Source organism: Colias eurytheme, chromosome 29, assembly GCF_061535395.1.
Source record: "Colias eurytheme isolate Ceu_HAF_F1 chromosome 29, ilColEury1 Martin Lab GWU primary, whole genome shotgun sequence".
Taxonomy (NCBI): domain Eukaryota; kingdom Metazoa; phylum Arthropoda; class Insecta; order Lepidoptera; family Pieridae; genus Colias; species Colias eurytheme.
Window position 1 is genome coordinate 4,464,734 of NC_143008.1, and position 60,948 is coordinate 4,525,681.

General features: G+C 34.8%; 1 protein-coding gene and 2 long non-coding RNA genes across 3 annotated transcripts; 1 reads left to right on the forward strand and 2 right to left on the reverse strand.

The window, feature by feature from the left end:
• Positions 1–20,396: 20,396 nt before the first annotated feature.
• LOC149896209 (uncharacterized) lies at positions 20,397–20,953 on the reverse strand. The gene is made up of 2 exons (XR_016458386.1): positions 20,906–20,953; positions 20,397–20,759 (listed from the first exon to the last, which is right to left on the reverse strand). It is a non-coding gene; the product is annotated as an uncharacterized LOC149896209 (long non-coding RNA).
• Positions 20,954–33,688: 12,735 nt separating this feature from the next.
• On the forward strand, positions 33,689–35,780 carry LOC149896210 (uncharacterized). The gene is made up of 3 exons (XM_090118279.1): positions 33,689–33,703; positions 34,977–35,234; positions 35,328–35,780. Exons 1-3 carry the CDS (start codon positions 33,689–33,691, stop codon positions 35,778–35,780), a joined length of 726 nt encoding a protein of 241 aa, XP_089974405.1.
• Positions 35,781–54,856: 19,076 nt separating this feature from the next.
• LOC149896211 (uncharacterized) lies at positions 54,857–56,216 on the reverse strand. Its single transcript, XR_016458359.1, has 3 exons — positions 56,080–56,216; positions 55,653–55,787; positions 54,857–55,364 (listed from the first exon to the last, which is right to left on the reverse strand). It is a non-coding gene; the product is annotated as an uncharacterized LOC149896211 (long non-coding RNA).
• Between the last annotated feature and the right edge of the window lie 4,732 nt (positions 56,217–60,948).

Here is a 60,948-nt window from a genome sequence, read left to right on the forward strand (position 1 = left end):
GCTGTCTGCGCGATACATCTAACTCGTCCCTCCTAGCCTCTGCAATTATCATCATTGCATCTACCAGCTTCTGCTCCGCGTCGATCCGTCTATTTTCCATATCAACGATCCAAGACGGGTCAACTCTTTGACGAGTCCTGAGATCAGATATATTTCGGCTCCTAACAGAGCTCCTGGGTAGTCGCCGTGACACTGGACTAATAGTAATACATGTTCCACTGTACCTCTTAGATCCACATTATTGATGTACTTCTCTAAAATTGATGATATCTCATTGGCACCCCTGTTCCCATTATTTTCTGACCATGTGTAACCCGTTTCTAGTACCTGATTCATAGAATGTTAAATTATAGACAGCCACTTTGTGCGAATAATACAGCATCATGTTTTCACCGTGGGGCGTGTTCAACACGTTTTGAAGGTCAAATGATGCGCATAAAACACTGTTGTCTTTATTATAAATACTTTGATGTGCTTTAAACCTTTTAGCAGATTCTTCTTTGTCAAGTTTTTTTTAATAATTTAAATAGCCTATTTATATGAAGTGCTACTTATTAGAATGGGATAAATATTAACTTTCCAAAAGGTTTCCACATTCTGCAACAAGTCATTAATATATTCATCATCATAATAATTTATTAGAACTAATTCTACTTTTTTTGATTGTCCAAAATCAGGATGAGCTACACAAAAGTAATCTTTCTTCTTATTTGTCACATACATTTGTATCTGTACTTGAACAAAATACTTTTACATCACTTGTCCTTCTTAGAGGTAGTTAAGTTTTGTTTCCTCACTAGTTGGACATTTTACTTCAACAACTGCATCTTTACTTATTCCATCTGGAGTAGCTGCAACCATAAGGTATTTTGTAGACAGAAACAAACCAGAGGGCTTGAATTTCTTCTTCAGTTTGTTTTGCACAATTTTTAAACGAATTTTTTAACGACGAATTGGGTATTTGAATAAAAAAAAAATTATTGATTTGAAAAATTAAATACAAATAGTTTTGTTATAAAACTAATATATTATTTCCATTTCATTATTATATTCTTGTAGCAATTCTTTGAAAATTTGCAAATTTTCGTTTAAGTGTCAATCGTTACCCCCATGGCTTCTTAGCAAGGTAAGTGAATCTTTTTTTAGCGGCAGTTAACTTATTCGAAGGATGTATTTTCTCTGTATTTATCATAGCACGTTTTTTTCCTGGTTTACAAACATTTTTGCTAACTCCATCATCGGATTTATATTGTAAATGCCCTTGAATCAAAATATTTCCAGGTCTCTTCGAACGTTTTAAAGCGAAACATTTACACTGTTTAAAATCCAATGTCGGAAAATGGCGTCTTTTTTTTTGCGGGCGGCCATCGACCAAACCTTGTTTTTTTAATACAAAAAAGTATAATAAACTAAACTTGCAATGGGGTGAATATTTAAGAGGACTAAATTAATGTCTTTCGATATTATTAAAAAACGCCTTCATAAATTTTATGTATAAATACAGTTTTTACTGTCTTATAAAATAACGAAAATGTCCCACAAAAATTTTTTAAAGAGTTAATATATAAAAAGTTATCATAGAAAAAGTATGAAAATTGTGATATTTTTGCGTGTCCTTTCACTACTGTCGCTTACAATTCTTTATCTAAAATATTTAAATTTGCTCGAAAGGATAAAAATTTAATGTTAATAAAAAGATAAATAACTAATTAACAATTCCTAACCAAAAAATAACCCATCAATTTATATTAAGTAACTACAAACTCTGTTTTTAAAATGTCCATAAAATTCGCGTCAATTTGTTGACGTAAGAAAATGAGTCTGAAAGCTTGTTAATCATATCTGATAGGTTACTACAAAAAAAGAATCATAACTGATTTCAAGTACAAAATATTTTTAGGTATGTTTAATATTTTAGAAAAATCTTGTTTGTGGAAGATAAACATAAATCATATTATGTTGTTATTATAATCTAATAAAAACGACCTACTTTAATAAAAAAAGTACTGGAAATAGTTCAAATTAAAAGCAAATCAAATTAAATATGTACATTTATTTGACAATGAACAGCAAAATGACGGTAGAAATAAATGGGCAGAGGTTCCGCGATAATGTGCGCGCGAGTAGCAGACGAAATGGACGACTCCGCCGCTCGTTCGTTGTTATAAAGGCGCGCCGCACCGCGGTGAGGAAGGCGCGGGGGGTGGCCTTCCGGATTTTACTCCAACAATAACTAATCAATATTTTTTATCTTATGTTCAGGTGGAATAAGAGAGACTGAAGGGGGAAAAGCCAAGAGAGAAAAAAGACCATAACAACAAAACCCAAATTATGGCTTACGTGGGTAAAATCTATTAAGTACAATCGACTCGTAAACCATAATTTGATGAACACATTAGTTTTGTAATTATTGTCCTTCGTCTCTCCTCCCCAACGTTAAGTCTTATCTTATCTGACAATATATTTTTAACTTTAATTTTAAGGGGGCGCATAAAGCAAAATAACCAATCTTCTATTAGATGATACGTGTAATATGCAAGACCAAATCTAAAAAATAAAATATATATCAAACTAGATGATATGTTCAACGATTCTGTTTAATCAAAAACATAAAATATTAAAATTTACCCGATAAAAAAAAATCACCAAGCTCTAATTTTCACACTTTTACGTTTTCTACTTGACATGGTAATACTTATTATGATTTTTTTTTCATAAACAATTATATTAAAACATTTGCAAGATATTTGTCAGAGCATTTTGTGTAATTACTTTTAGTTTTGGTTTTATCTGCGATAAACCACTTTTATCGTGACAAAATCAAACGTTTATCTCGAGAAAAAAAGAGCGCCAAAAGTGGTTTATCGCAGATAAAACCAAAACTAAAAGTAATTACACAAAATGCTCTGACAAATATCTTGCAAATGTTTTAATATAATTGTTTATGAAAAAAAAATCATAATAAGTATAACCATGTCAAGTAGAAAATGTAAAAGTGTGAAAATTAGAGCTAACTTGGTGATTTTTATTATCGAGTAAATTTTAATATTTTATGTTTTTGATTAAACAGAATCGTTGAACATATCATCTAGTTTGATATATATTTTATTTTTTAGATTTGGTCTTGCATATTACACGTATCATCTAATAGAAGATTGGTTATTTTGCTTTATGCGCCCCCTTAAAAGAAAATAATGATTGTTTTTGATTAAAAAAGCATATTTTGTTTTGAGAAGAAAATTTATTTTTGTTAAATAAATAGGTACAGTTGAATCATGTTGTTCCTATAATAAATCAATATTTTTACCATCAAAATTACGAGTTTTATTGCAAATTTTATTTTTTAACTTATATAAAATGAACGAAACCATTAAACATCATTATTCTAAACAAATTATCATTATACAAAGTGAATACGTCATTTTTCTCAAATTTCGTCATTGTCATGAACAACTGTTTTTACATATTGTTAAATATCTCCTTAACTACTGAGTTTTTTTCAGTAACTCTTACTGAAAAGGACTTACATTTCGGCTCCTTTTTACACTAGAAAACAATCTGTGAAATATTTAAAGGTTTTTAAAAAAACATAATTTTTAGCTTAAAATAACATATTGAGTAGATTCACCCAATGGCAGGTATACCTCTAAACTCAGTCAGGATCGAGTTAAAGGAGTTTGAAGTTAGCTGGTATTTATTAGCTTTATAAGTAGCCCATTTATGTTTTATGAACACAAGCTAAGTGAGAAGTTGCAAAAAATAATAGTTTCTTTGTAATTGTATTTTTAATCTATTATTATTAACTATTATTAACCTATTAGGCCTCGGTCTCGAAGTCGGCAGGCGACAGTGGCGGCTTAAGGGCGTCCCCGCAAACTTTACAATAATTGTATGATCTCTCACAAACAATAATGGTGATTCTTTGTTTATTTTGTACATCCTCAAATTTTTTAGCTGTACAGCTGGTTTTGGGGATTTTAGGAAATATGGCTCTGTTGCTTTTTTGATGTCAAATAACATGCTTTGATCTACCTTAATTATATTGAATGGACTTGTGAGACTTGTCTACATCCACTCATGATGGAATCCCAATCACTTGGTGTTTCAGCCTGTTCTTTTCTCTTCCTCTTTTCTATAATAGCAAAGTCTTTGTCATTTGGCAAAAAAGAATGTCCTCTGATAGGAAAGATGTAGGTAATGCTGTCAAATATATGAAGGCAGTGAACTAACATATATAGAAAGTGAACCATTACATAATTTTTATTTTGTCCAGAGCATCCATCTGAAATGAGCACTAATTTTTGTTTTACATCTTTGTGTGTTAAATATTGAAACAAAAACGAAGTTACATCATTTTGTCCTTTTTTCCCAACACCTTCATGATAACAATACAAAGAAGCATCATCATTGCTGAGGTCATGCAAACCAAACACATAATACCAGAGCTGTCTGCAGTAAAATACAGTATTAGTGGGAATATGTGGTAATGGTAAATTCTGCATAAAATCAAATGATATCACTGTGACTTGACCTTCTCGTGCCCTTTGTTTCCATAATCGTTTAAGTTCATAAAACTTTTCAGCTTTTAGAAGATGAAGATTCTTCTCTGTGATAATTTTATTTTTCTCAGATTCATCAAGTCTACTCTCGAGTTTAATACGAAATTGATCACAAGCACTTTAGCCAAATTCCTCGACACTCTATAGCGTGCTCTAAAATCTGTTTCCTCCGGGGATATTGCCGCGCTTCGCCATTATAATACATGTAGCTTCTAAAGTACTGCGATGACCACTCTAGAACTTTGCATGAAGTTTAAACATAATATAAGCCATTTATTTAATGATCTTAAAAAAATTTAAAAATACGCAGTTTGTAAAAAATGACAAAGAAAAATATTTTTTTTATTTTTCTAAGGAATTTAAATATAAATTCGAAATTCGAAATATGAGGATAAAAAGTTTATTTAATGGGGTATATTATTCAGTCATCAATTTATTTAAAAATAACTTTTCTTTAACTGATAATTACATTCAAAGTCCCCCATACCTCGCGCATACTGACATCTTCAAAGACCTGTATTTTGAAAACTAAGCTTTTAAATGCAAAAATTTTTCGTATACATACCGACGATATATACAGTTGTAACATATTAAAATATAACCGAAATCTGAAACCTGACCCTGAAATCTGTGTCCGCTTCGCGTGAAATGCCCCATACGTGTAATATACTCGCGACTGTCTGTGTCGAGACTGTATGCGGCCTCTCAACAACCATGGATTAGTGGCTGTTACCGTCTAAGGTCTTGTAGGGCTACATCTCTACAGACCTATATTCTATATGCACCATCTTCTTTTATGTGTTCTCCGTAGTAGCTGCGGGCCTGTACCTGATAAGTCCCAAGAGCGTAAATGATTAAATCGTCTATACTCAGCCGGGGAAAAAAAATCATTAACTTCTAGATCGTTTGCTGTGATTGTTTAAAAATTGCTCTTCTCGCGTTAATCCTCCTCTATTTCTCTAAGGATACCTGTGATTAATCTGTGATCAGTGAGAGGACGTCCAAAAGCATTCAGTAACGCTCCTGCTATTTTTAAATTGATTTTTCAGGCGGCCATTGATTGTTTCAACTACCCAACGACACATTGTTACATTTCTCGATTCATTAGCCTCTTCAGTACTCAGCTGAGTTGCTCTTCTGGTACTTGTTATAGGCACTTTTGCTGAATAACCAGCCAAATCAAGCTCATCCAAAGCATCTCTGATTCGTATTTTCGTTCGTTTGCGTTTTGTTCCTTCGCGGGAGCAGGTGATAACAAATGTATACATCCCGTGCTACAAGAGGAAAAGAGATGGGTGAAACATTCTATAGCACTGTCCTTGTTTTTATTGCACTGATCTCCTTCCACACAGTTGGCGGGAGCTCGTAAGTTGTATAAAGGGTTGTACTGTTTGTTCGCACATACATTAACACTATTTGTTGCAATTTCTCACATACCTTACGCTTTAAAGACAAAATATCCTATAAATCTAATAAATAAGATCAGTCAACTCCTAGCTCTCGTAACTCAGTTTGGACTAGGGTTGCCAACATTTCATCATCAAAATATAGTATTTTCCAAAATAAGGTGTAAAAATATAGTACATTAAAAAAAAATATAGTATTTTATGGGAAAAACAAAAAAAATAGGCAAATATATGTATATTTGTTAATTATTTAATTTTATAAAAACTATATTTTTTGCACTTCTTGCACTGTGTAACAGCTTTTTGTTTAAAATAAAAGTGTCATATGCTTTGTCACATTCAATTTTTAGATTAATAAAAATCAAAAGCTCATTTTTTATCAATGATACTGAATGATACACTACTTCTGATTCTTTCTTCTCGCCACTGGTATATATGCGCAATAGGTTATATGACATAGCCATCTTAACAATTAAAAGGCGCGTTCTTATTTTTTTTTAATGAAGGATTTGTTTGTTACATTTGTCGGTGTTGAAAATATAGTATTTTTGCGTACTATATAATATTTTTTCAACAGTATACAGGGTGTCCCACTATTGGTATACTAAGCGCGACGAGACTTGTAGTTTAGCATATACTGATCACGTAAAAAATACTTAAACAACAAAATTACGTCAAAAATTTTTTGCTAAATTTTTCCTGAAAATCCATGTTTTCTTCTCTAGCTTCGCGCAGCCGGCATATACCGCTTCGCTTATGTGAGTATTTTGTCTATGAAAACATAATCTTAAACGATAGCTCACGTGCTGGTGGTAAAGTTGGGCGGGTTGCTTGTTATGGGTGTACAAATAGAGTTTTAAGAATTCATCTATTTGAAAAAAAAATGCGTCTGGAATTTTATAAGTATTTTTTACGAACTCAGCGTATGCAAAACTATAACCTCCTTTGAGCTTAGTATACCAACAACGGGACACCCTGTATAGTACGCAGACCCGAAACATAGTACAATACTATATATTATAGTACGGTTGGCAACCCTAGTTTGGACTGAGTGTAGAAGTATATACGCCATAGTAAGTTTGGTTTATTACATTATTCTGTAATTAAAAAACAAGGTTTAATCGATGGCCGCGCGAAAAAAAAGACGCCAGTTCCCATACTAAATCCGACATTGTCACATTGTCCTTTAAAATGCCAGTTGCTTACGGGTTTAAAAACTTCCTGTGAAGCTGTTTTCCAGCCAAGGACGACGCTACTGTCACTTACTAAATCCCTCCGCTGGGCCCGCAAATATGCCTGCCTCGTAACACTCACCTGTGTTGAGGTGCCTGGGCGCCCTTTACCCCTTTTAGCGCGGTGCGCTCTACATACTCCTTCCTCGTCAGTGGAAAAGGCCGAGCAGCTTGCGTCAGGAGACCGTCTTCGCTTCGCCCAAAGTCGGTCTTCCTCATACGAAACAGAGCGCAGCGTGGCCACGCTATTCGTTGAGCCTGCGCTTGCCATCCCACGGTCCGAAATGGTCGAGCCGTTCAGGCTTCAGCCCAGCTCCACCGAGGGCACCTCTGTTAGGAGGAGGATCCCCCTCTGACCGGCACCCTGCTGCCTCTTCTATTGTTCGTTTTACCGCGCGCCCTAGCAGCACGCGTCTTAACCTCTTGGTTCATTTCCATCATTATAAATAAAATCATTGTCCGTTATAGCGCCAAGGTCGTCGGAATCAGTCACGCCTGTACCGTTTGAGGGGTGGATCGGTCCAGTAGCTTTTGGCACTGAGGAGGCCTGGGAACCCATCTTCTGTGTGGTATCTCTGCGCAAGTTTTTGCCCCCCCCCCCCCCCCGAATACGTGGGGCAGCCTGAGTTGGACTCAGGGAGCCTCCCAAAAGTGGAGAATACCTCCCTGAGGAATTCAGACGACATATCCATCAACTTGTTTTTTATTATGTCAGCACTAACCTCACAACCGGAATGTTCGATCGCCATTATCATAGGCGCATACTGTTCGGGCAATAACATTAATGCACCAACCCACTCATCGGTTATTTTAAATCCTGTTTCTTGCAATCGCTGGCTAGTTTCTATGATCTGCGTCACATACTGCGTCATTGACATGTAGATGGTCTAGATTAGTGGCAAAAGGTTTCTCTCAAAAGGCTGGAGTGGACTATCATGAAACTTTTTCCCCTGTGCTGAGATATTCCACACTAATATTACTGTTTGCATTAGCAGCTAAATTAATTCAATCGGTTAAAGCGCAAAAAATCTTCTGTTGTGACACTACACGGATGGAATTTGTTGTGCGTGGTGACAGTAGACATTGGACTCCATATAGATACTAGAGAAACGGCACGCACATATCCGTAGTAGCGAATAATTTGTAAAATGTTTTAGCATCAATGGGCGTTGTGTCATATTGTAAGTTCATAAAATCACGAAAATGGCCGTTCTGTCCCTGAAAGTGTTTTTTTTTTATTAGATATCAATGGTTTAGGTTTTCTATTGGTTTACAGATATTCTAATTAAGCGTTGTCAATGTTATAAGTATTGCCCAATTCTTCGGCATATTCTGGAAGCTTTTTTAAAACCTCGCGTGGATTATAAGGGTATATCCCAGTGGTTCTAAAGCCACTCTTTATGTTTTTCGATTCGTTTAAGTGGCTGGGTAAGATATGTGGAATTAGAAGGGATAAACACAAATGGAATGTTGTGATCCTGTCATAGCTTAATAACGCCTAAACTTAAGTGACTGAGTCCCCGTCAAGGGGGGACGCCCTTGTGCATGTCGCTACCAGGGTGAACCTTCAGTTCACCCCCGCGTCCGCGTTAAAATGTAGAAGCCCTTCTGGCTAACATTGAGAGACACCACACAAAAAAAAAAAAAAAAAAATTAAGTGACTGGACAAGTTTGTGGGGTGCGTGTAGATAAATATGAATGTACAGTATCTTTTATGCACGAAATAAACACACACTCACAATTTGTTTATCGTTTATTAACTCCACATAGAAGGAGAAAGTATTAATTATGTATGTAGTAATTAATCGACACAAAAATCACTTTGAATATAAAAATATGAGAACAAATTAAAATACTGACAATAGGCGTATTCGGTTACTAAGATCGAACTAAATTTGATTTAAATTGTAAAGAAACTTGACGTCAAGTATTACGATCTACCCGCTGGTGTGGTGATAATTTTGTCGCGGCACGCATACTACGCAAATACCGCGACTATGCTATAGAATAATATATATTATAATTATTTTGTATGAGTGTAATGCATGTCTGTATTTTTTGTGTTTTTATGTGATGAATGTTTAGTGTTATAATTAAATACGAATATAAATATGAAATATAATATTTAAATACTTGTTGTGTGTAATATATACGTATGTTAAAATACATACACTAAAATATCGTGTGTTAGCCACAAGTTGTCACATATGACCATGAACGTAAGAACTTTTCTTCCAGTCAAACCCTCCGCCCATGTCAATGCAACCGCTTTAAAATAATCTTCAAATATGGTCGAGTCAAACCAACCGGATTATGTTCGGTTGTATTTCGCACCCCAGTTAAATATTTGCTCTCGAATTCTTCACGTTCATCGTCTGAAGAATCACATATTTGTTCTTTATTAGTTTGGATATTATCAAATACGGTATAAAGTTCTTCGAATCTTGACAAACGAACACTAAGTTCACTTGTGTAGTCTAATTAATGATTTACACTCATCGAGAGGATCTAAAAACGTTTTAAATTTTGTTAATTTCTGTTTACATGTAACACGTTGTTTCTTTAAAACTGAAATATCCATTTCATATTTAATTGTAATTAACCTACTTACGATAGAAATATTAATTTACCTCAAGTATTAATTTAGCTAAAGCGCACAACTCTGATACTATAATAGGTATCGACAGTGACATAATTTTTCGAAGCGAAGCGTCATTTGCCGATATGGATTTCGAAGAGACAGTCGTTCTCTGTGAACTCATGAGACTCAGGAGAAAAAGGAAGCGCAGAGAATACTGGATACTCCCCCTTTGGAATGACAGGCTACTACGTGGAAAGTTCTATACTATGTATTATAAACTTCGAGAACATCCAAATAAATTTTTTAGCTATTTTCGAATGAGTGTTGGAAGCTTTGATGAATTACTTCGCACTTTAGGAACTGCATTAATATATGTAAATACGAACTTGAGATTGTCTGTGCCAGCTGAAGAAAGAATCGCTGTAACTTTGAGGTACGTAAACAAAATAAGTAATTTCAAAGAATGTTTATTTTAATCAAAATAAAATGTTATTTTAATTTTAAATGTAAGGATTAATTAATAATTTTCCGTGGTAATATTGTTCTCCTGGCAAATATCATAAACTTCGTTATCATCATTAGAAACAGGTGTAAACTGTGAATTATATGATTGAACACTACTCGGGGCTGAGTCTTCATAATGTACCGGTTCTGATTAGGAGGAGATGAATTCGACTGTGTGTATCAAGTGAAGGTAATTTTGAGGACTCTGCCGTGGCAGTGGTAAAGAGTCAGAATATTTGGGTTTGATTTGTAAATTTGAAATAGATACAAAGAAGGGGATGAATTCGGCTGAGTGTTTGTAGCTGTGTAAAGTTGGTTTTGGGACTCGACTGAGGTAGAGACACGGAATACGTGGGTTTGATTCGGTAATTTCGAGGACTTTCTATGTAACTTGTGATTATAATTTCAGGCTTACCAGTTATTGGGTTGATGACACCGTCTTCATCGCACGATGATAGCAAATAAACCATCTAAGAGGGCCGAGTATTTTTCAGTTGATTGAAGTACCAACGTATCTTAAAGAAGAGATTTCGCGAGCGGAACCGAAGTGAACCAATTGTCACAAGTTATATTTCCAGCCATGCATGACTGCCTCAGGTGTGCGTTCAGAAATGTTTGGGTGTCATTGAAGAAATAATGTATACCACTTTTCACCGTTCTTAAAACTGCTCGGCTTCTTACTATTTTTGGAAAAGGTCGATACACTCCTGATCACATCATCTTTGCGTTTTGGAAAACCTTTTCTACAACTAAGTAAAATCCAATTTTCGAGATCTTGTTCTTCCTTTTCCGTCAGAATTGTTGAAGAGCCTGGACGTAACTGATGCTCAGGGTTCTTAATCCTATATTGCAGAGTAGCCTGCAATACTTGATAAGTCTTTGCTGCCAATTTCTTATTCATTCCTTCTTTATAATTGGGTCACCCAATATCTAGAAGTCGGTGTAATAAATGGATAATTTTCATATTTGCCTATACCTGCATCAAAAATAATATTACTAATTAAATGTTCGACGACACACTTTGTACGCGAACTGTATGATCTATGTTTGTTAGCAACATGCTCTCTAAATGTAGTACTTTGGTCCCTCTCACGTCGTCTTTTAGGCTGGTTGCAGAGCTAGACCGACCATCAGTGCGTACGTCAGTCGCGCTTGTCATATGTATGTAAATTCATAAAACCGTTCATAGCTAGACCGACCATACGCACGCGTATTGTCATGCGCATTAGTGTCATAGTCATACAATTGTTGATGCGTATCGTCAGGACCGACGGTACGCACTGACGGTCGGTCAAGCTCTGCAACCAGCCTAAAGGGCCTCCTACATATTATTATAAACTTCTTCTGCTCGTTGATCACAGGTATTACTTTTCCGTCGTTGTAATTTATTTGGTGATTTAAATATTTTATTTGTACTAAGTGCAGAATGATCAATCACGGCTCATAATATTTTCCTGGGTTTCATTGGAACCATTCAGAAAAAAAAAAGAAACATAATCTATTAACAACATTTTCATTAAAACGAATAAAATACATATGTGAGCTTAAATTAATATTTTTTGTTGCAGATGCCTTCGAACATTGAAGATTTTCCGTCGTTCCGTTTTTAGTGAAATCGGTTCAGTAGTTAAAATGTGATGGAGTAACACAACGTCAAAGTAAAATCACTATCATCGATCATAGCCCTAAAATAAAAATAAAAAAATTATACATATTACAAATTATCCAGGCGTTCACAAGAGAAGTACCAAATAAAAATTCTGCCATAACTTTTCGATACCATTTTAGTAATCCCCGTTTTAAAGTCGTGTAATAAGATGACATTTGGTCACTGTAGTCAATACCTTTCTTGTTTTCATTATACAAAAGGACGCAGGCTTTTTAATGTCTTCGTTAGTGGCTCTTGTTTTCTGAATCTGTGTATGGCAACACACTTGCCTCCTGTTGCATAGGTATTTGAAACAAATCAGTCAAAATGTGAGTGTGTACTACCTCTGCCTGCCCCTTATGGAATACAAGCGTGATTATATTATGTTGTTTATGGAAATAAGAAAACAATTTTTTTGAAGAAATTTTTGTTTATTTAGTCAGACGCCGATTCTTCTGAGTCTGTAGAGTCAGAATCAGAGTCTGTAACACTTGTTATAAATTTATCCGTCACGTCATCTACAATAAAATCAAGTTTAAAAAACTTCTCTTCTTTTCGAACGTGCTCCACACATTTCTTCCACCGATCAGACGTGACTTTCGCTATACCCTCACCTAAGAGTGCCTTAACTTTTTCAAATTGAAACGTAGCATTGTTTCTAGCTATGTGTCCTTTTACATCAGCCCAAATCAATTCAATGGGGTTTAATTCACAGTGATAAGGGGGAAGTCTTAGTACCTCGATCCCATATTTTTTTGCTAATAATTCGTCTACGACGTATAACTAGTATTGGTTCTTCACCATCTTTACTTTATTTTATAATTGTATTTTTATTTCCTTTTCATTGAAACTAATTTTTTTGTCACGAAGCCACTGCTGAATGTAAGCCTTCAACCATGTTGAGCTGGCTATTTTTTCCTGTCGCCTTGAGTGGTAAGGTGCGTTATCCATGACGACAACTGCATTTTCACCTAATTTGGGAAATATCTTCTCAAACCCGCTTTCTAAATGTGCAGCATCTATTGATACGTGATAGTCACCAGTGCTTTTAGATTAGAACACCCAGCTACCGTCTTCCACAAAACCATCCTCGTTACCAATGTGGACTACGATTAGTCGCCGGCCCTTTGAAGTGGGATTCTTCGCACCTTCTAAAAACGCTGGCCGGTTTGATTTTATTTCGGTGTCTATCCAAGTTTTTATATTATAGTGTGACCTGAAAACAGTGTTGCCACATGCCAAATCAATAATTCTGGATATAGTAGTCTAAAAATCTGTATAAAATATGTATGAAATCAAACCGTAAGCTGTTTTAAATCTGAATGTATGTTTGTTAAAGAAAACCTTGGATTGTACTTAAAACTTTATTTATTACTTTTTATACATACTTTTATTCATTTTATTAATTAATTTCTTGTGAAAATTGAGCTTAAAACATGGCTCGTTATTCAATAATTGTTTTGTCAAAATTAGCCCCTCCATCGTTTCGGTGCCTAAATGGTGCCTGGTTTTTGTTTGTTCTTAGGAAGTCCTCTACGGTTGGATCGGAGGGTACCGCAATAAAAAGTTTTCTTTGTTAAAAGTTCTTCGGCCAACCCAACAGAGGAGTAGAAATTGTCAGCATCAACACTCCGACCCTCACTTTCAAGCCCTCTAATTAGTCTGAAAACTGTCTTTTTACCGTGGTCTTTTTTTTTTTTTTTTTTCTTACTTTTTTTAAAAGGGGTTTTGTCAACAGTTGACAATGTCACCCCCGTAAAAGCAAATAACACGATATTAGCATACATAAAAAAAATTAACTACTACCACCTAAATATAGTTTTATCAGCATCTTTGCTTCTCGAGAAAGAGGAAAAGCCAAGATGCTGTTACACCATCCCAGATTTAAATCACTATCTATATTAATATTGTACATTAATTGAGATCGTAAGGCCTCATTCCGAACACATTCCGTCAAAATATGTGTAACATCATCAATGACATCACATTCTTGGCAATTAGGAGATGTACTTAGCTTTAACAGAAATTTAAACTTATTTGACGGGATGTGCCCCGAACGAAGTCTCATCAAAATAACAGAATTTTTCCTATTACATTTATCAGAATCGAACCAGTTACCGTGGTCTTGTTCTCGGTTATTTCCTTCTTTACCTGTATACATAAGTATACGTGTATCCCTCTGGAGTACACAATTTATATAATTTGCGTCAGATTTATGTGACTTGTTTTTTATATATTGACGGAATTTAAGTCTACCGCGCCAAGGTATCATCGATTCATCAATGACTATACTTTCTCCAGGATGAATCACTTGTTGAAATCGAGAACTCAACATGTCGTGTATTTGGCGAATTTTGTATAATTTATCTCCAGTATTATCAATAGATTCGTCGCAAAAATGCCAAAATTTTAATAGTATTAAAATCTCTGGATATTGTGGAGCAAATGTACTCGTTTCTATATACGTATATAGTCCTTTTTGACCAATAGTCGTTAATATGCGGTGTTTAGGCCCATAAGTAGTATGACTCCAAAAAATCTTTTCATCTCACCTTCATCTGTGGGTTTCCATGCTTTAAGACGAGATTTTGCCTTTATGTAATCTTGGTTGTATGTAATCTTCGAAATACTTTTCTGCATATTTGTTCGTGTCTCTTACATTTATATTTATTGTTTCAGCTGTTAAGAACAAATTATATATTTGCATAGGTGACTTTTGTAAAAAAGGTATAATAAATAGCATTATTGAGGTTATTTTCGTCAAAATTAATTTTTCATCTGCGATCACATATCCATGATATGTATTTTCTGTCGGCATCTTCTCCACTTCATCCTTCAGGGTTTTTGTTTTTAAAGGTGAGAGTCGATGAGGTGGAACTGAAATCGGTTTTTGGTCTCCGGTCTCAATTGTGTGTTCGAAATCTTTTTGACTGGCCTACACTTAGGCGTAAATATGTCAAGATTTTTGTCAAGGGACATTTTGATATCTCTGACATCGATCCCTGTCCCTTCCTGTGATGGGTCTTCAAGGAAATGACATGTACAAGTTCGGCAAGTTCATCACAATGTGAGCATCTTGTATAAAACCAATTCCAAGTAGAGTTTTGTTCCTACGCGACTAAGGATGACAGGGTTGTGAGGTAGTGCGATCATTAATTTTTATTGGAACCTGTGTTACTAAAACGTTTTGCCTTTTATAAATAGCCAACGTTATTCCAACTCCTAACTCCTTGAACACATATCCTTTCCTCCTGAGCTCTCAATACAACGAGTAGGATGCTATGCTGGATTTGGCACAACTATCAAGAAAGACAGCGCCGGTGATGCCGTCAATATCGAAATATACTACTGGCCAATCCCTGGTATCAGCGGAGGTAGTTATGGCGCAGAAACCAACATTCTGGTCGGGGCGTTGAGTTTTACTGGCGTGGCACGTCAGACAGTTGCTTGGCACTACTCCAGGAGCACCACAACCGTAGCATTTGAATTTGGGTGTCGATGGTGAAGGAAACTGGGTAACTGCTTCTATAGTTTCAGTTTTGCATTTGAATTTGGGTGTCGATGGCGAAGGCAACTGGGTAACTGCTTCTATAGTTACAGTTTTTGCACCTCTTTGCGGTACGTTATCCCTGTCCCTTCGGGCACTCAACTTCTTACAGTTCTCTGTAGTATGGCCAAAATTTTTGCAGAACCTGCATTTTGTTTTACGCATGGGGACTAGTCGGTCATCTAGCTGTGTTCAGAAGGTTTAATTTCATTTGAACGAGAAGCACCGACTTTCTCCTCAAGAACATGTTCAACCGCTTGAGCCGCCTTTAAAAGTTGATTGAAGTTTTTGACGTCAGGTCGAGGAATCTTTCTGCTGTTGTTCTAGTACGTGGTTTTCCTACAGCGCTAACAACTTTTGTTTTAGTGGGATCCAAAGACACGGATGTTTCGTCCAAATTCCAAATCTTATTTTGATCACTAAGATTTAACTCTCTGAGAACATTTTCGATGCATAGGCATAGGCATAAGGAGTATGATTATAATTTTTCCGTATGTACCATTTTTTTCTTCCATTTGTGAAGAGGTGGCACGATTAGCTCCACTTTGAGCGATAATAATATTTTCCTCCTTACTCTGTGTTTTTCCCATGTTTTCCCAGAAAATACAAATTTTGAAAGCGAATAATACAATATAGAGTTAATGTATCTGATGCATCAGTCATTAAAGCTAAATTCGAATCTACTCGTGGATGAGCCAATGTAGCGGCCTGTTCAAGACCTGTCTTACATTGTTCAAATGCTTCGATTGCTTCCTGTGACCAATCAATTTTGCTTTGGTCGTTCTTTTTAGTACTACCTAAATATCTATTAAAAATTGCCTGATATGACGCGGCGTACGGTAAATGAGCACGATAAAAATTAACTATACCGGTAAAACGACGTAATCCTGATACACTTTCAGGTCTAGGATAATCTGTCGCGGAAGAATTCTAACGTGTCTAAAATACCCGCGGCCCCATCATTAAAGCGGCTCGACGGAACACAGTGGGGTTTTAGTCGGTAAGAATCCGACATAACCCACGGCTCCTTCCCCGGGGGCCGTGGGTATCTTTGGAAGATTTCCCCACTATAAAAAAAAAAAAAGGTCTAGGATAATCTATTATTGCTTTAACTTTATCTTCAGTAGGTCGAATTCCATCCTTTGAAACGTAAAAACCTAAATATTCAAGCTGAGACTGTCCGAAAGAACATTTATTTAAATTAATTGTAATACTATTTTGCGATAAACGTTGAAAAACAATACGCAAGTGCTCAAGGTGTTGGGTTTCATTTTCGCTAGCGATCAAGGCGCCATCAATATAATTAAAAACTAGGAAACGAGTTCTCATTTTTTAAAGTAGATATTGTTAGAAATTATTAATGTATCAGTCCAAAATGAACCGCACGGATAATTAATCTTTTAAAAAATTGCGATAATTTCTTTATCAATAATTGCTCGGCGGTAACATGTTTGTTGCTTTATAATTAACATATAATTGCACTAAATTTATAATTCATAATTGTGATCTTATGTTTAGATAGCTTGAGCATTCAAGAGCTATTTAAAATAAGTCTTGCACCTGGCTACATAAAGTAGAGATATGAGAGTGCCTAACAGGGTATAATGAAAGTACATACAATACCAATACAATTATTTATTAACTTATTATGACAAAATATAATATAAATTGATTAAACTTGTATGGAGACGTGTTAAGACACGCAAAATAATAGTTTTACTTTTTTCGTGATATATTTTCATCATCTTTGTACTTGCGCTTGCCGCTGCACGTCGTTGTTGACGAAACAAATGCAGAGTTGTTATTGTTGTTGTTATACCCTGACGCCGATGGTACCAAACCTCGACGTATATTCTCGTATTCACTTGGTTTTGCCTGCAGAAAAGTTCGTAGCATCGGAAAACGCTCACTCATTGACGTAGAATCCTATAACAAAACATTGATGAGTATCTTCGTTTAAACTATTATCGTTCGGCTGAGCCACTACACTGATAGAAGCTATTAGTTCTATTTAATAAGATTTTGTAATTGTACGAGCAAGCACGTACAAAGTGCAATAAGGCGCTTTGCTTGCATGATGATAATAATATTTTCCTCCTTACTCTGTGTTTTTCCCATGTTTTCCCAGAAAATACAAATTTTGAAAGCGAATAATACAATATAGAGTTAATGTATCTGATGCATCAGTCATTACTCATTAGGGCTAAATTCGAATCTACTCGTGGATGAGCCAATGTAGCGGTCTGTTTAAGACCTGTCTTACATTGTTCAAATGCTTCGATTGCTTCCTGTGACCAATCAATTTTGCTTTGGTCGTTCTTTTTAGTGCTACCTAAATACCTATTAAAAATTGCCTGATATGACGCGGCGTGCGGTAACGGCCGCTTTCTATATTGAATCTCAATCCCTAATTTGCTGGTCGAGATTGATATTTCAATCCATTTTCTACTTTTAGTATTTCAATAACCGATCGATGGATCGCTAACTCGATCTTTTTTTTCAATCCATCTTTGGGAGGGCCGATCGGGTTTTTAGATTGGTATTTGTATGAAAGTGAGAGTATGGTGTTTTCTTTAACCGATCTCTGATTTTGACTAATCGATTTTTGAACGTTATAGATCTTTATTTGTGATCCTCCAATTTTGACCGATTGTATTGATAAAAGGCGTGAAAATGGAAATATTTTCAAGTGATAGTGATCTTGAATTATTAGCTCAGCTGTCGGATTGGGATAGTAGCGACAGCGAACAAGAGAGAGCTGTGTCCTCAAAAACTTTTCGACGAATAAACTTCATGGCAAGTTTAACTGACGCAGAGTTTACATTCAGATTCAGAATCAAAAGCCTCAGTAGAATCTGTCTTTAATGAAATAATGCCCTATATCAAAGTGAAATCAAGACGGTAAGAAATTTATTTGTTTGCTCAAATTGCTTCAAAATGTATATAAACATAACCTAAAAATTGGATACATAACTAAAGTACCTATCATTTTCAGGAATAATGGTATACCACCATTGCATCAACTTTTATTGGCACTTCGATTTTATGCATTGGGTACAATGCTTAATTCAGTGGCCGACTTTGCTGGAGTATCCTTATCATCAGCTTGTAGAATAGTGGCAGATATATCTGCTGCTATCGCTAGATTGTATAACAAATATATTTTTCTGCATTCTAGAACTACAGATAAATTTTATAACATAGCTCAATTTCCTAGAGTATGTGGTGCTATTGACTGTACACATGTACACATTCAGTCTCCATGTAGGTATACAAGTACTGATTTGTTATCAATAAAAAATTTGCAATTTACTTAATTACTATTTGTTTAGAAAGTTGCCATACATTTGCTACAACAAATAAAATAAAATATTATGTATTTCAGGTTCAACAATAGGAGAGGAATATAGAAATAGGAAAGGATACTTTTCAATCAATGTCCAAGCCGTTTGTGATGCAGACCTTAAATTAATGAATGTTGTTGCTCGGTGGCCTGGTTCTGCTCATGATGCTACAATTTTTAATCAGTCAGTATTAAAAGGTAAGTAATATTGGGTTTATTGCCCTTTTAAATGTTATTAACATTTAAAATAATATGAATTTCTAATGTATCTAACTCTTATTACAGCCCAGTGTGAAGATGGTATTCTAGGAAATCGCTGGTTGCTCGGGGACAGTGCCTATCCAAACCGGCCTTACTTGCTCACACCTTTGTTAAACCCAGCAACTGCCCAGGAAATAAACTACAATGAGGCCCAGATAAAAACTAGAAACACAATTGAAAGGTAAAATCACCATTTTATAAAGCTTTCACTATACTAGAGATTATAAAAATTAAGTACCTACCTATTCATTTACTTTTTATTAACCAAGTTTATAAAAAAATGTATTTGTTTGTTTAGGACATTTGGAGTCTGGAAACGTCGCTTCCCAGTAATATCCTTGACCATGCGGTTGTCATTATATAACATACAAACAGTTATAATTGCTACAGCTGTTCTTCACAATATCTGCAGAAATTATAACATTGAAGAAGTACCCCCTGAAGTAGAGATGCCAGACGATAATGAAACTACTGTGATATCAGAGAATTCGGACAGTATTGAAAATGATATCAGAAATAGACAAGGACTGATTTCTAATTATTTTTAAAACTTATTACCTACCTATTTATTTTACAAAAATATGAATAGTCTGTCTTGAGATAATTTGTAAATTCCTTTGATTAGATTTTTATCATTAACATTTTGTCTTTATTATCATACCTTTTATTAGCTTCAAATTATTAAACAATGATAATTTCAATAAAACATTAATTTTTCAAAATAGTTTATTTAGTTACATACCTACATAAAATATATTTACACGAAATTATATAATTTTAAAAATCCTCACCCTTCAGCTTCCTTATTTCTAATTTTAATTTTTCATTTTCTAACTCTAATTTTTCATTTACTAGCGTTAAGTTTTTATTCTGTAATAATAAAGTTTCATTCTTCTCTCTCATTTTAGTTTCTAACATTTGTTTTTTAATGTTATAATACTCTGCCAATGCCTTGTTTCGAGCTTGACACCCGTTGTCTGGCTTCAGTAGCTTCCGCTTAACACCACCTGTAAAACAAAAATGCATTAAATATAGGAAAACATAATGTTTATCAACATGTTCTGGACTACCATTTACAGTACCTACTTAACTATAAGTAAAATATAACATAACATCATGCCCTGTATTCCCCAACAGGTTGAGCAGCGGTAGCACACCCTGGCACACCCACATTTTGCCAGTTATGTTTTAAGGCAAGCCTATTGCCATCTACCGGGCACATATCCAGACTCCGGGCAGCTACTGAGAAATTCCTAATGTTAAAACTTAAAAACACTGCCCAACCTGAAAATACTGACTAATAGGTACCTCATGCTCAGCAGTCGCTTACAACCACTAGTCTAGTTATTAGACTAACAAGCAGGCAAGGCTAGTCCAAGTTTTGTATTTTTAGGGTTTATCTATTTTAAACTTAATTTACCTTTATCCGTTCCATCCGCATGAGACCAATGCGCTTTCGCGAATTCTTTTTCAAGTTTTCCCACTTAAGACGCAGTTGTTGTGGTGTACGGCGACAGGTGCCTATATTTGCATTGAAGACCCCTGCAATCCGTGTCCATTCTTCTATCTTCATTTTATTACTGGTGGCATTGGTCTTCTTGTTATACAATATCTTGCTCCCCTCAATTAAGGAGAGCAGCCCTTTCGTCTCTTCCTTCGAAAGAGGTTTAGTTTTACTCTACAAACAAATAAAATAAAACTTAGTAAGTTTTGTACGAAATGGCGCGAAATACCGCGCCACGCGTTTATCTTTTACATAGAAAATTATACATTTGTGGACGTGAATGTTTATTGCACGTATATTTAGTATAATTATTTACTTACAGTTTCTGCCTCTGACTCCATTTTTTATTTAACTTTCTTCTTTCCAAGGAACAAACGAACTTGAGACTATAATAATATAATTTAAGTTAATTTTGCCAATGTCAAACTGACTGACTGACGTTCCGTTCCTCTTCAACAAAACGTATGTTACTAATCTAACGTTAACGTTATAGTACTTTACCGCTGCAACTTTGCAATCAATTATTATTATTACTGTGTATGCAATTTCTTGTGATTATACATAAAATAGATTAGCTATAAGAAAGCAAACACCATTTTACTCATTAACAATTGCTGATGTTCTTTTACTGCAAATGCGTAAAACAAAACGTTAAGGAGGGCGCAAATTTATGACCAATCCCTTTTTTCTAATGGATTTGGAGACGAGATCGGCTTATTGAAATGCAGATTCAACATCAATCGACGGATCGGATAAAATCTGGATCAATAGAAATCTAAGATTCACGATCGAATATTGAAAGCGGCCGTAAATGAGCACGATAAAAATTAACCATACCGGTAAAACGACGTAATCCTGATACAGTTTCAGGTCTAGGATAATCTATTATTGCTTTAACTTTATCTTCAGTGGGTCGAATTCCATCCTTTGAAACGTAAAAACCTAAATATTCAAGCTGAGATTGTCCGAAAGAACATTTATTTAAATTAATTGTAATACTATTTTGCGATAAACGTTGAAAAACAATACGCAAGTGCTCAAGGTGTTGGGTTTCATTTTCGCTAGCGATCAAGGCGCCATCAATATAATTAAAAACTAGGTAACGAGTTCTCATTTTTTAAAGTAGAAATTCTTAGAAAGCATTAATTTATCAGTCCAAAATGAACGGATAATTAATCTATTAAAAAATTGCGATAATTTCTTTATCAATAATTGCTCGGCGGTAACATGTTTGTTGCTTTATCATTAACATATAATTGCACTAAATTTATAATTCATAATTGTGATCTTATGTTTAGATAGCTTGAGCATTCAAGAGCTATTTAAAATAAGTCTTGCACCTGGCTACATAAAGTAGATATTAGAGTGCCTAACAGGGTATAATGAAAGTACATACAATACCAATACAATTATTTATTAACTTATTATGACAAAATATAATATAAATTGATTAAACTTGTATGGAGACGTGTTAAGACACGCAAAATAATAGTTTTACTTTTTTCGTGATATATTTTCATCATCTTTGTACTTGCGCTTGCCGCTGCACGTCGTTGTTGACGAAACAAATGCAGAGTTGTTATTATTGTTGTTATACCCTGACGCCGATGGTACCAAACCTCGACGTATATTCTCGTATTCACTTGGTTTTGCCTGCAGAAAAGTTCGTAGCATCGGAAAACGCTCACTCATTGACGTAGAATCCTATAACAAAACATTGATGAGTATCTTCGTTTAAACTATTATCGTTCGGCTGAGCCACTACACTGATAGAAGCTATTAGTTCTATTTAATAAGATTTTGTAATTGTACGAGCAAGCACGTACAAAGTGCAATAAGGCGCTTTGCTTGCATGATGATAATAATATTTTCCTCCTTACTCTGTGTTTTTCCCATGTTTTCCCAGAAAATACAAATTTTGAAAGCGAATAATACAATATAGAGTTAATGTATCTGATGCATCAGTCATTACTCATTAGGGCTAAATTCGAATCTACTCGTGGATGAGCCAATGTAGCGGCCTGTTCAAGACCTGTCTTACATTGTTCAAATGCTTCGATTGCTTCCTGTGACCAATCAATTTTGCTTTGGTCGTTCTTTTTAGTACTACCTAAATATCTATTAAAAATTGCCTGATATGACGCGGCGTACGGTAAATGAGCACGATAAAAATTAACCATACCGGTAAAACGACGTAATCCTGATACAGTTTCAGGTCTAAATTTTTAGCAGAGTAGTAAATAAAACAATTAAAGTCAAAATAATGAATATTTATTGTTTAAAATAATTTCCACTGAACAATCAGCGCTGGTTTATAATAGCTGGCTTATGGCTAGCAGAATAGTAGATAAAACACTTAATTTAAGTTAAAATAATCAATATTTATTCTTAAAAATAATAACCACTCAATAATCAGCTTGTCGCACCAATTGGTCTCCGCCCCTTTGATCATTTTTTCATTAAAATTATAAATTGATTTATTAAATTGGTAACGAATACTATTAATTTATTATCTGAACGAAATAGAATGTTACTACTGTATTGGTGACAAAATATCATATAAAAAGGAGTCGCAGTCAGGGATCGATAATCGATTTATTTTATTTATTTATTTATTTTTTATTTATTTGTTTATTTCAGGCAACAAATGTAGTTACAGTTAAAGGTCTTAATATAACTTTAAAACTACGGCCCATATGAACTTAAAACTACTTAAATACTAAATTAATACACGCTATGTCTTCGGCGTGTGACGCGATTCCGGGGGGCCGGGTATCCGTCCGCGGAAGCGGCGAAACACAACTTCCTGCTGCCAAAACCCTTCGTCCATGTAGACGCTCAGCTTGGCGGTCGGCACTCTCACCACGAAGGAGTTGAAGCTCACTTTATGGCGAGACTCCAGCCGTTCCACTCGCAGACTCAAACCTGTCTTCGCATGCAAGTACTCGACAACATCTTCAGTCTTGGTACAGTAGTGCACACGAGACACGTAGAGCGGCGTCGTCGGCACCTCTGCGCGCATCCGCAAGTTTGGATCTTTCGTTGCGGTGCCACACTTGTTCTGACGAGTCAGCTTCCTTTTCTTCTGTACTTTTGTGAAGCCATCCTCGTCGACGCCCTTCGTTTTTGAAGGTAAACTTTTCCGCACGGGTGCGTTTACTCCTTTTGATTGTTTTGGGGTCGAAGTCATTTTTGCGGCTGCGGCGGCGTAGTCACGTTGAGGAGCAGCTGGCAACGTGACATGCGATGTCTTCTCCGGGGGAGAGGTAACGGGAGCGGGGCGCGGGGCATCACTCGGGTCATCGGCGGTCGGCGACACGTCAACATCAGCGGTTAAAATGCCGACGTATGCATTTTGCGCTCCGCGTCGTGCATTCACATATGACGGCACGGGTGACCTACATATTGCATACGCATCGCGATATGTCGCTCACTCGACTCGTAAATCGGAGATGGTCTTCTCTGAAGCCTTCAACTTGGTGTGTACCTCGGCCAGACTCGCCTTAAGGAGCCTCGTAACATCGACGTGATCGAATCCCACCGGTGGAAGTTTATGCAACTCCTTTGCGACGAAATCGGGCACGTCATCGGGATCAGTCACCTTCAATAGGCTGATGATGTCCTGTATACATTTTTCACCCCCGTTCCTGCGGCGGGACGGCATCGTGGCAATCTTGTTAAATTATTTGGAGACAGATCTACCATTCTGAGCACAGAGCTATTATTTAAGTAACAAAACTGTTATAATAAGAACAAAGTTTATATTCATATAATGCAATATAATATTATTGGTTATCGATCTCTTATTTTACACATATATTAACATTAATTTGATAATTCATATCTGTGAACAAAATATTTCATGGTCTATTTATTAGGTGATACAACTTAATGACAAATATAAATTTTGGTGATAGAAAATATAGTTCCCTTATATAATTAAATGTATTTGTTATATTTAACCAAGCTGCTTCCTTGAGCTGGTTATTGCTCGCATTGGTGGCTTTACTCAGAATCACAGGGTTGGCTTCTACCAAATCTATCAATTGCTTCACTTCTTCTCTCGTTAGAGAAACGCTTTTTTGCTGAAAAGTACAACAAACTGTTAGTAAGTGAACAGTTTCTATGAAATATAAGTAGGTACCTATTTTTTTACAACAACAGCTTACAGTTTACAATCAATTTTGTTTTACAATAAACCACGAACGTGAAAGTACAGCTTGGTTTGGCGAAAGATTAATTATTACAATTTATAAAATGACAAATTATATTCAAATAATCGGTATTTGAATATAATTTGTCATAATTATGGTAGAATATAACTGAGATGCTTACTGTAGACATTTTCGTATAGATATCCCAAAAAAGCAAGGCTTTAAACATAAAACAAACTAAATACAATACAACACACCACACACACCAAAATAACCTCAAATCAATCAAATCTCCTTGGTCAGTATAGAACGTTCCATTTCATGATTGCCCTATTTATAAATTTAACGTTTTTAAGTATTAATTTCAACATTAAAATTAATTTAAAAAAGTAAATAATCTTAATAAATGTTATTTAACATTTATTTAATATACTTTAATTAATTCAGAAGAAAATTTACATTTTGACTTCACTAGAACTGCTTGTGATATGGCACACACACGCAAGTTTATCATCTCCAACTAAACTATCGGGTGTTGCACCTATAAATGGATAACAATCATCAATGAAAAGTCCACAGGGTTCAATGTTGATGGATTCTTGCAGTTGCATTTGTTGCAAGGCTTGTTTTTCGTGCACAACACCGTGAGACGAACGACAAGCTAAGACATGAGCTAAGTTTTTTTATAGAGTATATTTTTCACCAATGGCGCAGTCATAGAAATCTAAATAACAAGACACATAGAAGTGCTGTAATGTCATAATTCGTATGAAAACCGCTGTCGCCAAAATCAACACATTCAAACCGAAAGCTAAACAGTACACACAAGTAAACTATGCCTTTTATTGGACAGCTTGATTTTAGTGAAAACTAACTTATCTATTAAATTAAGCTTTTGAATATGTATCCTAACGCACGAATTTACGGTTTATTTTAGAATAACATCCCTAAGTATATGAGACTTTTTGCTCCAATACGAACAAACGTGATAATAAGAATGGTCGACTGTGTCATTCATTGTTATTTCGATTACTATGGTGACACTCGTAATACTTGTAAATATTCTATAATTTTAAGGAAAAACGGCATTATTTCTAAAAAAAATATTTTCCGATGAAATATTATTCCTTTATAAGTATAATTACAACTTGTGGAAGAATATCCGCAATGGGAATTGCTGAAACACACCATGTATACACTCATACGTCTCCAGAGCAACTGAACAGTGACGAATGCACTGGTGATGTGCAAATCACCTGAGTGGCGACAAGGTCACGCACGCTTACGACTTCTAGTGTCTTGTTATTTAGATTTCTATGGGCGCAGTGCTTCTAGCAATTTGCCTTTTACAGATGGGTCCAAAGTTAGAAGCTGTTATTAACTTTTTTCTTATTTCGATCCAGTCACTACTGTCTCGTTGTAATATGGTGTTCCTTTCTATTTTCGCTCTATCAGCAGTCAGATTTTTTTAAGTTATCAAAGAATAGCTCTTTCGCCTTCTCCAACTGTTCTAAAGTCATATCTGGGGCCAAACTTGTTGGTCATTAATCATGTTGAAAATTGGTTTTCGTATTGAACTTACGTATTTTTTTGTGGGATGTTCTGGATTCTTTTTCTTTTCAAAGCTCTTCTTCTTTTGACTTCTTTGACCTTACCATTTGGACTTTTTCCGAGTATTATTGCCGCTGTAAGTTACCTAATTCCCAATAACTGTTAAAAGTAGCTTGTATTTCTTCTTCAGAAAATTTATTGGCACAAACAAGTCTGCACTTAAATGAACATAGGGGCCCCATAGCTCCCGCTTCCCGCTTCCCGCTCATGTACTTGCAAGATGCTTTGCGCATATTCTTTTCTAATTATTTGGATTTTTGGTACTTATTTTGCCCTTTTTGGTTCTGGTAGCTTAGAAATCGTTGAGTCGTGAGTTGCAATAGATGCTTCAGGAGCAAACACATTGGTTTTATGTTCATCTTCCGAACTAGAAGAAGAAGAGGAAGAATTACTCGAACTACTATCTTCGCTACTGCTACTGTCTCTGTTATTCGATGGCCTGAATTAATCTGAACTGGTTCCAGAAAAGTCACCTATCTCAGAACCAGATGAAATTAATGAATCCGTAACTTCTTGCATGTTAAAACCTGATTTTTTTGATACGCTTTGATTAACAGAGTCATTCTCCTCAGTACGACAATGGTCCTTAGCCAATCTTACTAATTTAGCCCCCCGTGACTCCATTATGTTTCAACCTAAAAAAATAATAAATAATGAAGAAGAACAATGACCTAATTGTAATAAGCGTCTTGTTCATATATAAGGTAGATTTTTGGCTACCGGGCAAACCTACGAAGATTTAAAATTTTCTTCCATAATATCGACACAAATTTTATCAAAAATTATTCCTGAGACGTGCTGGGCGATTTACAGATGTTTACGACATTACATTAAGGTAAGTACAAATAAAAATTATAAGAATTTAAGTAAGTATTTATTGAATGTCAAAATACAAAAAGTTACAATAATTTAGTTATATTATTTTTTACGATTGAAAATAATGAAATCTTTCATATCGATACCATTTCCTTTGCAAATCACAGTTTGATCATTTAAAAAACTGACGTTAGGAGAATCTGCTGCCGGCAATGAACAGTTTAGCTCAGAGGATTCTGTTTGGATTTGAGGTTCTTTCTGACTGATGTTGTAACCGTGTGTGAGGTGAGTGAGGCAAAACTGTGTACTGAGGAGATGGCGACATTTGGGGCAATGGCTGATGTGACTGTGTTTGGGATGGAGTAGATAAAACTATGTATTGAAGAGACGGTGACGTTTGAGGCAATGGCTGATGTGACTGTGTGTTGGGTGGAGGAGACAAGACTGTGTATGTGTAATCAGGCGATGGTGACGCTTGAGGCGCTGTCCTATTGTCATCGCTCGCGCGATAATTCGATGCGATTTCATCGTGCGATGAAATCGCTTCGCTGCGATCACACTCGAAATGGCTCTTAACAAAAAAGCACAGTTGTTGCTGTCGGGCAATATTTCTTTAATCATTATCACATTAACACATTAAGAAAAAGAAACGTGGACCACATAATACACTATAAAAATAGAAAGCAGCGCGGTGAATTAAACGTTGCTTAAATTAAACCTCGTTTAAAAACTAACGTTGTCTCCTTCATTGTTTTAACGACTGACAAAGACAGCATTAGTTTCTAACAACACACAGGTATGCGCACAGGTAGCCCGCCAAATTCAAATTTTCTTCGGTTTTTTAAGAATTACAGCCATGTTTTACGTTGTAGGTATGTTGATCAAAATGCAATTCGCGACTGTAAAGATAATATAATATTTACTGAATATTAGGCACTAAAATCATATAAATTGTCAGTCTTCATCATATTGGACTCAAGAATCAATATTTTATGAAAAAGTCATACTTGAGTCCATTATGATGAAGACTGACAATTAACATAATTTCGATGACTAATATTTAGTAAATATATTATCTGTACAGTCGCGAATTCCATTTTGATCATCATACAACGTAAAACAGAGCTGCAATTCCCAAAAAAACAACGAAAATTTGAATTTGGCGGGCTACTTGTGTGAATGCACCTTAAGCAAATTAGGGATATTTACCCTATTATGTAGGTATGTATGTAAATTGATTCCTATAATGTATGGAGATAGAAATAAAAGACTGAAGTAGGTAATTTATAATTATGTATTTAGGTAAGTTGGATAAAATCGAAAAAGATAAACAATATTATGTTTGGTATTTAAACATCGTCATTAAATGTTTCGTAAAATTGACGAGTTTGAGACGGTGGCGACGTGACGATAATCGAGTGTACTGGAGATGGTAAAATTGAAGCAGAATATGAAGAGATCGAGGGGCAGGGGGAAGTCGTTAAAGCAATTTCATCGGCAATTACATTTTGTAATTTACTCTTTAATCTCAATTTTTGTACTGGGCTTAAATTCTGGAAATACGGAGCAAGTAACTTCAAAATAGCATGTCTGCATCATCAACTTCATTCCTAGCTTCCTTAAATGCTTTAATTTTGTCTTCTTCAATTTTAAGCATTTTGATTTCAAATTCTGAACAAGTAGATTTTTTATGTTTTTTCCTTGAGATCTATCCAAAGAAGACGTACTTGCACTCTGGCTTACATTTCGCTCCAAAGAAGACGTACTCGCGCTCTGGCTTATTACATTGTGCTCCAAAGAGGATGTACTTGCGCTCTGACTGCATACAATGCGCTCTCGGACAATAGATCTGTGGAATTTCTTCTGATCTTGATGAATTATTTATTTCAAACTCCCAATTGTTGAATCACAAAGCGAACAATCTCGCTTTGTGATTCATCATTATTAACGCCATAATTGCTGTGAGTTTGCCGCGGCACCATAAAGCCGGGCGCATACATACTGATTCCGGATCAAGAATCCTGATCAGGTTTCCTAATCAAAAATTCCGTGTGGAGAGCGCACACATTCGGCTTTTTGCATTCGGAATTTATACGATCAGTTCGATCATAGACGCTTCTTATAACGCACGAGAATGGACAACGAAGACGAATTGAAAGTTACTTGCATTCCCAGAAGAATTCTTTAAATATTACAGGATGTCAACGAAATCCTTCGATGAGCTTCATAATAGCATACGAGATAAAATAAAAAAGCAAAATACGGCCATGAGCTTGTGTTTGGATACAGAAGAAAAATTGACCATAACATTAAGCTATGTTTGTATTTATTGTAATAAAAATTAAAATATTGTACAAACACTACGCTTTAAATTTACTTTAAGATTAAGAATTCTTGCATTATTCCCTCCTGTGAATCTTGAGACTGGAGCACTAAAAACTGACTAGCCTCATTGTCTTCAACATTAGTATTTGGTATAGATATCTCAACAGGATAATCTTGCTTGGGGCTTTGTTGGGTAGTTGATTGGGGAGGTCTCACACTAGAGATTGAGTGGATAATAATAGGCTTCCTGGTATTCTTACGTGGCACATTTTGCTACTGCGAAGATGGATAAAAAGTTGGTGGTGATGGAGATGGAGTCTGCAAATATATTGGTGATATTTTGGGCACGTGTATATTTTGATAAGATGGATTGAAATTCGGTGATGGAGATGAGTTATTTCCAGCCATTGGAAACGACCCTGAAGAATCGTCACTTTGTCAGTTAGTGTACCGGGATGTTGATGGCGATGGTTCGTTTCCCATGGTAATTTTTTTTACCAATTGAAGCAAACCGACTTTGAAAACAATTTTTTGATGAGCATTCATTGTTTTCATATAGCTTCTAAAACTAAGAAGATATTTAGTGTCGTCATCTTCGTCAATATTAGCAGAAGATATTTTCTGTTTTTGTTGCAACATACTTAGTATTTGATTGGGGACATCTTTCTTTTTTTTCTGACTAACCATAGGACTAACATCGGATCCTGCCAAGCTCTGTAGATGTCGAAGGAATCGGGAGATTGGACTCAGTCAGGCGTTTGATGAGCGTCGCTTTTAGTGTCTCGTATTTGTTCCCCTCAGGAGGATGTATAATAATGTCCTTTACTTCTTTGGAGTATTTATTATCGAGTTGGTTGATGACATGATTGAACTTTGTTTGATCACTCGTTATTCTATTGATTGCGAACTGTCCCTCCACCTGGGCAAACCAAATCTCCGGCTCTTCTGGCCAAAATGGTGGGATACGCACGCTCATCTTGTACACCTCGTTGTCGGAATCTATCGACACTTTCCCCTCACTAGTCGACTCCATGATACGTGTTTTTTTCGTCATAATTGTGTTCTTCACGGGGTCACCAGTGTGGAGTCGGTAAGTGGTAAGTGCGGGAGACTGAAGATTGAAATAACAATAAGAAGAATAGAGGAAGATGTATATATTCGTAATTACGTTTTACAATAAATTATGAGAACAAGCGACATGCGCGATACGTTGTGTGATATGATGAGCAGACAAAGTCTGGGTCTCCTCTAACCTCTAGACTCATCATTCCTCTCTTTAATTTTACGTCTATTATAGCCGGAGGATACGTTTTCCTTCGAACACACATTCAATTAAAATAAATAAGTAGCTTAAAATTTTGATATGTTGTCAAATTAGATAATAATACCTACCTCATCAATAGTGTCTACTAAGGTGTCTACAGAACTTCGCGAGGCTTCACAAATATCCTCTAAAAACATTAAAAGATCGAAATACCATAATGTAGGTATATATACATCTCCAGTCCCACTTCCAGTTTGGGTTCCTGTCTTGACCTGAAAATATATTAATCACACAATAAATTCTTTGATTTGTTAAAAGTGGTTTTATTTATAAGTATGTACATCTACATACCTACTTATCTTAATAAATGTTTACATGACATGTTTTCCTGTTTTCCTGTATTTGTAAAAACACTATTGCACACAAAATAAACACAATACAAAAACCATAAGGACAAAAACAATCTAATTTTATGTAGGTACTTTTTTAATTCTCTGTAAAAAGAGGTTCTCTTATTGGATATAATATTTTTGAGAACTTCAACTGTAGCATCCTTATCGAGATCTTTGTATATTTCCAAAATAATTCTGAATGAGTCATTTCTCATCTCTTTGTTCATATAATTTTTGTTTTTTTTTTGTCCCATAAATGAGGCATGTCCTTATAGATTTCAAAAATCTGGGTCCACACAGTTTTTTGTATGTTTATGTATGTTGCACGTGCGAGGTGGAGATTGCGACCCGGAGGCGCAAGAAACGTACAATCCGCCACAACGCTTGATCGCGATTGAGCCGAGAATGGAGCAATCACAATACTCACGTTTCAACACGCACACAATCTGCTGAGACAATTTGTCTGGTTGCTTCCGCGCCGATGCAATACGCAACATGTTGGGTTACGCCCCCAACGTGCCCTCAACTATACTATTGACGACACAATCTGTCGGCTCACTGCAGATTGTGTCAACAGATTGTTGCTGAAATTGAATCGTGAGTAGCTAGCTTTAAAGAACACCCATGTCTTTGGCAAATTAAGCATAAGTATAAAAATAAAATGAAGAAACTTCAAGCCTACAGCCAGTTACTGGAAATTGTTCGAAAGGTAGAATCTCGGTCCACAGCTGCCATTAAAACTATACTGAATGAATGTTTATAATTAAAATAATCAGAACCGCTGCTGTGTATCGGTGCCACAAAAACCTGATGTTTCCCATCAATGCTGCCAACGCAATGAGGATATATTTCTCTAAATTGGGTTTCTTTTTGCAACCACTCCCTCTCGTTGGCAGGAATCTGAAACAAAGCAGATGTGCATAAGTACAAATTTTAATATATGATTTTTCAAATTACTTTACTACCTATTCACATTGTTTCAGTCTCTTGAAGAAAACACCGCTGACAAAACTTTAAATGAATTTGTGGCAGAGGTTTCTCAAAACAGGTCAAATCCTGAACCATCAACCTCTAGAAGGAATTTCTCAAACAATGAACATGAATCTACATCAGTATCTGCAACAAATCGTCGAAACATTGAAACATTCAAGCGTCCTCATGGTCCGAACCAAAAATACAAAACACCATCTAATATCATTCATGCCAAGAAGCAAATGGAAGATACCTTTGAGCGTTTACAAACAATAACAAGTCAAAAGAGAGAACAACTGGATGAGTATGACCATTTCATGATCGCCTCTAAAATAAGAAAATTGCAAGACCCAGACGACAGAGCAGTTTTAATGAATTCAATTCAAAATATAGTGTGCACGACAAACCGTAAAGTACCTAATTTATTGTAAATATAACGTTAGAATCCTGAAGGCTTATAAAACGATTAGTATGAAAATAAATACGTATTTGTTCTAGTTACATTGAAAAGTTTATGTTTTGTAAAGCAAACTATCTAACTAGTCTAATAAAGTAAAATAAGTGTTCAGTATAAAATCCTGAAGGCTTATCCCTGAAGGATTATTTGTATAGTAAAGAATAAGTAACAGTTCGCACGTAAAGTTATTCGTGTTATCTATTGCGTAAAGATTTATGAAGGCTTATGCCTGAAAGATTATTATTGTGTTAAGAATGTTTAGTAGAATAGTAAATGTTTATATTTTGTTTTGATATTGTAGATGATTAATTGTAGATTGTAAATGTTTGTGTTTCTTAAGATAATATTATTGAATGTTTATGTCTTTCGTATATTATGTGAATTAGTGAATGTTTATGTCTTTCTTTATGTTATATGAATATTTTAATTGTTTAAAGTGTGTGATATTAGGAATTAATTGATATTATTGTGTATTTCGTCATGCGACAGCGTCACGTCCGCGACTGAGTGCACACGCCATCCCCCGCAGTATATTTATACACCTGAAGCGGGGGACGGGGTAGTATAAAAGAAAATTTGTGAAGAATTGTGCGCGCAGTCTAACGCCCGAAATTAATAATGTATCTCCTATCCAAGATTATGACCAATCCTGGATTACTGCGTGTTGCTCGATTGATCTCCGATCTGCGTGCCAATAACAAATGACAGCAATCCAAATTTTTTGTGATACCGGGATCAGTGGCGATCTTTTCCCTCTTGACCGTTCCGTTCCTAGCACAATGTTTGATGTATGCAATACGTTTGGCTAAATGTTTAATAGTAACAAACTAGTCTTAAAATATTATAAAGAATATCCAAAATACTAAAAGCAAATAATTTTGTGAAAGCGCGTAAAAACTTTACTAGGAATTATATTTTATCACATAAAATATGATATCAAGTAAAAATACTTTACCTAAAACGGAATGTGTATTGGTCTGTTCTGTGGCAAGTGACAACAGCTATCAAACTGTGAACGTTTATGCGTTTAAATATTGCGAACATACAAATAATAAATAAGTAAAACAAGTTATAACAGTAAGTCATTAATTACCTATTATTCATTATCAATAATGGATTGCGAAATCGTACAGGTAAATTAGCTTGGAGAAATTTTTGCATATGTAGTGGTGTGTATATTACTCAGATCTTAGAGCGCGTTTCCACTATATCGTTCTGGCCTATACAAAAATGTTTCGATATCCTAACATTACTATTTAATTTTATACTCATTCCTAGCAACACTTTTGTTTTCAATAAAAACAAGTTTTTATTTGAAAGAAAATGGTTTTGACTTTATAAAAAAAAATATATCATTCAATTTTACGTCCTTGAGCAAACGACAAGGCGACTACCGTGAAACAATAAAATATCGTGTCCATAATAATTTGTTTCATAATTAATATTTGACCATAATAATTACGAAACAAAACAAATAAATAAATCGTCACTTGATAGTGGAAAGTGGAAACACGCACAAAACCAGAATAAACCAGTTTACGCTGTCCGCATCTGCAGGTGCCACGTGCAGTCGTTTGGTACCGTTAGAACATAAAGCACACATTTCATTCAAAAATTATAATTATTATGTACGTAGTTTAATTGATAAATTTTGTATTTGTTGATTGTTGTTATTATTTGTTATTATTGTTATAATATTTGTTGAAGTGAATTACATGTCCCGCAGCCGGAGGCCCCAAATGAAAACTCAGATGTACTTAAAAACTACATTTAATAGCTAAAATGAGACTTTTACACCCATGTCTGCACGATGCAGACCGGAGTTAAAGAATGAATTTATACAGTTTAATAATTATAAAGACGTAAGCTTGGATGCTAACTAAGGGAAATCGCATCCACATTCTATTCCCGTGCGAACGGCGTATTCAGCAGTTTTGTATGAAGGCAGGGCCATAACTAGTGTTTAATTTGTGTGTAAGTGTTGTAACTTTATATTGTTAATTCAAAATAGCTCCAGTGTTAAAACATGTTCGAGGCAAGCCTTTGACTTCTCAAACTAAAGAATTAAACTTTAAATGTCGTTTCTTTTTCAGGTTAGTAAATTTTTCATTTTAGTAACATTGTTAATGTAAAAGTTATATGTATGTTAAATGTGCAAATATTAAAATAAAGTCTCATCTTTTTCAGAGAAGACACATATAATTTAATTTAAAATCCCTTATATATATAAAATAAAAACTAAAAATAAAATGTTGTTTTATTTTATTTGCTGACCATACACTACTACAAACGCAAAAATTTCTCCGAGCTAATTTACCTGTAAGTACCTTTTTGTTATTTCATAAGGTGACGCTAACTTACGCTCAATTTCGCGCCTAAATCTTATTTTTTTGTTTCTAGGTAAAAGGCAAGCCTCTTACAAAAGAGGAATCCAAGTTCTTGCTTGAATTAATAGAAGGGAGTAAAATCATAACAACGAAAACAACGAACGCCACCAATAACAAACTAAAAAACGAGGAATGGGTTAGATTGACCGAGCGGTTCAATGCCCAGGCTACGAATTGTCCCAGGACACCTCAGCAGCTGCGTTTGAAATGGGAAAATTTAAAAAAGAATTCTCGCAAACGCAGCACTAAAATAAGGATGAACCAAATTAAGGTTAGCTAGTCGTGTTCGTTCATAGTTGTGTTTTTAATTGGACTTCAGAATGTAATGACTTATTAATTCTATTTACCTACATTGAATTTTTAGACTGGTGGTGGTCCTGCTGATTATATACCCCCAGATGACATACTGGACCGAGTTTCTGGTTTACTAGGAAGTACTGCCAGTGGATTTACTGTGCCATTTGGGGGTGATAAGAAAACAGTAGGTGTTGATATTGGTGGCATGAGTGGAGATGGTGGAGCTAGTGGTGACGGTATTGGTGATGGGTTTGCTAGGGTTTCTGATGATATAAGTAAGGCTGCAGATTTGATGCCTACATCAAGTAACCATGACATTGAAATTGTTATATGCAGTGGTGAGGGTGATGGTGTCATACAAAATCAGGTTTCGGAGAGTGTTGACCAAAATGTGTTAACACCCAATAAGCCAAAGAGGTTTACTCTTAATACACCGAGGACAGGTAACTTTTGTTTTTCAAACCCTATTCTTAATGCATTCATTATAGAGCTCAAGGAATATCCTCCAAATAAATCTTGAATCCTCATGTGTCCTAGGTCCATCATTATAGTCAGTGTGTTGTCTATCAATCAGTCACACCAGACAAAACCTATTACATATTTTGTAAAAACATTTCTAAAATAGTTTTATACAATAATACAATTTCAATAGAATATCAATCTAGTAAATTTATCAGTATTTTTATATTTAATTTATTAATAATTTTGTTGAGAGATGTGTTGGGTACAAACACATACCCATCAATCTAACATTATGTTCATTTTTCAGTGAGAAAGAAAAGACAAGACGATGGCAAGACCGCCAAAAATAATGCCATAGCTGGGTATTTCTTAGCTAAAAAACAGTGCTTGGATGCAAAACTAACTAATATTCATTTAGAAAATGAAAATTATAAATTAAAGAATGCCCAACTTTTGCTAGAAATAGAAAAATTAAAACTAGAATTAGAGAAAATAAAAAAGTAGGTAATAAATAGTATGATTTTGTAGTTTTTTTGTTAAATTTAAAAAATATGTAATGATGTTTCAAAATTGCTTTTATAAGAAGTCTAATTGAATAAATAAATATTTGAGTTTGAGTTTTTTCGAAATAATTTAAAGACATTCAATGAAAAAGCTGATATCTAATATTAAAAGTCAAATATTATATTATTCAACATAGTAGGTAGTAATTACACTTTTTGAATTGCATTTGCTTTGCATCTAAGTACTGTTTTAATAGCTGGGATTTTGGAAACTGGGGAAGCTTACTACATAATAATAGTTTATAAATAAATGGTAAATGTTAAAAATATGTATTGACGTTTCAAAAGTGCTTCTCGAAGAAGTCTAATTGAATAAATAAATGTTTGAGTTTGAATAAGCCATTTATTTTCCAGTAAAATTTACACAGAACTTAAAACTAAAACTTAAACATGTCGACATAAATACTTTTTACTTCATTTGTAATGGTAATTTACTATGTACATAGATTTAAGATTATTTATTATTATATTATATATATTATTTTTACATGTATTTTATTAAAGACACATTAATAGTAAGTACTTAAATAAATGGATAATTAATAATAAGGTAAAGGCAATGTTTACTCTATAATCTTTTTTCTTTGTTTTTGGTTTTGCTGTAATGTAAGTAACTATTATTTGTTGTTTATTTGAGCTAAATTTCTATTTAGATAGATTCAAGATTTTTGTTTTACATGTGTTTTATTAAAGATACATTAATAGTATGTACTTCATAATAATTAATCAATGGAAATACAGAAAATGTTTCCTCTTCATAATCATTTTTCTGTCTTTGTATTTTTGCAGTAATATAACTATTATTTGTTGTATAATTTATTTAAAATTCTACATAAAGCTAGATACAATATCCTTACTTTGTTTTTCTTTATTGAGTCACCCTTTTGTGTGCCTGTACCTCTTCACAGTATATTTATAATAATATAGACTGAGACAAAATATTCTACAGTTAATATTATACTACAGTTTTAGATAATCTGAACCTGAAGGTGAACTCAGCATCATCGAGACTCTGCATATAGTTGACCCTTTTGATCCTGCGAGCACTAGCGCGTTGTCTCTCCTCATCAGCTTCGCTATCGGTTTCGGTATCCGAGTCCGATAACAGAGCAAGTAGCTCCATATCGCTATCATCACTATCGTCGCTAAATAATATATTTGCCATTTTTTTATGTTTCTGTACAATAAACTTGAACAAGCTTGCAACAAACCGTACAATTTTAAGGATTGGTATCTGCGATTGTTTACACCGATCGAAGTAAATGTCAAAATGGACGGATTGGTTATTGGCAAGCACAAACTGTCACTTTCGATCTGTGATCCGCCCTCCCAAAGATTGACTGATTTTTGAGATAGCAAACTCAATCCGGGGATCGCTTATTGGCATGATTTATGCGAAAAATGGATTGATATATCAATATATATATCAATCAATATATTTAAAAAATCAATATATTTTTCGCATAAATCATGCCAATAAGCGATCCCCGGATTGAGTTTGCTATCTCAAAAATCAGTCAATCTTTGGGAGGGCGGATCACAGATCTGATTGCAGAGATAGGCAAAACGGGATCAAGATTGATTATTAATTTCGGGCGTAAACGGGGCGCTGGCGGAGTATGTTATGGATGTAATATTAAAATAATATGTCATAATGATTGTAATAAAAACAATAAAACTGTAAATTTATGTAAAAGTAAATATTTGAGAAATAAAGAGTGAGGTTAAGGGGCGTGGCTAGCCGGAGTGGAGGGGATAACGTGGAAAGTATAAATATGGACGCAAAACCGGTTGCGTTACGGCATTCCAGTTCCACCCGCGCTTCAGAAAAGCAAGAAGAATAACTCAGCTCCGGCTCGGCACCCTGGCCCTCTACGTATGAAGAAATAATTGTTTGTATTATTTACAAACCCCCACACCACTACAGTCCACTAAGAGAGGGCCTTCAGCCGACATTAACATATAGCATTTGAATTTTATATGAAAAAGAAACAAAATGTTACACCAGCCAAATTTGCGATGCAGCGCCCAAGGTCATCTTCGAGTGTGCATTCCAGTCCAGTGTACCAATATCAGCAAAGTGATGAAGAAAATAGAAAGAAAGAAGAAAGAAAGAAAGAAAGAAAAAACGTTTATTTAATGGCACATAGCCTCACACGTACATAATTCAAAGCAATTTATATACAATACTTATATGCTACAATACTACTACAAAAAAAATACTAATAGTCCATAGCCACAGATGCAATTGTACAGTTCGAGTCCAACATACGACCAGTGTCTCGTCCAACAAGATCCTTCCACACTTTCAAATGAAACTTCTCAACGCATACTATCTATTTCCGAATCTGGATCGGTCCTGGGTTGTTCTTTTGTCCCTTTCACACCAACTTGCCCAAGTTAGGTGTGAAAGGGACAAAAGAACAACCAGGCGTCATTCAAGGTCGTGCCTTCCCGTGACAAGCCAACGTTCATAGCGCAATCTCCAGTGTATTAGATATAAGCTTCTTGGTACTAGGATAAGCACTGCAATGTCAATGACGCCATCTATCAATTTATTGTTGCACTACGGAGTAATCGTGAATCAGTATAGCCTGAGAGATAGTGTTATTTATAGTTACGATTTGTCACACAAAAGAATTATTGATATTTTCAACTAAGTAGTTCTTTTTACATTTTCAAATACTGAAAAGTTCAGCACATCAACCCAAAACAGACATAATAATGGAATTTAATAGACACGTATGGATTTTTTTGTCCAAACAATTTATGTTGTAAGTATGTATAGATAGATAGAAACTCTTTATAGCACACAAAAAAATGAAATAAAAAAAAATATTGATTGATGACTGAAATGTATTGATGGTCTAAATAGATTGTTTCAATATTTGCCAGGCCAATACCCTCTATGATGAATTCTATTTCAGATCAATGTGTAGAATACTCAAGGATAACTCAAAGGCAGATAAAATGAAAAATAATAAAGTCATGTAGGTACCTAATGTAAATTGTTTATTTATTATATCAAATTAAATCTAATTGTTTATTTATTATAGGTATAACAAATACAAAAATATAAATTAAACTGTTCTTTATAATTGAATATACAATGTGTAACAAAAACGTTGGTATTTAAAGAGGCGAGTGTAATCATGCCAAAAACATCATTATAATTTACTTTAAAAAGATCTCTGATATTGCGAAAAAAATTATGTTTCATACAAAAGGAACGTAATATTATAAAACAACTAATTATGTTCTCGCGATTTCATATATTATGTGGCTTCATAGCAAATTCCAGAGGTGGCATGGATGATAATGAATAGGTATTCAAAATTCGTTTAATTGCCTCCCAGCTAATGGTTTTCTTTGTGGTATGTAAACTTCTTCGTCACTCAATTCGACGTTTTGAGTAAGTACTTTTGGGATCGCTCCCTCTTTTTTGTCTATTATTTGTGTATATTTTTCTTCTGTTGTTTTCGTTTTACTTTTGCCTACACTTTTTTTGTTCTTATTTTCCATGGCTTCCTGAATATAATCCGGATCTCTAATTGTCAATTTTCTAGTTTGTCTTTATCAATTAATTGAGGTAAAATACAATCACAATAAAATCTTGTTAATTTTGCTTCCATTTCGTCATGCCAGAATTTATCATCTTTTTCTATGATTTCCGTCCGCATAGGCATATTTTCTCCAAGCCACAACCCAAATAGACATTTCGATTTTTATGTAATATGCAGCTGGTCTTGGATCTGATAATACAATAGTACAATACAAAAGTAATCTACAAACAATAGGTAATACTTACAAACTACAAACAATAATATGTCAAATCACGTGGACAGAGAGGAGCGATCCACTACAATCAATCGCAAGTTGCCCGTCCGAAGGCTGGCGGCCGACTGCCGCCCGTCCCCCGCGCAGATCACCGCGCTTTACAAATTTCTACGTGAAATAAATTTTGTATTTAAAAAGATACTAATCAGTGAAACAAAAAATCCTCGTCAGGGACTGTTGTGTAACTGATAATTTATTAAACATAAAATTTTCAGAGCTCTTAGTCAGCAGGTTACGAAGTTAATAGAGTATTTGCGGAAAAATCAATGACCACGGCACATTTTTTTTCTAGAAATCTATTCTTAATCTAACTTTGGAAAAAAGTCCTCGCGAGCAATTAAAGATCAAATACCATCCTATTTTATATATTTTTTTCGGTATTGTGCTTTATGTTGTACCAGACTTTATAGAGGTTGAACATAGTCGAAATTGCCGGGTTACATTAATATAATAATTCAAATTTATCACTGGGAAATATTAGTGCAAAATATGATCGATAATCAGTCTTACAAAGACAACACCAGGTTTATGAAAAAGCCAAGAGGTCAACTAGTTTTAAGTGCAGAAGCCGAGGAATACATAGTCGAAAATCTTAATCATTGTGCTGAGTGGGGATAACTTTTAGATACTTACGACCTGAGGGTATTGGTTAAAGGTTATTTAGATAGATCTGGCATAACTGAGAAAATATTTCGAGACAAGATTTCACAAATCCAGATTTTGTGAAAAGTTTTTACAAAGAAACAAAAAGAAACAAATTTCATTACGAATTAGCCAAAACATAAAAAGATGCCGAGCTTCCGTTTCTCCGCAAATTATAGAAGAATATTTTATTGAATTGGAGAAATCCTTAGAAGGATTGCAAATATGTAACGTTGTTAACTATGACGAAACAAATTTATCGGACGATCCCGGAAGAAGAAAAGTTATAACAAAAAGAGGCGCAAAATACCCGGAGAGAGTCTTAAACCATAGTAAAGCGTCTACATCAATTATGGTGGTAGCTGCTGGTGATGGAACTTCACTACCTTGTTATGTCGTTTACAAAGCTAAAAAATTATACGAATCTTGGGTTCAAAATGGGCCGAAAGGTTGCAGGTATAACTATACTACTTCTGGGTGGTTCGACAGTATCACGTATGAGGACTGGGTCCGTACTGTCGCGTTGCCATATTTCAATAACAAAGATGGAAAAAAAATACTCATCGGAGATAATATTTCATTCCATTTGTCTCTAGTCTTGATTAGAAAGATAAAATTGAGTTACAGTTACAGTTTAAATCAGGTTGAGTTTTAAGTTATTCAGTAATGACCCGCTGGAGAGAGTGAATAAAACACCTAGCTGAATCGTATTCAGCCACTTGAACTCCTTTTAGGAAACGAATCTTCAATGGCGGCCAAAGCTGACACTGACATATGATAGGGTCAGTAAAAAAGAAAATAAAAATAATGTAAATGGATAATTATTTTATTAATTATTTCAAATTGTTTATTGACAAACTTCTTTGTTATGATACTTGTTATGTACCTACATATAACACGCCTTAATTATTAGAGGATGCATTGGGCCACCCAAGAAGGACTTGTACTTGATAGCGATTGCGACATCGCGCACACCTGCGTTTCCAGAGAGTGTTGCGGCAATCATCGCCACCGCGACGCTGTAGCTGCTCCGCCGAGGACGACGAGCACTCTTGGTTCCAACATTGAACCGGGAGGCACGTAGTTTAAGTTAGAAATAATTTATAATTAATTAATAAGTAAATTTCGTTTTTTTTTTGCGCCGTCGTGGGTCGGTTAATATAATTTACTTGTGTGAATATGAATTATCATATTTACGTACACAGAATGCAACAAAATCCCCATAATACTTGTAATGAGCCCATAAAACTGAACAACTTTTCCCAAAGAACATATTTTGTCAAATTCCAATAAAACATTATTTACTATCGCAAATACATAATTGTCATTGTAAATTTATGATAAAAACTATTATAGGGAAAATGAAATACATTTTAGTGATTTTACCTTTCCCTATTTTTTTGCATGCCGTACGCCCGTGTGTTAGCGAGAGGGAATGATAAGCGCCGCCATTTCAGATTCGTTTCTTTAATGAAATGCTCTATACCATATTAGCCCCACTATCGTGTACAATAGACGTAATACATATTTGCATAAAACCATTATTCTTTCGAGGTACCTCCCCGAACACCTGAAAATGATAGTAGATCCAGTCATACAACGAAATGGTTTCTTTGGTCATACAGAGAATATTTTGTTGGCTATGCTGGCTGACGAAAGAAAAAATATAAGAGTTTTGGCACTGCGTAAAATCCTTAAGGCACGTGATTCAGCAGTTAGGGGCGTGAGAGAATTTAAGGTTCCTCAATTAAATTTCAATGCTGTTGACTACATTGACACCGTCATTTGGAATGATGTGGTCGTCACGGAGCCTCCAATTTTAAAAAACATAAGCACAAGCATAATACTCGAGTGCATCGAGACGCCTGAAAAAATTTATCATTTTATAATACCTCTTCTAAAAAAGTACACTTGTCACACCCAAGCTACAGAGAGGTGTGTTAAAATAGTAACAGAAGCCTCTGCTGCAGTGTGTGGTCCAATAAGAAGGGATGGATTCATACGAACCCGCCTTCTATCACGTAAAATTATGCCTGTTTTTGAAACAAAAAAAGATTACACATTGATTTTTTTATTTTTTGCAATTTTTTTTTTGTCGAAACACCAGTTATAATTTTCCATAATTTAGTTCTATGTTTTTATAATTATGATAATACGGATAGTTTCTAAGCTAATAAAAGTAATTTTTATTGAAAATTTACTGTTTTATTAATCTCCATCAAACATCTAAATATTGTCTAAAATGTGTATTTTCTCAAAATATCAGAGGACTTGGGGCAGTATTTCCATAAATATATCAAGAAATTTAAATATACAGTTTTAAATGTAATCATATCAGACAACTTTTGGCAATAGTTCCATTTCGAAATTCCAAAAAAAAAATTACGCTCCACCATTGAGATAATATTACTACGTATGGAGGAGACACCACGAACAAAATCTGTGCGCCATTTTTTTGCTCTTACTAAGTTTTAAAAATTATTATCTAGTTAGGTACTTACCGATGAAAGTTATTCCTTTGCATTTTTCCGTATTATTTGTGCAATATCGTAACACACACGAAGGCATATTTGATGCGTTTCACATTAAAACCATTTAAAAAAACCGCTCAACATACGCCACATGGCGTATGTTGAGTGGAACATAAGTGATGTAGGCGGTGTCGTTTCCATATTAATATTATCTCAATGCGCTCCACCCTAATATGTATTTTATTGAACGGAATATTCCACCGTGCAGCAATAATGTTAAGCTCGTTTGCTATGTTCTCTTCGGTGTGAGATCCTGAAAACGGCTTCATTGCCAAAACGCCATGTTCCCGTTTCAAATCTGGAGATATCCAATGGGCGGTGAAGCTCAGAAAATTTTCATTATGGCAACTTGTACCTCGGTACCGCTTTTTTGTCCGTGTGCGTTAAGCTAGGTTCATATTAAGCTGGGTTCAGATTGTTGTGTCGTGATGTGTTGGTGCGCAATGTGTCGTGACGCGTAGTGTTCATACTGGTGTGGTGTGTCGTGGTGTTGCAATATGGCACAATTTTACATCATTAATAATTTGTGAGTTGTGCGGTGTATACGTGTAAAATGTTTTTCTTGGAATCATCTGATACTGACAGTGATTTTGACGAAGATATACAATTTCTTATCATCGCAACTCTTCTTAAAAAAAAGAAAAAGAAACGGAGATATTGGGTTCATCCTATAAATGAAGTAAGAGGCAGTAAAGGCGCATTTCACACTCTCGTTCAGGACTTAGAAACTGATGACGAAAGGTTCCATCGATATTTCAGATTAACTAAAATTCAGTTCGAGCAAGTACACTCTTTAATTGAAAGGGATATTAAGAAACAACATACGCAATTTCGCTGTCCTATAGGAACAAAAGAAAGACTTGCTGTGTGTTTGAGGTATGTATTTTTCTCTAAAATGACATAATTTTTTTTTATTACGAGACACAAGATTAACTTTAACAATTAAAAATATAAATAATTATTTATTAATCACAGTCACTATAATCAACTGTACTATAATAGGAAGCAAGATTTTCATCAGCCAATGAACTCATTTGTTGTGGTGATGTGTGAGATGACGATGTGGATAGCAAGGTTGTAGATGTTGATGCGATTGGATAGTAAACGGTAGAAGATTGATTGTATGACTGAAGAGGTTGTTCGTATTGTTGATAAGTTGACGACGGTTGGGTTGGGGAAATAGTTTGTTGTGGCGGAATGACTTTGTAGGATGTAATGTTAATCGGAGTTTGCAGGACTTTATCGGTCTGTTGTTTCTCTAAGTACAACTTTCGTCGGGAGACTCTTCTGTGGGTGGTGATTCTGGTGTAGTTGTCACATTTGTTTTTGTGCTCCTACATTCCATATAAGGAAGAAGAAAACTCATGTTCTCTTCATATTTCCAGGGCACTAACGCCGCCGCAGCCTGCCCACTTTTCTTATTCCTTCGTCGCTTCAAAGCGCTGGCGAAAGCATTCCTTAGTTTTGCCCAGTCATCCTTGCTTTTATTTATTGTAACAAATAATAATAATTGTTTATTTCTTTTCAGATTTTTAGCTACTGGAAACACTTTTCGATCATTGGCCTTTAACTATCGAATGGAATTTTCTACTGTGAGAGTTATAGTACACGAAGTGTGTGAAGCCATTTGGAAAAATATGGCACCTATTGTAATGCCTACACCTTCTGAACAAATGTGGAAAGATATTGCAAATAACTTTAAACAATTTTTGGCATTTTCCAAATTGTATTGGAGCATTAGATGGCAAACACGTTAACATAATTTGTCCTATAAACGCAGGTTCTACTTTCTATAACTATGAACAAGAACACTCCATAGTTTTACTTGCATTAGTTGATTCACGATTGACGTAGGTGCGTATGGTCGCAACAGTGACGGTGGCATATATGAGAAATCTTTGTTAATACCAAATAGTGATGACAATAGATCCGGTCCTGATAATAAATAATCATTTAAACAATTACCATTTACCTTACATGCAGCATCGAATACCAAACGAAGTTTTTTCTTATTAGGGTTGTCAACCCCGAAGTGAGACAAATACCATGACCTCGGGGACGGCTGAATGACACCTGTTAATTCTTTTGCATAACAATTATTTAATAAATGATTTACCCTTTCCCTATACCTTACCGCGAAACCCAAATCTTTACTCATTTTCTTCTCAATACCTTTAAATCTCACGAGAGCTCCAGCGTAGGAGTCAGGTAAGTTGGTGATGTCGCTGCGCCATGGAAGGCTCACGTGCCACCGGCCGTCCACCAGCTCAGCTGATTGCTCGAGTAGGGCGACCGCGCGAACCTCGTCCGCGTGCTGACGCGGCTTAGTCATCACACCTAAGGAATCTAAAATAAAAGACCGTCGAACCTAATCATGAATCTCCCTCAGCAGGTATGTATCTTCGCCAGCGCAGCCCGCATCAGCAGCAACAGAAATATGCAAGTTGGTTTCGGCGCTGGATGGTAAGTAGTTCCGGGCCCCATACGGCCCCCTAGGAATAGAAGTTTTCCCATGGACGCACCAGCCTAGAGGGGTAAGTGTAGCAGACGGCTCATTCAAATTTCCTATCTTGTTGTATATCTTCGTCAAAATCACTGTCAGTATCAGATGATTCCAAGAAAAACATTTTACACGTATACACCGCACAACTCACGGGTAAGTGTAGCAGACGGCTCATTCAAATTTCCTATCTTGTTGTATATCTTCGTCAAAATCACTGTCAGTATCAGATGATTCCAAGAAAAACATTTTACACGTATACACCGCACAACTCACAATTTATTTATGATGTAAAATTGTGCCATATTGCAACACACCACGACACACCAGTATGAACACTACGCGTCACGACACATAGCGCCCCAACAGTCTGAACCCAGCTTTAAAGACAATCAGTTTTAAATCGAAATGATAATTAACATTGTTCAATTATTCTTCTGCAAATAAAATATATGAAAAACATTTGTCTATTTTTTCGGATAATCTAAAGTAAAAAAAATGAATAAATCTTTGTATATGAATGACTTTTGACTAAGAAAATACATTTAATAAAAAAAATGTGTGCGTGTACTACTCTACACACGTAAGAAGTGAAACTTCTTTATGACCTTATTTTTCAAAAAATAATTTACTATATGCAACTTTACAGAAATACGTCGAATCACGCGTGGTAGGGATAAGAAAAAGATAGCGCGTAACGGAAAAATGTCACGCGTAACGAAAAAATGTTACACTAAACTAAAAAACTGGAAACTGTTTTTTCCAACCCCGATAAAGAAGTTTCACTTCAAAAACATTTGATAGTGTAATAATTCAATGTATTTTGTTTTAATTAAAAATAAGTAACATAAACTTATAAGCTAGATAAATTAATGATATTTAACAATCTTAGTATTTGTTTAAATCGAACTGCTATAAATGGGTAAAACTCGAGTCTTAAGGATTCAGTTACATAGAAACATATAAATATAAATAAATAATAATAAATAGATCTTTATTTCAGATACCAAAATCCATATTTATATAATTACAATTACAATTTTGAATATTTTAGGAACACTTAACTGTTTCATTTAAAAAAAACTATTAAAATTCACATTCAAACACATGACCAATACCTAAGAATGGGACTGTTCAAGTACTCGGACATCGTATATAGGTCAAGCTATGTTAAAATTCAGAACATTTATTAAAAATAATCATTTTTAAATATAATTCTATAATGTTTAAGTTAAACCAGTAAAAAACAAAATGAACTATACAAAACAACAGCATTAATAATTAGTCTTGAGATTCTCAACTTATTCTGAATCGGAGCTAATACTGACTGACTGCTTGATGGCAAGCTTTCATACCATGTCTCAACTGGTATTATATTTTTTTTGCACAAGTTTATCAAATCCTTTTTTTCGTTTCTGAAATAGGTAGAGGTTGTTGTTTGTTTTCTACAGTAATGAGAATCCTTTCTTGGAAAACTTTCGATGTGTTCTTTTACTTCTTTAACTTGGTCTTCTGGAGTCTTATTTGCAGGTTTTGTTTCGCCTCGAAATTACCCTGGAACGATCCATTTTCATTGATATTTTTGATTCCGTTTCAATCGGACCATTCGGACCATTTGAAATACATAATGTAGTAGTAAAAAAGTTTTTACAAACTTTCATAAGTTTATTGTCCTTGAAAAACCCAAACCCTCTTCTTGAAGATCGTTGTTTCTCTGGCGGTAAGTTCTTAATAGGTAGGTTCTAGCAACTGGTTTAACTAAGTTACGCTTCAACAAGTAATGCCAAATTTAAACTTTAATATAATGCAATAAAGTAGATTTTGGAAAAAATGCTAGTTGTTCGATTTCGCTTCTACGGCCGCGATATGTTCTATAAACTTCTCTTTATATTTTAGTTTTTCTTTAGCCGTTTTCCAAATTGCGTTGGCATTTTTTTGACACAGTTGCGCTGGCAAGTCAGTATGAGAGCCTTTATAGGCCAAGAACTAAGCAGTGAGGGAATCTGAATTTGTTTGCCTTGTCAAGCCATTCTTGTGTAGTACTTGGTAACTATAACAAAAAAAATAGAATAAGTATTTTAATGCTATGTTTTATTGTTTTCTAGATAGAAGAAGGTGCTGATGAAATCCCGGACATGCAGCAGTCAACACAGGGGCAAGAATCAAGTATCTAGAGGTGTCTATCCCAGTTCAAAAACGGCGCAGTACAAAACTGCCTGAACTCGCAGAAACCAATGAAAATAAAATCGGCGCGATCTACCCTTAATGACGTATTAACAGTCAAAAGGAATAGAGGTGGGAAAGTTGAAGAGGACGATTGTGATCTCTATGGTATGCTTCTGGCCAAAGCGCTGAGAGAATTTCGCGACATCGACAGACTAGAACTTAGACATGAAATAGATGGTTTAATAATAAAGAAAAAGCGCTCATTGACTAGGCATCGTTATGTTAGTTCACCATCACAAATTATTATAAGCACTAATCGCCCTTCTACTTCACACAAATTGTATTCTGAACAGCTGATGGATACCAATCCATCATCTGTCCAAAGCAATACTAGTAATTATTCGTTTATCCCAGAATATGCCATACATCGGCCCTGCTCGTCGGCGAACATGTACACTTCACCTTCACATGAATCTCCCCAACGGATACAGAATCAGCAAAACATGTCTCAACATGTTTATTCGGTTGTCCCTTCACCTCCAGACAATCGAAATATGTCTACACAAAATGCTCAACCGCAGGATATTTTATATAGAGCATTTTTGGATGCTAATGTAAACAAAGAGTTTGAGTAATTTAAAATAAACGAATGATAAATCTAATCTATGTTTTACTTACCTTAACAATACTCTTCAATATTTTGGTCAGTGCTTGGCATACTTCAGGAATTATTGGAGATATAATTTGGCTTGAAACTTTAAATGTATAATGCAAGCTTCTATAACTATCCCCAGTAGCAAAAAATCTCAAAGTTATTGCAAGACGGATTTTAACTGGTATAGAATCCCTCCAAGTAGTGTCTTGTTTTGCAACTAATGGGGATATTTTTTCAACTAAATAATTGAAATCGCTTAGCGACATGCGAAGAAAGTTTTCAAATTCCCTGAAGGTTCCGCCAATAGCTCAGAGAGCTGATTATCCATTGAATGTCTGAAATAGATATTTAAAGTAAGAACTTGGCAGTAGGATCACCTATTAAGTTGTATAGGTATATTTACTTTGTTCTATTACGATGAATGCTCAAACACCACCATCTTCTCTTCTTCCATTTTTTTTTCGCAACTTTTCGTTCAACTACATTGATAAAATGATTGTATACGGAAATTAAATTAATGGTAATTGCAGCTATAACCTCCATGTCCATCTTGAATGCTTGCCGCTTGATTAATGATCACCGAGGATCGTGTGGATGCTTGCACGATGATGGTGGCGATTACCTTGCCGATTATAGACGATCAACGAGTGTCGATCATGGCCGATCGTGAAGAGGAGCCATAATGGATAAACTCAAACTACAGGACTGGTATTAAAAATGTTTTAACCATCAGATGGGTATGTTATCCTGTGTGTGTGACATATGTGTAATATTTATTTTCAGACAAGATATTATAAGATGCTTAGAGGCCTCGGACATTGACGTGCGATGAAGATGATCCAGCGTACAATCCAATTGAATCTCATACAAGTAGTGAATCTGAGTCAGAAATGTCTGATGAATCAGATGAACTACATGTACCATCACAGCTGACAATTTCGACTAATTATACTACAAAATCCTAACCGAGATATTCGCGGCCAACCTCGCGTGCGTACATCAAGAGGTCGCAGAGGAAGAGGCAGAAATAATATGTCGACTTCACGGCCATCAACGAGTGGTCTATATGGTACGGGAGCTATTAACGTTTTCAAAAAAGTCATTTTAGTATAGTTGGGTTTTTGATATACTGTTTCTCTTGCTATTTCGGTTAGAGTCCGCGCTGTCTGGCTGGCGGTAGTGGTTGCGTTTATTAGTGCTCACAGGAAAATATCCGTAATTTAAAGTCATTTATTAACGCGTAATTTTTAATCTTTTGCCTTTAGATAGATCCATCAGACATAAATTTGTTATTGCAAGACGTTTTTTTCGTTGTTAAATAGGTGCCATACGCAATTTTTTATTTCACAATCATTAAAATGTCATCGAAATAAGTGAAATTACATCAACATGAGTCCTGATGACAATGGGGCGTAAGACTACCAAGGTATTTTTTACACTGGGCCTTACAAGGACTTTTTTAACTTAGCTAATATTTTTTCTTTTTCGTATTTCAGCTTTCCAAAAAATTAAGTAAAATGAAATATATGTGCCTATCAAGGGTAAAATTATTGAGGATGCCGACCCAGAAAAAAAAATATCTTTTGAAAAATAAACTTTGTAAAGTTAGCTGAAATTTTTGCAAGGCTGTTTGCATAAACAGTTTTTCTTTATAGAATAATCTAATATTATAGAAATTCATTTAAAAAGTGAAACATATTTAAAAACATATTGAAATTAAAATCTATATTATGGTTAATGTGTTTTTATAAACAAGAAAATAATTTTATTTCTAGATTATAATTTATTTCTAGATGGCAAATGAATATAAAATTTTTGAGTTCTTGGAAAAGGATACTGGAACTAGAAAAACTTTAAAACAAGATCGGCTTAAACGGAGGATAGAAACCGATCCTTTTGATTTAGATGATACCTACTGAATTCAGAAGAAGGTATAGATTAACGATGGACCTCGTACGTAATTTGTGTGACGAGTTGGAGCCCCTTATTATAACGCCCAAAAGACTTACTGATTTATCTGTGAAAACGAAAGTAAGTACCTGCCAAGTGCCATACCGAATGTAAATAATATATAGAAAACTAAAATTCCACCCTCACCACCTGGATGTATGGCGGTCTACCACAGTCCGCTTTTCTCAGTATTTTTTACCGAGAACAACGACCTTGTGGAATGATTTACCATCTTCTGTGTTCCCAAATGGATTTGACGGAAACCTTCAAGAAAAGGGCATATTTATATCTCAAAGGCCGGCCTTACACACACATTCGCAAAACACATTCGCGGTGATCCTAACATCGCGAATGCTTATCGGCGGCGGGCATCACTTTCCATCAGGTGACCCGCCTGCTCGTTTGCCCGCTTTAATGGCGGCTCCAGATTAGTGCCGTGAAGCTCCGTGAATAGGCGTGAACCTGAGTTTTCGCGGGGTTCACGGGCGTTCACGCCTGTTCTCCGATCAAAGTCGGTATTTTATCCCACGACAAAGGGTTCGTGCCTCCTTCGCGCGGCGTTCACGTGTCCACATCCACATTCACGACCCTGTGCTAGTTTACTACGGACTACAAAGGTGTACGGACGTTTGCAGTCGATGCGCGCACACTATGGGGTCGCGCGTAAACGTTTGGAATAATGAAACTGAAATGCTCTTTTTAGAGCATTACCACAATGAAAATATACTGTGGGATTAAAAAAATCCGCATTATAAAGAAAAAAACAAGCATCATGATGCCTGGAGGCGAATTAGTACAGAAATGAATATTATAAGAATGAAGAAGAGGCCGCACAGTGCAAATCTGCTCCCAAAGTGCGAGAGCTTTTTGCTATATTAGTAGCAACATGTGGACTGTCAACAATTGTGGGATAAGTTTAAAAATGATATGGCGGATGATATTATACACAGAGTTCAAGAACAAAATCTGACTGATATAATTTACAATGAGGCTTTAACTTTTGTAGAAAATCACGTTATAAATATTACTGGGAAAGATTTGTCAGAATTTGGGATGACCTGTCGCTCTAGAGCAGAGAATAACAGAGGATGTTCCACTTTTAAATTTAGAACAAAAAATAGTTTTTGACACAGTTATACAAAAAATTACTAAATAATACAAAAAATATATAATAAGTACAGAATTAAAAAAGAAAAAAGACTCTTTGATGTCCAGTTACCGTTTCTATCGTGTTTCCTCTACCCCGGACACCAATTCAAGAGGCTTTTTATTCCCGTCAGATTAGCCTGTATAACTTGTGTGTCATGGACTTATCACAGCAAAATAATTCGTGCCTGTATAATTGGGATGAAACAGAATCTGGCAAGGGTGCTGTGTCAATTGGATCTGCATTATACTGCTTTTTGAATACTAAAACAATACCAGCTAATGTGAAATTAATAAGACTTTTTTGTGATGGCTGTGGTGGGCAAAATAAAAACAGCCATGTGTTGCATATGCTACTATTTTGGCTTCAAAATAAGTCCCCCACACATGTTAAGGAAATAAAACTTTACTTCCTAGTACGAGGGCATAGTTTTTTACCAGCTGATCGTTTAATTGGAAGGATTGAGAAAGATGTAAGAAAAATACCAGTGATAATTACGAGGCAAGAATATTTTGAAATATTTTCTAAACATAGCAGAGTATTCGAGCTTGATTAAGACTGGAATCTGTATGATGTAAAAAGTTTGGAAAATCATTATAAAAAAGTGACTGGTATACATACAATCCATGAAAAAAATAATATTCAAGAAGCGCAAATCTTCTCATGGCAGACAACTGAACTGTGTAGTGAAAGCTTTTCCAAATTATAGATTTGAGTCTAATGAACAGTTTATATCACTGCTGAAAAGGGGCAAAAGTCACCCAAGAAAATTAAATCAAATTAAGGAACCACGAGGACTGAGTGCTGCAAAGAAAACTGATGTGACCAACCTATTAATAAAACCACAATAAAACAGATTGGGAGAACTTGTCAGCATTAGAATGGTACAGGGAAATATTAAGCGGCTCCAGAAACAGAGAAGAAAATGAAGAAATTGGTGATGATGAAGCATGTATTTGCACCGAGATGGACACAGAAGAAATTAGAATTTAATTTTTTGTAATAATCATTATTAATATCGGTATTTGTCACATTTTTATAACTTAAATAAATATAAAAATCCAGAACATAAAATGTTATTTTCGGACCCGACTTTTTCAAAACATGATATTTCAAATCAAATGTTATACAAATGTTATATTTATCGGGTCGGATCAGAACATGATATTTCCATTTTTTTAATAAGAATAACTACATAATATGGAAAAAAATAAAAAACATGTAAACTAAGTTTTTCCCATCATTATTTATTAGCACTCGATTTTTTTTAATTTTACAAAGACAAACAAGTTTGTAAAAAATTAGACATTGTAGAATTATCATTTTTTGTTCCGTCACTCCTCAAATGTACTTATTATTAAAATGAATTTTCTAGGTAGCTAATTAGTTATTTTTGTTTGTTTTGCAGGATCAAATCAATCACTCCTATGAACCAGCTTTTATGTACGCTGAGATTTTATGCGACAGGAAGTCAGCTAATAACTTGTGGTGACATGATTGGTGATTGACAGAATCTGACAGGAAAACTAATGGAAGAAGAATTTGAAAAACATGTCACATTCGACAATTTCTTCACTGATACTGCTTTGCTTCAGTATTTACATGAGAATGGATTATTTGCTACTGGAACGGTCAGAAGAAATCGATCCGATTTACCAACTATGAAAAAAATACAAAAAGCTTGAAGTTAGCTAAAGGGAACTTCAAGTGGAGGACCAAAAAGGATGTAGCATTCACAGTGTGGCAAGACACTAAGGAAGTTCTGATATTGTCCACTGCTTTTCATCCTAAAATAAATAATACTCAAGTGACAACTTCATTTCTGAAACAAAAATGCTTTTATACGGTGAATGAATTTCTGACATGTAAGATGAACGAGGACTTGGCTTAGGGAGTATTCAGAGAGAAAGCTTGAAACTTATAAGCGCTTATCGGCGCTTGTCATGTTCATATATTTTCCTGCGCGGGTTGACAGCACTGACAGGAAAATATATGAACATGACAAGCGCCGATAAGCGCTTATAAGTTTCAAGCTTTCTTTCTGAATACGCCCTTAGGCTTAAATATTGTATTGACTTTTGTATCTTTATTTATTATAATAATATTAAAAAAAAAACTAATTTCCGAACCGAATATTCGACAGAAATATTTGTTTGTAAAAATTTATAATAGCTGCTATAATTTTAATATATATAATGTTAATGGGATCTAGTGTTGTGTAATATAAAATTGTTTATTGTAATTTATAATATATTTGCATGCTCAATTAAGAGCCTATGTAATATGTACCTACCTAACATCTTTGTAAATCTACATTCTGCAAATAAAGAAATTTGAATTTGACAAGAACACAGAATGATTTAAGAGTTCGTTAGGAAGTTTGTAAGATGGATTTGTGGGAATAGTATTCTGACGACGATGAGGAGATTATAGAATATATCAACAGACCGAGGGAGTTGTTTGAGACAGCAGACTTATTTGGAATGTATTCGGACGACATACTCTTCATTCTTCAATAATAACTTGTGGTGACATGATTGGTGTACATGAAAGCACAGCTTGTAGAATAGTGCATCGTGTTACTAAAATTACTAAAATTTCCAAGCACAACAGAAGAGCAAAATAAAACAGTGTATGATTTTTATAGAATTGCAAAGTTCCCTAGAGTAATTGGTGCATTAGATTGCACTCATGTGAGAATATTATCTCCAGGTGGTGATAACGCTGAAATATATAGAAATAGGAAAGGATATTTTTCAATAAACACCCAATGTGTAGCTGCTGCAAAGCTTATGTTTTTAGACGTTATGGCAAGGTGGCATGGATCAGCACATGATTCCAACATTTGGGATAACTGTGCATTAAAACGCAATTTTTTGCAAGGCAAATATTATGATAAATTGTTGCTAGGTGACAGTGGCCATGCCCTAACTAGCTTTATGATGACACCTCTGTCAGAAAATAATGTGAATACACGAGGAGAGACACTTTACCAAGAGTCACAAATAAAGACGAGGAATGTGGTTGAGCATTTGGTATATGGAAGAGGAGATTCCATATATTATCCAGGGGCATAAGTATTCATCTTCATAGAGTACCTGGTATAATCATAGCAACAGCTGTTTAAAAAAATAGTTAAAATAGTTTAAAAATAGTTTATTTCCTTTCTAAATTTTACACAATTTGGAGTAGTAGGTAGCTGTACTTCATAATTTAGTTATATTACGAAAAAAAACATACCCCCTGAAGAACAAGTGTTTCCTGTTATTGTGGAAGTTAGGGATGATGATGTTGCACCAGAACGGTATGGAAGAGGAAGTGCTAATTTGCAACGAAGACTATTAATAGAGGGACATTTTGCATCATTGTAAAAAAAAATAAAAACAAAAATATTATAGCTCTGATTGTTTCTTTTTTATTTCTAAATCCTTAAGTAAAAGTTCTTTTTTATACATTTGTTCATCAAATTCCTTTTTTTTTTCATTAAATTATCTAACTCTATTTCATATATTTTTTGTTTATGTTCTATTTGCATTTCCAATGATAGTTTTTGTAGTCTAACCAGCTCCAACTTCTCTTCTGACAATATTTTGAAGCTCTCATTTGCTGTCTTACTTTTCTTAGTTGCTAGTTCTTCAGTAGTATTATTTTCTGGAATAAAGAAAAGTAGTTTAATATAATCCATACTAATATTATAAATGCGAAAGTAACTCTTGTCTGTCTGTCTGTTACTCAATCACGCCTAAACTACTGAACCAATTTGCATGAAATTTGGTATGGAGATATTTTGATACCCGAGAAAGGACATAGGCTACCTTTTATTGTGAAATATGTACCACGGGCGAAGCCGGGGCGGACCACTAGTATTACTATAATAAGCAAATTGTGAATTCGCAAAAAGATATGAAACTGAATGACTTGAAATAATAATTTAGGTACCTTTTTTAAAGAGAGCAGTTGCCTTCCTTTGTCTTAAAATGTCTATCCTGCTTAAATTTTCTCTGACTTGAGATTGTGATAATGGTGTGGTATTAATGCCACTCGTAGAAGGTCCATGGTCATTGTCAGATAAATCTAAAACTAAACATATAATTAAAAAACTGCTATAAATATATATAATTATAAATTATGGTGATAATTAATTACCCGTTTGTCAGCACAGTTCCTTTCTTTTTTTATTACCTCCATCTTACTAAATTTATCTCATATTGCAATGGTGTGCTTGGAGTAGAACAACCATCATTCTCAGTAATAACTAAAAATAAATATATGAATATAATATAGGTATTTAATAAATGTACATTTTGTTACATGATTGGTTTTAAAAGCATCAAAAAGTATTTTTGTGTACTATTTAGTTACCTACCAGTATTACAATCAACCACAAATGTAGTTATGTTTTCAAGACTTTTTAAATAATCTTCTTCAATGGGTGCAATTTGTTGTGCTTCAGGAAGACTCTCTTGAAATGCTTCATGAGCGTGGCATCTCCATCATACATACTATAAAGTCCATCCATTTGTGGCTCTAAACTTTCTCACTGCATTAAGTGGGTTGTCATCATCTGAAGGAGGAGGGCCTCATAATAAGTTTAACTTGTTTACAATTGGACGATAAACTCTTTTGGATGAGAATGTGAATCTCACTTTCCGAAAGAATTAATGTCATGAACTTATGATTTTCATCAGTATTGATAGGCAGCTTACAAAACACCCATAAATGAAAAAACACAACACTACTATGATATTTTATATGTACCTGTTCCCATCACAACCTTTTGATTCATTCTTATACTTGGCTTCTTCTTTTTTCAATTCTACTTGCAAACTGACAAAGCTTTCCTGGCAGACCTCAATAGGCCTATTTATTGTGGAGGCCATTGCTTCACAGTCTTTGCCATTTTCCTCTAAGGCACTTAGAAAAGCCTGTTTTTGATCAGGATCTGTAACATAAATAGACATCTGTGTTATAAATAGCAAATACCAGCGGTACTACGGTTAATAAAAGACACACATATACAAGGGTATGGTAATCTGTGTCCAGAAAAATAAATTCATCATTTTACTAACCTTAACATTTTTGATTCTGAATGCTTTTTTTTTCAATTTGCTTTTAATGTTTCTATAACAACTTAAAAGTTTTGCGGCACTTCTTGAATCACCTTTTGTGTTGGCATTAAAAACATAGCGATTTTGACCCATGCATTTTGCTTTTCAACCTGTTTGATTTGGTAGGTCTTTATGCACTCAATAATATGGGTGCATGGTTCCATCGCTGCAATCAGCAATATCTGTTCTTCTTTTGTAAAATTAGGCCCCCGGGCCCTAGAAGAAACACTTTTGTTTGCCATGGTAATTATCACTGAACTCAAAACTAAAACAATAATATCAATAAAAAATACCACGAGAAATAGCACGAGAACACTTCACAAATCACAACAAACTTTGTGTGACTTGACACTTGACTTCATGTGACAGTTGAAAGCTCGTCGGTCCATTTCACGATTTTTTTTTTAAGAAATGCAACCATTTTGCTCTAAGTCAAGTGTACAACGCACGAAAACGTAAAAAGGAATGCAAGAAACTGCTTTACAGTTTACCGACTCCCTAACTACGATTAGTTAAATTACCATCCAAACGGACATGGCCTTTTTAATTGTATTTAGGCTAAACATATTTAGCAAGATAAACGCATTTAACTAAATTCTGTTTAGACCAAATGTTGCGCAAGCCGCCCTTAGTGTTTATGCAGAAGCAAATTGCTATAGTCGGTGTTATTAAATTGAGTTCATAGTGTTCATACTGTAATGTCCTCAAAAGAGGGAGATTTGTATCATCAGCTTCATTCTTCTTGGCCTATAAAGGCTCTCATACTGACTTGCCAGCGCAAGTGTGTCAAAAAATGCCAACGCCATTTGGAAAACGGCTAAAGAAAAACTAAAAAAAAAATGTTGTGTGGTTTTATGAAACCACGGTAAAAGTGAAACTGTTCGAACGGTTCCGAACACTGCTTTGTGTAGCGCATGTCGCGTGACGGTCGGCTGCCGAGTAGGTATACCTACTCGGCAGCCGCGATACACGCGACATGCGCTACACAGACCAAAAAGTGAAGAGACGATGTAATAAAAGTTTCACTTTAATAAAGAGAAGCTTATAAAACATATAAATTATGTTATACGAGGGTTGAAGGTGAAGGCCACGAAGAAGAACGCAACAATGCTTGCAACAACAATTATTTTACACAGGTAAGTTTACTGCTAAAATGTCTGTCCCAGACCATTGTGAAACTAGAGTACGGCCACAGGCCACAGCGCCTTGCTGCTAGAAGGGCGAATGAGCTTCTCTGCATTGTGCGTCGTCATGAAACATCGTCTGAGGAGGCTGACTGGCTTGACGAAGACGAAGTTGATGCAAGTGGCTTAACAATTCCAGAACCGTCTTCGTCTGCACTCCAGATGCCAGTGATGAAAGAATCTGAGTGGCTAGCAAACCCATGGACAGAGGAGCAGTAATTTCAATCGAATTCTTTTTATAGACCTACTTAGATACTTGGTTAATAGTTGATTATTTTTGAATTTTGTTAAAAATACAATTTTATTTCGAGTAAAATGTTTAATTTCAGTCAGTTCGGTTTCCATTTATAATTGCATTGTCAAAGATTAAAATAAAAATGTTATTTTATTTTAAGAGTTTATTAGTAAAAAAAGCGAAAACAGGAGAATGAAGGATGAAAACAATTGTGTGCAAAGCCAAAAATTTATAAAAAATAAACAAAATACGCAGGTGTTGCGGATTAAAAACCTCTTGTTTTATTACTATTTATTACTGTAAAGACAATTATAACTAGGGATGGCGATCTGAGATCGATTAATCGTAGAATCGACTTTTCGAGCAGAAAATATCGATTTTTTAAATCGATATGAAGTACTGTGTCGATTCACTGAATCGATATAATATCACCCTTGAAAATCGACATTCGATTTTTTCTGTTTTGGTATAAACCATACAATTATTTGCATTTAGTTGAATGTGCCTGAATTATAAGAGTGCTGCCGGTTAAATAGTTAACTACTCATAAACTCGCGAGATGGCTGTATGTTTAGTATCCTTTACTCGCCTCTCTTTAATAAAAAAGTTACGTTTGTAGTCGTATGAAGTATGATCCTGTACTTTACTGGCAAGAACAAAAGAGTTCCATTTATCATCACGTTCACCCAATCGCCATGATGTATATGAGTATCGTTGGATCATCCGTTCCTTGTGAGCGCCTGTTTTCAATTGCTGGAAACAGGAAACATCGCAAGTGATGAGCGTAACCGCTTGGATCCCAAAAGGCTTGACAGACTGTTGTTTTTAAAAAGTTTTGATATTGAGCATTGGGAACTATAGTTCCCAGTTATAATTTTTAACTCTTACCTTATTTTTTACTTTTTTGCAATCAATAAAAACATTCAGTTTAAATAAATACTTATTTTTTTTATAGTTGACCTTATAGTTTGATACGGTAATAAAAATAATTGTTATTTTTGAATTCCCTGATTTTATTGATAAGATATCGTTAATTGCAATATTAATCTTGTTTTTAGTAAAATTGATACAAATTTACATTGTAAATGCAAACTTGAAAAAAAGATCGATTTTTTAAGAATCGATTTTGTAGGCCTCGATTTTTTCGTGAATCGATTCATTAGACTACGATTCGAATCGATTTAAAAATCGATCTTTTTCGTAAAGAATCGCCATCCCTTATTATAACTATACCAGGATAAAATCTGTAACATACTTTTCTGCGACTTTAGTTTAAAAATGGTCACTTGAATGTTACGTAACGTTTAGAGAGTGGGAGGGGGAGTACAGAAAAACGTTATGGTGCGTTACAAGGGGGAGGGGGGGGTCAAAAATCTACAAAAATTGCGGTAATACTTGAACGCTCTCTTATTCACCTGATAATCAGCAACAAAGAATTAAGATGAGATCATAGTGAGTACAAATATTAAGTAACCTTGATATAATGAAGTTTGAAAAACCAGTATCGGGTCTATAAAATGAAATATTATTTAAAGTTGTTTTGAATAGGTATTAAAGGTGACAGTAGAGTAGTTTCCAATTCCCCTATTCATAATTACCCGGTTTGACCCTCAAATAAAACGCAATCAGTTTCAGTGACAAAGAACGACTAATTTATTCAAACACATCACAGACACAATAGACCACAGTAATACATTTTGACATAACTGTCACTAGATGGCGTTACTTGTACCATTTCTATATTTTGATACTTTCAACACTCCCACTCAAAATATATAAAATTACAAACAAAACAAAAGTAATTCATATTTCAACAATACCTAGGTCCTAGAGTATTTAAATGTTTGTAATGTTAAATAGGGCCTAAGCTCTTTGTGAGAAAATCTGCTGGCATATGGCTATTTATTATTTATGTCATATAATATTATATAATAACTAGCGATCTGCCCCGGCTTCGCCCGTGGTACATATTTACGTTTTCTCTACATAAAAACCACCCTCGTACTTCAAGGAATATAATAAAAAAAGAATTATCGAAATCGGTTCAGCCGTTCTCGAGTTATGCGCTTACCAACACATTTTGCGATTCATTTTTATATATAAGAAGAAGATTGTACATCAGAATAAATAATTTATTTATTGTGATGTACATATATTCAATACTTACAATGTTTTCTTTATCATTTCTCTACAATAATGATATCTGACATCTATATGCTTCGTTTTATTATGAAAAACTGGGTTAGATAACAATTTCTGAGCACTCATACTATCATTGAATACAGTAATAGTAATTTCATTTTTTCAATTTTTGGGTAATTTCATTCTGAAAATTCCTTAAGTAAACTGCCTCTTAACATGTTTCTGAGATTGATACATATTCAGCCTCTGTGCTAGATAAACCAATACATTTTGACTGTTGACTGACCGTTTGGTTTGGTTGGTAGTGGCCTTGCCTTCCAAGCCAGAGGTCGTGGGTTCGATTCCCACCCGGGGCAAATATTTGTGTAATGAACATGCTCTGTCTGGGTGTTAATTATCTATATAAGTATTTATTTAAAATTATTTACATATTATGTATGTTTATCAGCCATCTGGTTTCCATAACACAAGCGAAAGCATCGTGCCGTGTGTGAAAATTGTCCTGAAATATTTAGTATAAAATATTTATTTATTTATTATTATATTTGTTTACTACAGCTCCAAGA

Coding starts and splice junctions, on each gene's coding strand:
- LOC149896210 (XM_090118279.1), top strand. Junction 35,235..35,327: donor TAAGGATGAACCAAATTAAG/GTTAGCTAGTCG, acceptor TTGAATTTTTAG/ACTGGTGGTGGTCCTGCTGA.